At 41.8% G+C, this 72,089-nt stretch overlaps 1 protein-coding gene across 1 annotated transcript; it reads right to left on the bottom strand.

Annotated features, from left to right (window-relative positions):
- Positions 1–21,458: 21,458 nt before the first annotated feature.
- Positions 21,459–61,415, bottom strand: LOC122468647 (aromatase). The gene is made up of 9 exons (XM_043555430.1): positions 59,365–61,415; positions 53,220–53,370; positions 41,355–41,509; positions 34,400–34,576; positions 31,108–31,222; positions 26,969–27,083; positions 26,367–26,529; positions 23,034–23,275; positions 21,459–21,830 (listed from the first exon to the last, which is right to left on the bottom strand). The coding sequence occupies exons 1-9, from the start codon at positions 59,507–59,509 to the stop codon at positions 21,582–21,584; spliced, it is 1,512 nt and encodes a 503-aa protein (XP_043411365.1). The 5' UTR covers positions 59,510–61,415; the 3' UTR covers positions 21,459–21,581.
- Between the last annotated feature and the right edge of the window lie 10,674 nt (positions 61,416–72,089).

Raw genomic sequence — 72,089 nt, 5'->3', positions numbered from 1 at the left:
TTATATACACAATGGAGTACTATGTGGCAATGAGAAAGAACGAAATATGGCCCTTTGTAGCAACGTGGATGGAACTGGAGAGTGTGATGCTAAGTGAAATAAGCCATACAGAGAAGGAAAGATACCATATGTTTTCACTCTTATGTGGATCATGGGATCCTCCCATGGGGGAGGGGAAGGAAAAAAAAAGAGGATAGAGTGGCAGAGAGCCAAAGCATAAGAGCCTCTTAAAAACTGAGAACAAACTGAGGGCTGATGGGGGGTGGGAGGGAGGGGAGGGTAGGTGATGGGCATTGAAGAGGGCATCTTTTGGGATGAGCACTGGGTGTTGTATGGAAACCAATTTGACAATAAATGTCATATGTTAAAAAAAATGAGCAACTTAGCTAAAAGATAGCTCTTGTATATGTTACATATTACAGGAATAATTTAACTTATGTATTAAATGTAACAAACAGAGTTTTCCTCACAAAGAATAGACAATATTTTCCTTAGAAAGTAAAATCCAAGTTCAAAGTATATGTGGAGAAATTCATGTTCAAAAAATAAATTCCATGTTGTTTACTCTAGTTTTTAGGATCACTGATGAAAGTGTTTCATTAGCTGTAGGTTTTTTTGATAATCCTATTTTATAAAAATAAGTTAAAATTTTCTACTTTTGACTTTAGTATTTGTTTTATTCTCAAATCATACATCTTTTGGTCTTGATACCATGGTCTTATTTACATGGAAATGATTGATGCTATTTGTTGGGGCAAATGTGGATGTTTAAAAAAATGTTGGATGTTTCAGAGTATTTTATATATCTCATCTTTCTATTGGATCAGAATAAAACATACTTCTAAGTGAAAAAAAAATTTGTTTTCCAGTCTGATACTCTTTGGAGGTCACTGCCATTCATTGTGTTATGAAAAGTTACCTAAGTAAAATTCTGACACCTGGCAATTCTCTGACACCAGCTGGGTGTCCTACAATTTAATTCAATTCTGACACTGTCCACCTGGAGATAAATCAGATTCCACAGGTTAAGGGCTCATTCCTACAAGGATGCTCCCGGCCCCAGCAAGGCCAGATTGTCACCTGTGCTTCTGACCACCTGGCTATCAAGAAACACTATAGTTGCTGGATTACTGGTTTTCTATAAAGGGATATAATTCAGGGACAGTCAGATGAAAGACACGCATAGGGTATGGTATAGGAAAAAGGCATGGAGCTTCCACACCCTCTTCAAGAGTGCCATTTCCCCCAAATTTCCATGTGTTCACCAACCAAGCAGCTCTCTGAACCTTGCCCTTTTGGTTTTTATAGAGGCTTCATTACATAGGCACGACTGACTAAATCATTGGCCATCGGCACTCAATCTCCAGCCCTTTGCCTCTCCCCTGAGGTCGGGGTTGGGGGGACTGAAAGCTCCAATCTACTATCCCTGTGGTTGGTTTTCCTGACAACCAGTCCCAAACTAAATGCTTTCCAAAAGTCAGCTCATTAACATAAATTCAGGTGTGGTTGAAAGGGGTTTGTTATAAATATCAAGACACTTTTATCTCTCTTACCACTTAGGAAATTCCAAGGGTTTTAAGAGCTCTGTGCCAGAAATGGGATAATTAAAATATGTGTCTCACTATAAATCACAATATCATACCAGGGTATTCTGCTATTCATCTCTTCACACATCACGTATAGTCCCACCAAAATCTCTATTTTACAGACAGTCTATCCATCCCATTTCTAGAATTTTCTTACTAAGGCACTGTTGGTATTTCCAAGCCATGCATGGCCAATCTATATGTCTGGAAAGGATGGAAAGGAAAGTGCTTGGTATTACTGAGTAAGATTTCAGATTCATGCTTTAGAAACAAGAGCTGTGATGGAGGAGGGCTGTCCAGTCTTCAGGAGGTACGCTACATGGCTGAGCTCAGGGAGACCTGGCCTGGCAGGGCACAAATATGAGAAACAGATGACTTTGCCTGTGGTCTTCAACTTCTTTTCTCCTCACATTGCCTGGGCCTCTATAAAATCTCTGTCTCGTGACTCTGTGGTTAATGAAACCTGCATGTGCTGGTTCTGCTCCAGGGCTCACAGAGTTCTATCTGTCCAAGACTGCCTTTTCCTCTGGCTCCTCTGTCCTTGTCAGGCCGAATGAGCTCTACCCCTCGGAGGCCCTCTTGATGGCAGCTGGACCTTCTGGTAGCTTTCCACACACTCTCCAGCTGTTCTAACCATCCACCCAGAGCCCACCATGCCATTCTTTACATAATGGGATTGCTTTCTTAATGTGAAATCCCAGTTGGGTTCTCCAGTAAGCATCACTGCTTCTGCTTGAAGACCCACAGTTGCAATCACATTAACTGCCCCTAAAAATGACAATTGTGGAAACAGCTCTTATTAGCCCATACTTGCTCACAGTGTTAGAAACCACAGCCAGATTCCCACAGTAGTAGTAGGAGCTGCCATTTATAGAGAGCTCATGATGCGTTAGGCATCAGTGTTTTATATTATTTTAATCTTCAAGTTAACTATCAGGTAGGACCCACTATTTACAGCTAGAGAAATCGAAGGTCAGAGTGGTTAAATTTACTGAGTGTCACACAGTTGATAAATGGTGGGGCAGGACTGTCTAACTACCAAGCCAATATATTTCCCTCCCACTGCCAGAGCCACCATGCTATATAATGTCCCACTGCTGCTATGTGTGATTGGATTCCTCTTCTGGGCAGATGGAGGGATGCCCCCGACACATGGGATTCAGCATGGCTATGCATGGGAGGATGAGAGTCCAGTTAAGATCAGTCCAGGGAAAATTAATGTTAGGAATCCTCACAGGATCTAGAACACCAGGCCTGACTGGTGGACCTATTCACACCGCCATCTTTCCTCTCCCTGTGTTGGCCATTGGGACAACGAAATGCAAGGAAGAAGCAATGGCCAGGGTCTACTTGTGAATACAAGTTGGCCTTTCTGCAACCCTTGGCATACTGGTACAGTTTTTCAACCCCTAGTATAGGCAAAATTGTGTTGTGTTTGGCAGTGGGGTGTGAGGGGGATTTCTCAAAGAGGCAGAAAGTAATGTGAGCCTTATCTTCAGAAGCAGCCACCATCTCTTGCTTTCCTATCAGCCTGGCTTTGCAGCCAGCCTGTGGCTAAAGGTGTTGCTCAGGCTCTTGAAAATAAGGCTTGTCCAAATAAGATATGGGCTGGCTGGAAAGCATATTTCAAGAAAAAATTGCCTATACTTTATAATTCAATATATACGGTAATCCTAGTAACTGTTCTTCTCTCTTTACTAGAGGGAGGAAGAAGGAAGGTTTGTTAAACTTTCTCAAGAAGTGAACTGCAGCATGGAAATCTATTGACCTGTGTCCCATTCTCTCTTGAAAATTCTGTGCTGTCAAAGGCAGATAGCTTTTCCAACACAGCTGCATTATCCACAACAGCAGCACAATAACTCCCGCTGCCCTGCCTATATTGCTTGGGGGATTTTTTGTATGTGCATGTTTTTTATTCTATTTTTCCATCTGGTGACTTTTGTTTTCTTCTAAATGGTGCTGTTTAAATGCTTTCCACAAACGCAATCTTGAAAATAAACACATTGAATGGATAAGAACAAAAGAGGATCCATTCTCGATGCTGCTCACTGCTGAGAGGTTCCCTCAGCTGCAGGGAGATGAGGGCCAAATGGATGAGTGGATTGTCAGTGTAAAATGCTACCCAAGGGTGCTGCCAGGATTAGAATCTAATCAGAACCACATTAACAGTGTCATGACACACACACACAGATAGACAGAGAGAGATATAGAGATAGAGATAGAGATAGAGATAGAGATAGAGATAGAGATAGAGCCTTACCAACTGAGCACTCATAATCAACCAGTGGGCCTTGAAAACTTAGGAGGCTCATCTCCCAGTTGGAAATTCTCAAAAGCCTTGGTTTTATGCCTCCAGTGCTTCCCAATAGAGAGGAGACTGTGGTTAGGTTGCTACTTCATCCCTCAGGGACTTCCCCTCCACTTCCTTCCCCACATTCCCTGACCACTCCCCTGTGATCATTGCCTTAGTTTGGGCTCCCCCAGAACAGATGCTGAGACAAAGATTTGGGCACAGGTAATTGGGAAGGACTAAGAACTCTGGTAGGAAAGTGATTCAGGGAAGGAAGGCAGTCATCAAAGGTTGTGTTGCCACACTAGCCATCACAGAGCTCAGTCCTGTGAAAAACAGTGTCAAACACGCACCTCAGAATGCTTGTGCCCAGGGCAAGAGAGCCAGGGCATTTGTACATAAACTTCCAGACCATATGCTGAGGGCTGCTCCTTGGGGTGTTAATTCTGGGCACTAATGAAACTTGCTTGCATGTGAGCTGAAGGGCTTTCTACAGTTCTGAAAAAGAGCTCCAGGCACAGGTGTATAGACTGGCAGTTTGAAGTTGGCTGGAGTGCACTGGACGGTGCAAAGGGATGTGTCTCGGGCACTTATAGCATCTCTTGTCATCACACATACAGCTTAAGACAAGCAAGTCCCTTGGAGTCAGTGGCAGAGCCACATCTGAAGGGTTTTTAGGGTGTTTTTTGTTTGACCCCATAAAGTTACCCACATCAGAACTACCCTGCTTTCCCCCACCTGCCCCTGAGTGTAAGTTCTTGATAATTGCAAGAATTGATTCCTTGCCTTTATGGATGAAAGTGCCAAGCACCTGAACATGGCTCAGAGACTCATGGCATAAATGGACACAGGGCCCCAGGCTCCAGCTGGGCTGGGAGGCAGCAGCTATTTGCTGGAAGCAGAACTTCGGTTGTCCTTGGTGGTGACTCCAGCTCCCGCTGTCTTTCTGGGAGTGTGCAGCCCACCAGAGGAGTGGCAGATATGGAGACCTGATTCAGTGATGCTGCCTTTAGCAGCAACAGCAGAAAATCTCAGTTCAAACTGGTTTAAGCAATATGGAAAATCCATTTTATTTCGCTGAATGGGATGTTTGAGGTAGAGTGCTCTAGATCAATTCAGTGGCTCAGGTTCTTTCCAGCTCTGTTTTGCCATCTTCAGTGTGCAGAACTTGTTTTGGGGTATCTCCCTTCCTTACAAAGTGGCTGCTGCAGGTCTAGGTCTCATGCATGTATACACACACCACTGTAACCCACCGCCATGATATGGAAGCCCAAACCATGCCACACAGATATACCGCAGGGAGAGGCCATGTGGAGATGTTCTAGCCAACAGCTAGCTGAGGTCTCAACCAACATCCAGACAGAATGTGAGGCAGATACTGTGGTATTATCCACATTTTAAGTAGGAAGAAATGAAACTTGGGGAGTTTAAATAATTTGTCAAGGTTACAGATCTAGGAAATGGGCAGAGAAAGACTTAAACCCCTAAGGGTTCAGAATTCAGTGGTTTTGCCTCCCAGTCAGACCCATTTGTTTCTTTTTTGCAGGCCCCTGAGCTACTAGGCAGCTTGGGAGGGTGCTCTGGCTTTGCCAGAATCCACCCCTCTCAGCCTTCATTGCCAGAGTTTATTCCAAGGTACAGCGAGGCTTCCATTCTCCTTGCCAACCTTGGCCAGGGAGCAGAGCACAGGGCCAAACCTGGGGCCCTGGCTTCAAACCTACCCCCTGAGGGTGATCTAGTCTCCTGCTGGCAGATTGCAGTAGAGCAAAGAGTGGATCTTCCTCAGGAAATCCTGGGGCCACAAATCTGGACCTGTTTTCCATGTGTTAGAGAATTAAAAACAAAAAAAAGGAAAGTCATGATTCTCATGCAAACATAAAGTGAACACATGTCAAAGATTTTATTTAAGTCACTAATGGAGGGAATTGGTTAGATGTAACTGGTTCAAAGGCAAAGTCAAAAGAACCACAGATTTGCAAGGGATAAAGGAATGTTGAAGTAACTTTATATATGGACTTGAAACTTGATTTATTATGTTTTGTGGGGAAGTGGCAGAGTTTATTTCCATGTCTTCAGACAAGAATTCTTTGCATTGCTATCCCTTGTATGCAATTTTCAGAGTTGTAAAGTAACTTGAGAGCAACGAAAGGCACAGAACTCCCATAGAATCAGATATGCAAAGGCTCCAACATCCCATTGGAAGGTTTTCCAGTAATCTCCTTTGCTTATTCCGAAGTCTTACATTTTTCCTTGCATTTGAATGATTTTCCTTGGGCCATCTTCCCTATTTGTGGTTTCTGGGTGAGAGCTGTCCCTCTTTTTCTTGGGAAGCCTTACACTGTGGGCTTTGGAACCAGGCAGACCTTGGGTTCAGGTCTCCATTTGCATTTACTAGGCGTGGAGCTCCACTGAAATCACTTAATCCTAGAGTCTACTTCATATGGCAGGTGTGAGGATTAAAGTGCTTGGCACTGTTGCAAATTTAATGTATTCATCCTATCATCCCCTCTGTTTTATAGATATGGAAACTGAGACGCTGGGTTTTTAAGGCACTGACCTACGGTCATACTACTGGGTCATATGGTGGAGCTGGAATTCAAACCTGGGCAGTTTGGCTCTGCTGCCACACTCAAGCACTCATGAAATGGCAGGTGCCAGGTGCTTCTTAGCCTCTCTAGTGTGACCAAGTTGTGATGTCTGCTTGAGTTGGCCGACTACCCTAAGAAGCCAGCTACTGGGTTGGTGGTCACTCCTCACTGCCTGTTCACCTTGTACTCCTGTTTGGCACCATGGTGGGGTGCCATAGGGTCCACTGCTCTCCTTGGGACCTGCTGTGCTCATGACCCCAGGTTCTGCTTGTGTGGTTGTTTGTTCTGATATTTCATTGAAATCTAATATAGAAAAATACACAGCTCAATGAATTTTCAGAGTGAACACATATGCATATAAACATGTAAGAACATGGCCAGCACCCCAGAAACCAACTTGTGCCCCTTTCCAGTCAGTGCCCTCAAGGACAGCTACTGCCCTGACTTCTGTCACCACAATTTTGCCTGTCTTTGTTCTTTATGTGAAGGCAGCCACAAAGTCAGCCACAAAGTCTGCATTCTTTTGTGTCTGGCTTCTTCCATTCAACATTTTGCTTATGAGGTTCACCCATTTTGTTGTAAGTACTTGTAAGTTTATTCATTCTTGTTGCTGTATGAAAATGCAGTTCATTTCTCCATTCTATACTTGATAGGCATTTTGATAGTTTCTGATTTATGGTTTCAGCCCATACCTTTTGGCCCACGGAGACACATGTTTTTTGTGGGCTGTGCTTAGTTTATAAAAGTAACGTTGTGAGTTGGATGGTCCTGACATTTTCTTAACAGATGGGTCAGTCTGCTTCTTCTTTGCCACAGTCAGCAATTTGGCTTTTGTTCCTTTTCTTCCTTCAGGTCAAGTGTGCCGGCCCATCTGCGGGCCTGTTCAACACGTGCTGAGCAAGGCCAATGGCAGCCCTGCTGTATTTCTAACATATGTGGTAACTAGCTCCTTCTGTGCATCCTGGTTCATGGAAGGAGGGGAGGGTGGGAGAGCCTGGAGGATCAGTGATCTGAGGCCATCTCGCAATCACTGGGGAGTCTGGAGACTCAGCTGTGGGAGGAGCTGAGCCCTTCAGGTCTTTGTTCTGCAGGGACAGTGAGTTCTGCTCCCCACTCTTCTTTATCTCTTGATGAGAAACTTATTGCTTCTTGTCTACCCCTTTCGCCTCCCCGCTGAAATGCATACAAAGGAACTTTTCCCCAAACTTGTGCTTGTTAGTGTGCACCTCGGGTGGCCTTCCCTTCCCCCTGTTCTCTGCCACACTAGGAGGTGGCCCTGGGTGGTGTGCATTTTGTATTGTTACCCACTTTTTTTTCCCTCCTATAAGGAGACCAGACCCTGTCTTTCTCAGAGGTGTTTTAACTGTTGCTGTTTCTGCTTCATCCCCCTTTCTCTCAGGCCTCATTAGCCACTTCCTTACCTGTAAATAAGGATTTTTTTTTTCCAGGCTGGCACCCTCCTTTCCCCAGAGTGCTCCATTCTCTGACCAGGGCTTCCTGTCAGCAAAGCAGCAAGCCCACACCCTTAAACAGAACAGGCCAGGTCAAAGATTTATATGGTGACTTAGTAAAATAAGAATATAAATAGAATGTGAGAACCAACCAAAAAGAAAAATGCACATATGATGGCCAGTGGGGACAAAACGGCAGGTTGGTCTTCAGATCTGGTACTGAGCTTCCTTACAACAAGGATAATAAAAGAAATCAAAGAGATTATAGAGTTACTGTGAAGATAATAGAAAAAAGATAAAATAGATAAGAGATAATAATTGTGATATTTTTGAAGAAGTGTCTTATTCATTATTCTATCTCCTAAACACCTGGCTTAGGGCCTCATGCATAGTAAGTGCTTAATAAGTATTTAAGGGCTAAGTTGATAAAGTTACATCACTATTAGCTGCTGGCTAATACACCTGAGTGCTTACTATGTGGCAGGTAAATTCTAATCTGTGCCCATCAACAACTCCAAAGGTGGGCACTGTGGTTCCCTTATTTTTCTTTTTTAAATTATTTTTAAAAATCTTTTTTGTCGTCCCTTCATTTTCAAATGTGGAAGTCAAGTGTAGAGAGTAACTCCCCCAGGTCACAGCTCTTCTGTGGTCTGGTGATGATTTAAAATCAAGTGCCTTGTCTGGAGCCAGCCAGCTTAGGCACTAAGGAATCTGAAATTATAGAGCAAATGAACATTTATGAATATTTTCATTTTACTAGACAGTAAAACCAATCATACTGGCCTTTTTACTACTGGATCCTGTCTGGGAGCCCCATTTGGTGAGAGGCCCTGCTGGAAACCAAGGGAGGCCGCCCTCCCCTCTAGGGGAAGCTGCCAAACTCCAAAGCTGACAAACCTTTTCCGTGTCTGCCCCCTGCTGGCAGACATGAAGATAACAGGGCAATCCCTGCAGCTGGCTATAGGAGGTCTTTGATCAGAGTGAGGCCCCGCGAGCGCTCTTCTGCTGGTGTGGGGGAGAGGGGGTATGTTACCCAAACCTCACACTGGGACCTGTGCTCTGACAAATTGAAATGTCTTAGGATAGGCTGTTTAAAATTGGTTGCTGTGTTGGCAAGTCTAGTCCACCTTGTCTCTTGATCTAGGGTGGAGGCAGCATGGAGGAGGTAAATGTCAGTTTTAGAAAGCGTTGGAACAAGAGTCAGGAGACCTGGGTTCTAGTCTCAGGAGGGCCACTTACCCAGAGTGGCAGGTGTCCTCTCCGGGGCTGTTCCCGCATTTGCAAAACAAGGCATTGTATTACTTGGGTCTAGTGGGCCTTTAGTCGTAGATCTCCACCTGAAAGTTCTTTGAAGATCTCCCTCAGTCGGGTCTCCTTAGACCTCACCTCCTCACCCTAAACTTCCTCCACAAACCCTATTGCCCCTCTCTGGCCTGCATCCCTCTGTGGCCAGATAACTTGCATTCTTCCCTACCCTGAGCCAAACCTTGGCACCTTTGTATGAGGTCTCCAGGCTCACACTAACTGAAAATGGGAATCTTATGATTTGGAAAGTAAACTGGGCTGTACTTCTTGGCATTCAGTCCAGCTTGTCTTCCTCCTACTGGCAAGACCAAATTCAGGATGGAGAAAGAGAGAAGTAGCCGAAACCAACAACTTATATGGGATTTCTTTGGGCACTAAAGATGGCGTCTGATGCAATAACCAATCTTTGCACAATGTGATAATTTGCAAAGCATTCTGAGTCATAGAACAACTCTGTGAGGAAAGTATTTCTATCACCCACATGCGTGTGAGGGAATTGAGCCCAGAGATCTACAAGGTCCACGGTCACTTAGCCAGCCTGTGGCTGGGCTGGAACCCAGGGTCAGTCAGGTCCACCCCAGGCTCAGGATTTACCCCATCAGAAATGTGCAAGGCCTGAGAGTTCAGACAGTGGTCATTAATTCCAGAAGAAGTCAGTGTTAGGCAAGACAAGCCCTCTCACACCTTCTTTCTGATGGAAACATCTCTTCTCCTTCTGGAATAGTTCTGTACTGGATTTCTTACATATGGCTACATGTCCCTTACTCAAGCCTCTTGGTGCAGATCCTAGTCTAAGCTGGCACTGGCTTGTTCTGCACTAACTGGTCTGTACCTGTGTGTATGTGTGTGGCATATTTGGACAAATCTTATCGTCCCTGAACCTTATCTTCCCTGAACCCACTGAGGTGGGGATGGTAATAGTGAAGAATAAAAGCAGGATGTGTGGGAAAAGCTTTTTATAATGTGCAGAACCACAAGGCGTTAGAACTTGCTGGGGAGAGAGGTAGAGGAATTTACCTGCCAGCTCCCTTCTGTCTCCTGTTTTACCCTTGTACTTCCAGGTTGGGTCACTAATCTTCTCCAGCAGCTTCTGGGGAAGCCAGACCCCCATACCTAAGCAAAGTGCTTCAAAGGATCCAGAAACAGTGAAAGGGGCCAGAGCCCCATGGGTCAGGTTGGATGACCCAGCATCTGGGTACAGGGCTGCTGAGGCTCTGAATGTGGGCAGGAATGATGGGGAGTGAGCTAGGACCAAGCCCTCAATCCAGGGGAAGCTGAGACAGCCAGCAGTATCAGGAAATGAGGAGATGGAAGCTTCTGGCACTTTCCATTTGAGCAAATGGCTGAGGTTCTGGGGAAAGCTGGGGTCAAGGAAATCTGGAGAGACACATAAAAGTTGATGTGGCCCAGTGGTGGCTACCTAAGGAGCCCTGAAAGAAATGTGGGGGCTGGAGTTCCTGTGGGGCAGGGGTGAGAGTTAGAACCAGCGGATGTGGATATTGCTATGAACATGACCTCATGTTCAATCCTGTAGTATCTGGGTTAATAAGAGCTTCCAAAGGATTTTTGTTATTTCCTTTGGAGCACACCAAGTATACACATTGATTCAGCCCCACATAGGGTCTAAAGCAGAGCTTTTGTGGTGAAGGGCAAATTATTTTTCTTAATTTTCAACCCATCATGAACTGACACCTAAAAAAATGTGATAAGATAAAATACTAGAAAATGAAATTAGAAATGCCTAAGCCAGTTCCTACAATATTCATTGAGATGAATCCTCTGATCTTGTAGTTGGATAACGTGGTGCTACAAATTTTTAAATGCTGACTCTCCCTATCCATGTTTATCTCATCATGAGCGCCAGTTTGTAAATTCTGATTTCTGGATTCCTTGAAGATGAAATCAGTCTATATAATTACAATAGAGATAGTACTTTTTAACAAATGGACAGTTTATACAGGGAACAAAAAGGAAAATTCATAGCACTTAGTTTGTCAACACCACATTTACCAAAAGAACAGTCACAGTCACATTAAAGATACATTTGTGTGTGCTGATGGCCATGTACATTGAGGAATGGTATTGAGTACCTCAGTATCACCAGAAATATTGCTTTCCTACTTTAAACTGGAACATATTTATGATACCAGATAATAAAAAGTAGAGGAAAAATAGCACACTACTACATCTTAATGAAACTCTACCATACTTAGTGTAAAACTCAGAATCCACGTGTGGTATTCAGAAAAACATGTCCAGAAATGGGAACAAGCAGGAGCTGGCTCTCCTGGGACAGGGCAGGACTGGACATTGGCCAACTCTGGGCCTATCTTTTCTGGTTTTCTGGTTATTTTCAGCTTTGGATCTTAGTAACTGAATTTAATCTGTTTCTATCTTGATTTCAACTACAAAGCTAATGACACTTGACTCAGTTGAAAAATAAAAATTGGCACACTAGTCATCTGGTGTCAAAATTATCCTCTTGTTAGGAAATATCCTGAAAATATTAAAAAAAGTAGACAGTACTTAGCCCCTGAAGAAGATGTAATTTACAGGAATGAGACTGTTTTTCAGTAGACATCTGAAACATCTATATTCAGCTTGGGGATCATACTAATGATGATCTAATGATGCTGTCACTGCTCAGAACATTTTTGGAAAGCTTTCTTTAGAATTGTGTTCAGAGGACAATACTCTTGGTATTGGCATACATTAATAAACTTTTTAATTACAGTGTCTAAGAACTTGAAATTTAGGGAAATAATTCAAATGGAATCTTCTAGAAACATCAACTAACAATATAATTTTAGGGTCTCCCTCAGATTATGTCAATTCAGGCATAGATAAGAGAACCCCTGGAAAATTGTGTGGAACAAATAATTGGAAAAAAATATAATTTTTCAAAATCTATCCAAGACCTCTTAGGATAACTGGGATTTCAAATAATGTCATTTTTACTGTTTTATGCTTGGGAAGCACTATACTGAGGGTGTAGCTTCCATATACTTGTCTGTGTCACGTAGACAGCCTGGACATCTAGAAGTCCGAGCTCACGTGTCAAATCTGAGGCACATGCTGCTTCCGAGGGTCCCAGGGGCCTAATCTGTGTTAGCCAGCACTTTTTTTTTTTAATCCCTCCTTGTGTCATCACACAACCTACTGCCATCCTCTCATCTGCTTTCCTGTATGCAGAGTGCCTTCTAAGTTCTTCATTCCTTGCCCTCCAGCTTCACTGAGCTAATTTCCCCACCATGGTCATTCCACATCTGCTGCCCTGAGGTAAATGTTCAAATCAGATAGGTAAACCTTTTTCTATTGAAGAAAAAGCTGATGTTTGTGTTTGTTTAACTTGAACTCCATAGACTAGATACCAACATCCATCAATAGATGAATAGATAAACAAAATGTGATATATCCATGCAGTGGAATATTATTCAACCTTAAAAAGGAAGGAAAGTCTGACATATCCTACAACGTGGATGAACATTGAAGACATTATACTAAGCGAAAGCATCCAGTCACAAAAAGACAGACACTGTAGGATTCTATGTATGCGAGGTACCTAGAATAGTCAAATTCATAGAGATGCAAAGTAGAATGATGGTCGTCAGGGGCTGTGGGGCAGAGAGAATGGGAAGTTATCATTAAGTGGATATAGAGTTTCAGTTTTACAAAATGAAAGAGTTCTGGAGATGGATGTTGGTGATAGTTGCACAACAGTGTGAATATACCTAATACTACTGAACTGTACAATTAAAGATGATTAAGATGGTAAATTTTATGTTATGTGTATTTTATGATGATAGTAATTTTTTTTATAAAGAAGAAAAGAAAAAGTTTTCAACTCGTGTCTCCCCCATCTGTGCATCTCATGACTGTGTTTTTACTGCAAGCTTGATGCCAGACCCTTAGAAATGCAGGATGACTTGAAAACCTCATGTGCCAATGCATTTTCCCCAATTTCCCCCATAATGAACAGAACCATAATTCATGGTGAAAAGAAAAGCAATTTGAATATGGGCCAAGTAGACTAAGGCTGGCCCACATCCAGACCTTGGTGGAATGAAGCATTGAAGCAGTCAGCTGCATTCATTAAGGGGAAAGAGGTCTTTTTCCATTTCTGCCATTGCTGTGCACAGCTAGTCTGAGGCATAGTCTTGCTTTATGTATTAGGAAGGCAGGGCCGGGGCCAGGCTGGGAGCAGAGGTCAGGCAGTTCCCTGCACTGGGAGTGGCCTCTAAGGCTGAATGAAATTTAGACCTCATCCTTGGGTACCACCACAGAGGCAATGAACAGCCCTCCATGCTAGGCAGAGAGTACCCTGAGCCTTCTGGAAAGGAAAACGAGAGTTTAGTAAGCATGTACTGGACTGAAAATCGGGAGTCTGAGCATCTTCCTCATCTTGCTGCCTAGGAGCTGTGAGGCCTTACTTAGGTAAAGTTTGTAAACCTCTAAGCCTTCAAGGTTTATAGGTGGTGGATTGTGTCTGCTCCACATTCCATGAAATCTATGAAAATAGTGAAAATCATATAATGAATTTCTCCTGAAACCTTGAGATATGATTAATTCCTAACAAGAAGAGATGCAAATGTTTCATCCAAATGAACTTAAATCACTTTTATTTCCATAATCTATCATTGCAAGAGCTTTTGAAAGAGGTGGTAGATTAACTTATTTTCTTTCTTTTTGTGTGTGTATAATTAAAAGAGGGAAGCTTCTTTGATTGCCTTTATGGCCACTTTTAAATTATCTGAATTTGTGTCATAAATAACTAGGAGCTTTGGGAAGGTATCAGCATTGAGTGTACATCTTCCTAAAGCTGAGTAAAAAGCAGGTTATTCCAAGAGCTTTTTCTTGATCTGCTCTTGTTAAATGCTTCTAAACCGAGTGGTCTTACAGGGAACATGCTCATAAAGGCTGCAGAGGGTGCCTAGCAGGAAGTGTGTCATCTGAAAACATAGTTCATGCTGTGTGCCAGGCACTAAGATGAAGAAAATATGGATGGCTAGAAAAAATATATCTATCAATTTACTTTGATTCCTTAATAGAGCCAAATTAATATAACTGGTTTGACCCACTATTGACTGGTGGTTGGAGAGACAGGACAAGTCCCCCCCTCGTTGTTTTTGGAATTATCCCCATGGTAACATGGCTGGCCAGGGCTCAGATAGGGGCAAAAATTCATCAGTATTCTCAAGACCTCATTTTCTGCCACCCCATCCCCCAATGTTAATACTTATACCAATGAAAACTTACTATATTTGATTTTACAAAGTATAAAATCCCACTTTTAGTAAATGTAGCACACAGGAAACAATCATAGATTTTGGGATAAGTCAGAGGGTTCAAATTTCTAGGTAAGAGAGTGTGGGCAAGTTACTCTTCGAGAATCAGCTTTATCATTTGCAAAATGGGGAATAATCTCTTGTATGATTGTTGTGAGGTTTAAATGATATAAGCTGGACATGGTCAGCACTTGGAAGAAGCACTTGTTAGTTGTGGCATCTTAATGATTTATAACATCTCTTTGCTCTTCACACTTGCCTGAAGGACCACACACAAAGATGTGTCAGGCACTCCTGCATTATCGCGGGCAGAGATTTTTCCAAAGTGAGAGTTCATTTCTCTTGCATGTTTTTGTTTTTTCCTAGAGCTATACAAGCAGTAAAAGCAGTAAGCTGCCTTTGGGGAGGGTGGTAGGGATGCCAGATAGAGCATTAATTTTAGGAGGGAAGGGAGGGACTGTTGATCTTAGTGATCCATTAGTTTGAGTATGAAACCAAGGCCACTCAGGAAAAAACTATTTGTTTCAGTAAATGTATTGGTTTGCCTGTGAGTTCCAGTAGGGCATAAAGTGACTGTGAGTGAAATGTGTTCCATGAATATCCCATGGCCTGGCGGCAGTAGTTAGGGCAGCATTTAGACTTACTAGTGTTTTGGGGCAGTTGATGTGCAGTGGATGCCCAGATCATCCCTTCAGTGACCAATATGCTCAGTTTATTAGAGCTTAGACATAAAGGTGAAATGGTGTTGTTTATGAAGCAAAGAAGCAACTTGGAAGGAAAGCATTGGAAATGACTATAGACTTCCTCTGGTGTAATCTGTGTTTACAGATGGTCCACCAAGGTTGAGATCAGCGAGAGGACACTGAGATAATCTTTAGGAGATGCCCAGCTATGAAGGGGCATTGGGCTGGGTGACTTCAAACAGCTCCTAGACTTGAAGCTGGGATTCCTGGCAGGGATCCTAGATGTGGCCCTTACTGTGTGACATTGGACAAACCACTTGACCTCCCTGTGCTTCAGTTTCCTGATCAATGAAGTGGAGACTTCTTGTCTTCCTCATTGATGTCTGGGTGGGTAGGGAGTGCTAATAAAATGATGGATGTGAAAAGGATTGATGTTACAGGCCTTAAACAATGGGCCTGATCCAGCTCAAGGATGACTGGTCCGACTGGCACTGTGTTTTAAGAACATTGAACTTGAATACCTTTAGGGGACCCATTCCCCTTTTCTTACACAAGCTCTACTTAAAGCTAGCCCAATCATGTGATTTATGTTACCTGCCTGGCTCCTCTAGACATTCTGATTCAGGACCCCTTACAACCTAGATACCACTGTTTAGGTGAGACCAGCTTCATGTGTGGGTGAAGTAGGTGCTGTCATTTTTAAGGGGTTCTCAAAGTTTCTACCTTCTTTTCCCTCCTCTCCTTCCATAAGCCCATCTTGCTGATGTCTGTAATTCTTTTGGGAAATCCTGTGGACAAAAACCTATGTTGGAATGGAGGATAATATTTCAAGCCTTAGCTTTGTTTTACCATTTATAACTTAGGTAGATTTAAAAAGCAGATTAGAGGGGTGCCTGGTTGGCTCAGGTGGTAGAGTATGTGACTCTTGATCTTGGGGTTGTGAGTTCAAGTCTCACATTGGGTGTGGTGATTACTTAAAAATAAAATCTTTTTAAAAAGCAGATTAGATAAAAGCAGACATAAAAAAATTTTTTGAGAGCAGGTTTTGACAAGAGAATCTAAGACACTGACCATGTGTGTTGAGGTATGTGTGGGTGTGAGTGAGAAATTCTGGCAAGCCGGTAGCAAGGGAATATAAGTGGATAGGTGGGGGAATTTATCTGAAAATGGGAGTAATACCTGCCTCATAATATTGTTGGGAGAATTAAGTGGAATGATAAAGGGCTTAATAGAATAAGAAAGTAAATGCAGTCATTATTGTTTTCTTGGTCTGAAAAATCAACACACTTTCACAATTAACTGGAATGGGAAGGAGGCAAAAGGGCGATGTGCTCAGCTACTTATCCATCCAAGCTTAAGGCTTGGAAGAGGCTGGAAGAGGCTGCCTCTGTGCCCTGTGTCTGATTGTGTCTCCTCCATGCCAACCCCTGGCTACCTGGAAATAATGAGAGAGTGGCTGAATATTTCATTCATATCAGGAATATTTGCCAAATGAAGAAATTGCTTAAGAGCTGTTCATCATAATGAGTTTCTTAGCATTTTTGAATTTGGCCAAAATAGAGGTGATTTTATGGCCATCATTAGGTCTGGTTTGCCCATGGTGTATTTATAGTAAGTTACTATTTTGTCCTCCACTCTCTTATTTTTTCCTATAGTACCACATCTGAAATGAATTGAAATTGTGCAACACTAGAAGTGTTCCTAGTGGTTAGGGACTAGTCTAGGGACTGATAATTTTCTGTTAAGGCAGATGTTGGCATCCACATGTTAGATCCTGCACCTTATACTAAGTGAATTTTTATAGCATTACTTTTTTGAGAAAGATCCTCCAAACATACCTTTGTGGGGGGTGGGTAAGCCAGAATCATCCGATTTTATGGATGAAGAAGCTGAGATATTTCCTGCTTCAAATTCTGTGGGTAAGGAGGCAAGAATTGAACAAGTCTTGAAAGGGGTTTACCTGTAATCACAAGGTGGAAGAGCTGAGAAACCAGGACTGGCCTCTTCAGCCTTCCAGCAATGAGTCCCGTTGCAAAGAAGCAGCTTGATGAAGGGGCCAAGGGCTTTGGAAGGAGTGGTGGACTTGAGAGCAAGTCTCCCATACTCCCTGACTCTCTGTTTTCATGGATACAATGTGGGGCTTACTGGGGCAATCATACTAATGTGAGAGTTGTCATGAAGCTACAATGAGATAATGGATGTGGAAGCATCTGGCACATCTTCTGCCATCTCTACTGGATGAGAAAAGGTTTGAGAATGTCATGAGTCAGCCTAACTACTGAGCATCATCATTATTATGCCTATGCATAGTGAGAGGTTGCCCTGTACCAGACACTATGCCAAGAGCTTCACATGAATCTTCCCTTGTAATCCTCATGGCAACTTTATGAAGTAATTATTATCCCCATTGGATTGATGAGAAAACTGAGGTATGGTGAGATTGAACAGCTTGCTCCAACTATACATTTACAAAAAGGGTGAGTCAAGATTCCTTGTAAATACTCCTTATAAATAAGTCACAGAGCTGAAAGGAACCTAAGAAAAATCACCTGGGTCATAGGCTCAATTTGCATGTCTTGTAACTTAAGATCTTCATTGCAGAAAATATTTTACTAATACAGTAGTCCACCTCTTTCATGAGGAATATGTTCTAAGACCCACAGGGGATACCTGAAACCATGGATTGTACCAAAACCCTATACATACTGTTTTCTTCCTGTACAGACATTCCTGTGATAAAGTTTAATTTAAAAATTAAACACAGTAAGAGATTAAAACAATAGCTAATAATAAAATATAACAATTATAACAATAGACTGTAATAGAAGGTTTGTGAATGTGGTCTCTTCCTGCCTCCCTCAAAATATCTTCTTGTACTGCATTCACCCTGAACTCACCCTGTACTGCACTCACAACTGCACTATGTTGATGTGAAATGATAAAATGCCTACATGGTGAGATGGATTGAGGTGAATTGACGCAGGCATTGTGACCTAGTATTAGGCTACTATTGACTTTCTGACAGTAAGTCAGGAGGATCATCTTCTTCCTGACTGCCATTGACCATGGGTCACTGAAACTGCAGAAGTGAAGCTATGGATAAAGGGGGGCTACTGTAAATAAAAATACTGAAGTTTGTGAAACATTTGCTTTTGGTTATGATTAGAGTAGATTCAAGCTTATTCTTTTTTTTAAAGTATTTTTTTAATTTTATTTTAGAGAGAGAGAGAGTGTGAGCAGGGGAAGGGCAGAGAGAGGGAGAGAGAGAATCCCAAGTAGGCTCCATGCTCTCAGTGCAGAGCCCAACATGGGGCTTGATCCCACAAACTGGGAGATCATTGACCTAAGCTGAAATCAATAATTGGATATTTCACCAACTGAGCTACCCAGGCATCCCTCAAGGTTATTCTTATGATATTTTTTATAATTATAGTCTTGTGATAATTCCCATTTGTTTTATGCTTTAAAATAATTTCTTGGGAGAAGAGAAAGGGGCCGAGTATCCCTAATGGGCTGGACTCGTTGACCAGGTTGACTTGTGTAAATGCATTCTGTTTGTTTGATTGGCCTGATGGAAATAGGGTATGGCTGTTGGCTCTCCAGACATGGGCCAACATCTGTTAAAAGCTGCAGAAAGGAAATGAAGGAGTTCACTCAGCTACGCCCTATCTGTTGAGCCCTGGAGAGTTCAGCCCTGACTTTGCTTTTTTTGAGCTAAGTCCAACTGAAAGTACCACAAATTCCATTCCACTTATTACTTTGACAAAATTTAACTTAGCAAATCCTTCTGCAAATATGGGTGAGAGATTCAGTCACAAAGCCCAGCTGATACAGGAGATTGAGGAGGTTCCAGCTAGTATTCTTTTTAGTGGGCAAAGGCCACACACTTACTAGAATATTAGCACCATGACAGGCAAAAGGTGATGTTTAGAAATAAAAGTGACAACTTCCAACTGACATTTCTTGATATGTGGGGCTTTCTGTATGTGATTGTTTTCCACTTGGAGTAGGAAAAAGTGGGATGTCAATAAAGGCCGAGGGGGGTGTCCAGTACACCTGAGGATGGGAGGGCAAAATTGTCCTCACAATTTTACAATAATAGAGCCCTTATAATGCATGCATTTCACTGACAATTTATATACTCCAGTTCTTTGAAAACTAGTAAAAACAGAATCCACGGCACATTCAAGAGTAACAAGTACAGGACAATGAGGCAAAATTCTGAAGAGAAAACAGGATTTTCAAATATATGTTGATAAGCCTAATGAAAAATCAACGGTATTCCAAATACTTTAGGCCAAGCCTGTACAAACATATGGGATTTGTCGGTACAGGCTAAGCAGAGGGAAAATTTGAATGATTACCCAGATAATTTGATTCTGAAAGAGTTTGCTTGGATCATTCAAACCAGCATTTTCCCTCTTCCGATTCTTCCCCTGCCCCCACCCCCACCCCTAGTTTTTCCCCAGAATATTTTTGTATCCACAATATTGCTATACAACTATATAAACCCTCCGTTTGACTTTGATCATGTAAACATAGGCCTTGGATACATATATACATACAAAATACAATAGATGTTCCAAGGGAACTGGATGGGTGAAGTACACTAATCTGAAGTGTTTTCCTCTACTGTGAAGCTCCAGCCAGAGGCAAAGTATGTGTTAACAGTCATCAAGAGAATTAACTTAGATACATTAAAATCTAAAATCCTGGCTGTTATTTCAGGGGACTGAACTATTTGGATAATTGTCCAGACCCAACTGTGGATATATTCAAGTACATAGGCATATTTATGTGTATGTTGAGGCCATATGGATCCAAATAATTCCAAGTTCAAATATTTTCCTCTTTACTATTACCTATCCTTGAAATCTTAGAATACCTGCCTTCTCTTTAGTTGGATTCCGGTGTCAGTTAGGGGTTCTATGAGCAAGAGTGTCTATTCAGTGCTATCCTTCCTTCTGGGGAGTCAGAATGGGGGATTGGGATGGATTATAAGAGAAAGAAAAGAGCTGCTCTCAAGGAGCTTACACTCTCATTTTATACTCAGTTGTTATTTTATTGCCAAACAGGAGGATGAAGAGAATATTCAAATGTGGAGATGGTGGTTGACTCAATGGTAATGAGCTTAATTTTTGCAAATGATTTTTAATTTTTAAATGGCATTCAGCAGATAGAATCATATTGGCTATATAACACAAGTAAAGTGGTATTTGGAAAATTAACTGATCTACTTGATTCTCTTTAAAGAGCTAATTATAAGGTGTGCATTTTATCCATGGCTATGTGTAATGATTCAATAAACTCAATAGCTGTTAAATCTCTAAGATAACTATTAAATCCGAGGTAGGATAAAAGATGATTGCAGGGGTTCTACCCTGACCATATTCTCCACTGATCTGTTGCTATTGACTTTGGGATCATGGAAAGAAAGAGAAGGGGAGACTGTTGAGGGAGAAAGAGGATGGAATGGGTTTGAGCCCACTGGGTTGGAGAATTAGATGTAGATATAGAGGACTTTTCCTGCCTCAAATCACTGGGGTCTGTTATAAGAGTTAATAGATGCCATTATTTAAAGGTATCTCTTGATTAGCACTAGTGGAGCTAAGCAAGGATGCAAACATGAAGAAAATAATTTTTATTTGAATTTGAAATGCATTGTGTGATTTTTTTCCCCCTATAACAGATGGGTGGTCCTAATTATATTTTACTTAGGCTATTACTAAATTACTTTGTATCACCCAAATTGATATCTATTGTAGTGGAGGTAATTGGCTGAGGCATGAACTGAGAGACTGGGAAAGGAGAGTCTCCTATTTAACTTTTGCCACAGACAAGTCACCTGTGGATAATCAAGAGTTATTTGAATAATTCATAGGAAAAGTCAAATGCTGAATTTGTAAGCATTTCTCCAAAGAATATGAATGTTGTAGACCCTACCACTAAAAACTAAATCAAAACACTTTTATTCACATTAGCAGGTATGTTTGGCCCTAAATACCCAGACACCAGCCTGGTCTTTCTAATGGACTTGAGTGCTTCCGCCCCAGACATTAAAATGTTCTTGGGGCAGGGCAGGGGAGATTTTGTGGGAAGGAGGACATAAGTTTTGCTCATGGCCTATCTTTTTCAAAGCCTGTTTTGTGGAATTGACCATTTCCCCTGCAAACTGTTGGCCTCTATTTTCTTTGGAAGTCTGGTTCTATAGTTTGGACAAGAACAGACAACCAATGTTTCCTGGCTTGCTGACAGCCCATACGAGGTATGCCTATAAAATGGCACAGGCCACCAAATGTCCACTGTGAGGATGATACTACCTGGTAAAGACGGGCGATTTCCACGTGAACTACTGATGAGAAATGCTCCAGAGTAGGTACTGATCAACCTTCTTTAGTGTTTGAGGCACTTTTCTGAATGTCTTGGGGTAAAAACCATTTCCAGCAAGTTGCCAGTCTCATCTGGGTGTAAGGACAAGCCATGTTTTTTCTGCATATTTTCAATACACTCTCCTTGCAAAGTCTGCACGTGGAATCGTCTCAGAAGTGTAACCAGGATGACTTTCAGCATCACCATGGCGATGTACTTTCCTGCACAGCTACGGGGCCCAAAACCAAATGGCTGAAAATACCTGTAAGGAACCTATGAAAATGATCAGACAGTTAGCCAGAGTATTAAAGGCTAGAGTTATGCAGTCTCTGTTTGATTCACCCTGAAAACACTAATCAGTCAGAATGCTATTTCAGGGTCTAAACGATGAGTGACTGTAACTCAAGTAAGCTCTTTTCTCCATCCAATGTGATTCACCCTCTGTGACATACACCCAGCCTTGGACAGTCCCCACTTTTGCTCTTTATGTTAATGTCCTGGGGTAAAGCAATTACGCACAATCTTATTACAGCCAGTGTTAGCATACTCAACTATCTCTGAGGGATGGTCACAGCTTTACTACTCTTCTGCATGTCACCAAGACAAAGACTGTTTTTGTGCAAAGATGTTGACTCCTGGCCTATTAGTGCCAAGCACCTAAATATTTTTAGTTATGCAAAAAATTAATGGAGATCACATCTGTCTGTCTTGTTCACATCTGTACTTACATAGTACCTGGCATTTAGTATATGCTTAATGAGTTTTTGTTGACCAATTGTCAACATAGCATGGATTGTTCACATAGAAACAGAATGACCTAGAAAACTGGATTAATTAAGATCACATTTCTACATCATATGCAAATGGAAAAAGAGGGCAGTGAGGGAAATATCTGGATAATTTAGATTAATAAACATCATTGCCTAAAACTGGACATAATAGAAGCAGAATCTACAGTTTCCTTCAGTGAAAGGTGAAGCTCTTCTAATTACTGAGTTCTATTTAGAATGGGAACTACTGTTCATGGGGCCATTTGGTGAAACAAAGGCAGACTGCAAAAGCTAAATCTTTTAGTCTCATTCAATTTCCAACTGAGGCACAAGTGGCTTTCCTTTGCTTAGTTGGTGCGAGAGCTGAATCTACGTGATTAGAAAGGGACAGGTTGAAATGGACAAGGTTGTTTGGGTTAAACAAAATTTGCTTCATTGTAGCCAAATTAAGGGCCTGGATTTTTCAAGTTTTGACCCATTGTGTGGCTACATGTGGATACTTCTCAGAACTGGTGACCCAGCATCTTTGGCTTAAGGATGAATAGGGTAGGCATGTTCTAAGGTAGGGGAAACGTGTGCTTCTGGTGAGGCAATACAGGGGAACAGTAAATAGGGTGAAATGTACAGGGTACAAACAGAACCAGAAAGGATTTAACGATTGACATTTTTAGGAGTGGTACACTCAGTTTTAAGGAAGAGTTCTTACATTCTTTGCAAAGTTTTCAAGAGTAAATTCATTGGGCTTGGGGAAAAACTCAAGTCTATGCATTCTTCCGATATTCAGGATAATGTTAGTCCCCTTTTTCACCGGATAGCCATCTATGACATCATCCTGTAAGGCTTTGCGCATGACCAAGTTCACAACAGGCTGGTACCGCATGCTTTCATAGATAAAGTTTTCCACCACTTTTAATTTTTGCATATCATCAATCCTTATTTCTCTTTCACCTGTGGGAGCAGATAAACAGGACAAGGAGTTAATGATAGTTTCAATATGTGTTGGGCATTTAAACTCCCATAGTTTCCACAGAATAGTTTGCTCCTGGTTGAAAAAAATTTCTTTCCATAATTCTTTTTCAAATAATTTTTTAAATGTTTATTTATTTTTGAGAGAGATAAAGAGACAGAGCATGAGCAGGGGAAGGTCAGGGAGTGAGGGAGACACAGAATCTGAAGCGGGCTCCAGGCTCCGAGCTGTCAGCCCAGAGCCCAACGTGGGGCTCGAACTCATGAACCGTGAGATCATGACCTAAGCAGAAGCTGGATGCTTAACTGACTGAACCACCCACGTGCCCCATTTCTTTCCATAATTCTAATGCAAATCAGCAAAAATGGCTTGGGCCAAATATGTCATGTTTGGTTCACAGAGTACTTTATAAAAATTCATATTTGAGGCCAATTACTATAAAACCTAGGAGATTTCATAGAAAAGCCTGGATTTCTAGAAAAATCAGGAAACCTGGTTATACTGGTCTCATATCCCCACGTGGCAATGACAGACTGAACTTGAGTGGCCAATAAACCTTTAGAGGGGTATATACCTGCAGTATTTTAAAATTTTTATTTATTTTCAGAGCGCACAGTTGGGGGAGGGACAGAGAGAGAGGAGAGGCTCTGAGCTGTCAGCCCCAATGCAGGGCTCCATTCCACAACCATGAGATCATGACCTGAGCTGATACCGAGTTGGATGCCTAACCCACTGAGCCACCCAGGTGCCCTTACCTTCAGTTTTATGTAGACCTACACAGTCTGCTTCAAACATTTGTCTGCCTGGCCTCTGAGGTCCTCAAATTTTGTCTCCTACTCTAAATTCTAGGGGACATTCACTCCTTCTCTAGTCAAAGTGAGGTGGTGAATTTAATCAGTTTCAATGACATTTTCTCCTCTGGTTACCTGTGCAGTCATCTGCCTGGAACACAAAACTGATAGTTCCTCTTCCCATCTGATCAAGAACAATCTATTGTGGTACAGAACCCTTCTCCCTGCCACAGCAAAATAGGTGCCTCAGCTGAGCTCTGGCTGTGCTGGAGATTGACAGATACTCCCACTGTTTCAGATTGGCCTGACACTGGTCAGAGAGGCTTAGATTACTCCCAAAACTGGCAAAGCCTCAGAGTGTCCTCAAATGGGTTACCACTTTTACAGAATCAAAATCAGCCCAGGGTCCTGAGGCAGCTCTGTCTCCTGTACAGCTACACCATTCAGCAGAAGTCTCTTTTGGTCAGAGAACTCTAACTGCCCTGCCCCTTGCCTCTGGCTCTTTGTACCCTCCAGGGTCTAATGGGGTACATTTATCTGGGGTGGAGAAGTAGAAAGGAAGATGACAGAGAAGGTAACCAAAGGCATTCCCTAGGAAGTAATTACTATGTGAATGTGTCTAGAGGGAACACGAACACATGTACAAATGGTTCAGCTGTTTCCCATCTTTGCTGAGGTTTGTTGAAGCGTCAGGGGGACATCATGAGGCACAAGCACTTTTCACATCTCAAGGAAGTTGAATTAAAGGCTCATGGTTTCAAGAGCAATTTGCCCCTTGTTGCCTGAACTCCATCATTCTATGGCTCTCTCTTTAGTCCACTGGGCTTGCTTGTTAAGTTCTCTTTCTCCTGCCAGCCTGTGAACCCCACAAGTGTAGGAAAGCTGTAGCTTATTCACTGTTGTGCCACTTCACCTGACCCAGAACCCATAACCTGACAGGGGGCATGTGAGAAACCATTTCGGAATTTGGAGCTTGGATGTTATTCTGGCTTCCTGTTACGTATCTTCCCAGGCAATTTCCCACCTACTACAATGCATCTGTAGACCCCTTATTTCACAAATTTAACCCTTTATGAAATTTCCCCTTACTGTCAACTATTCCAAGCAGCACTCAAATGGCTTTAAAAAGATGGTGCCTCTCTACAACCAAATAAGTTGCTTAACAGGAATCGCTTAAGGTCAAGAGAGAAAAGTGTCATTACTGATACTTCTTTACATATGTCAGAAATGTGTTCTTTAAAAGATCATCCATGCAAAGGACATTCCAAACAAGGAATTCTGTTGTTTGTTTGTTTGTCTGTTTGTTTGTCTGTTTGAGGGGGGAGGGCCGAGAGAGGGAGAGAGAGAATCCCAAGCACGCTCTGCATTGTGGGGCTCAATTCCACAAACTGCAAGATCATGACCTGAACCAGAATCAAGAGTTGGAGGCTTAACCAACTGAGCCATATAGGTGCCCCAGGAATTCTGTTTTTTCCTCAGAAAGCAATTCTGACTTCTTTCAAATGTGACACTGTTTCTGTGGAAGGGTGGTGGTGTCAGGATCAATGAGCAGAATGATGCTTAAGCAAAAGCAGACCAGAGAAGACTAGTGTAGGGAAGAGCTGAGCAGGGACCTGGTGGAGGAGGAGAGAGCAGGGAGAGGAAGGGTCCAACATCACTGGATTTCGGGGGAGAGGGAAGCTGATCAGTCTCCTGCCTTTGCTGTCATCCTTTCCTTGTCCTTCTGCCACTGATTGTAAGTTCATTTGTGGACAGACTGCTTGAAACCCAGAAACACTGCTATAGATGACAGCCGTTTCCCTGGGTGAACTCACAAAAGCCTTTTGCCACTGATAAGGTAGGCAGAACATTGTATTTGGTCTTTAAGCAGATACCATGTATCATTAAGCAGACAAATACAACCATACAAATGTGTTTATGTGCAGGTTAAGAAAGACCTTGAAGAACACACAGTAAAGTATTAACAGTGGTTTCCCTGGGGAATGCAAATGAGGCTGGGGAGGAGAGTGGGAGGGATCAGGGAATGCCACTTTCTGCTTTTCTATATCTGTTATTTAAATTTTTTCAATGAGAATGCATTATTTTTATAATGAAAAAAACACACAGAAAGAACTACCTTTTCAACCTATCTGGCATAATCAAAGTGTGGCAAAATGGCTACTTTTATTGTTCTTTGGGTGGATTATAATATTTTGTTTGAAATCTGACACTTAGGACATAAAAAGCTGACATTTAGAAGGAATTATTTTCTAAGCTCTTTTATTATTTGACCAGTTCTTACCAACGACAGTCTGTATTTCCTTCATTATTGCCTCTTCAACCTTAGGGTGCTTTGCAATAAGAAAAAGCATAAAAAACACAGAGACAGACATGGTGTCTGGTGCTGCGATCAGCATTTCCAGTATGCATTGGTTCACATTCTCTTTTGTCAGGTCACCACGTTTCTGAACAATTGGAAGAAGGGGAAAAAATTGGAAAAGTGAATCAAAGCTTCAAAAAAGGAGGGGAAGATACAGTTAGGATCAAAAAACATCAACAAAATGAAGTCATAAATATTATGTCTCTGTAATTGACTATGGGCATTTTTCATAAAAATCTTCAGCCAAAGGTTAAAAATTTAACCAATTATCTGTGTGTTTGCTGTCTTTGGGCTCCCCCATTTTCATATTTTGTATTGTGCACACATGTAGTTTCAGTCTTAAAGGTCAGTCTTACCGGAATGTTGAATGAGTGGATTGTTTGGGTTATCATTATAGAAGTATTAGAGCAAATACTTAAAAGCATAAGTATGCAACAATTACAAGAGGGAATCTTTACACAGCCTATATACAAACAGTCATACACATATGTTACGTGGGAATTATGGTTAGTCTGGGTCAGTACCTCAGCAAAAATCAACTCAGTGGCAAAATCCATACAGTCTTCCAGTTTCTCTGCTGTGGAAATTCTGTGTCTTTTCTCTTCTATCAGAATTTCCATGGCATCTTTCAAATCCTTGCTAAAGAAAAAAAAAAAAAGAAAATATAATCTATTTGTACTTGGTTAAGACATCTAGGAAAACAGATTTATTTGCCATTTGTTTAAATAAAATTATGTGCTCAAGTTGAAGCCATTAGCACTAATAACTGAATTTAAACTTAATTCTTCATAAATATCCTTAAATTGCATATTCATTATACTTCATATTAAGGAACCAAATTTAGCTAAGATGTCTAGGTACTGGTAGCAAAATTAAGGCTGTAACCTCTAGTTAAATGTTAAAAGCTGGTCCCAAAATGGTCAATCCAATCATGTTTTCTGATCCTTGACTTGGCCAATGCAGTGTTTAAATTGAAAACCAAAACTGAAAAACAGTGAATGTCTTTAGTAAGGGCATGCGCTCTCCAGTTTGGCTACAGGTACCTTCACTTCCTGTTGACTTGTATCCACCCGGCCCACTTCTATTTGCCCAGCCCTGGGAATTACCGAGTTTGAGACTTTCTGTTCTAGCAAGAAAACACAGGTGATCAAGTATTATTCTTGATATTTCTTCTCAAACTTTCCAGTTTCTGTCACATAGTAAACATGAAGTAAATGCTTACTGACTGACTAGCTGCATAAGCATGTATAGTACATGCATTTTGACAGTGTGGTAGAGGGAAGAGCACTTTGGAAAGAGAGGGCCAGCTTCTAGTCTGGATTCTTCTCTTTTTATGGAACCTACTTTTAAGTCTCTTAAATCTCTTTTATTTTTTTTTTTTTACTAAAATTTTTTTTAATGTTTATTTTTGAGAGAGAGAGAGAGACAGAGTATGAGCAGGGGAGGGGCAGAGAGAGAGGGAGACACAGGATGCCAAGCAGGCTGCAGGCTCTGAGCTGTCAGCACAGACCCCAACATGGGGCTCAAACCCACGAACTGTGAGATCATGATCTGAGCCGAAGTCAGACAGCCAACCAACTGAGCCACCCAGGCACCCCTCTTATATCTCTTTTAAAGTGAAGAGCTCAGACTCAATGAACAGTAAGTCCATCTTAAGATCTAAATGCTGTTATTCTGGCCTTTGTCTTGAAGTGTATGTGTCCATGTGTAAGTGTATTGTTCCCCAACCTCAGGGAATGGTATTCTGCCTTACATTAAATATACAATAAATCTTTCTTTCAAATTCTTGTTGACATGGTCACCTGTACACCCTGTTGATGATGCTGACATAAATAGCTGTGTGTTTACTCCAGCTCAGCAGCAAAAGTAAAGGAAGATTCTTTAAGATCCCTCCCATTTTTAAAGTTTTTTTTTGGCATCTCAAAGAAGGTGTTTAAACATTTGAAGAGGTATTCTTCAGGCTAGTAGAGTAATTGTGTCATTCTAAATGAGGATGCCATCTATTGTGTATCTCTGTAAGTGTGCCTATAGATACACACATACCTCCAGATATACACCAAGGATATATTCACATTCATTTATTCATTCATCTACTAATCCATTTATTCAGCAATATTTTTTGAGCAACTCTTACAGACTAGAGACAGATATTCACTTAGTTGGTGAGCTATAAATGCTCATAGCATTCCTACCTGAGCAGTGGCCCCCAAATATTCTGGGAGTTGTTGAAATGCCCTTAGACTATGAATTCATAGAGAATTCCTTGATGGAACTGCATCCACTTCTGAACATATGCCTCCACCCGGGGCCAGAATCATGGGCCTGTGAATACCCTTTGGGATCCTTCTTATTCAGGTTAAAAGCTGACCAGCTTTTACATAAATGTAGGCATATGAATTTATATACCCTTAAAAATTAGGAGAATTGTGTTCAGTGACAGTTTTCAGGGAATAGGTAATCTCTGGCTTACAAGCATATATTAAAAGAATATATCTGTGAGTCTGTGGTTTGGCACTCTGAGAATATTTTGTGCCAAAACAAGGGTGGCTAGTTTATCAGTCCAGGCCACAGCACCTACCTAAGATATTCTGTGGTTAAAAAGCCTTAAACTTGCCAGAATAAGAAGTAGAAAACAATACTTCTGTAATTAAGATAAGCAGAAATATAAACTTGAATAAATAGGGATGGGAGTAGATGTCCTAGAATCCTTTCCATCAGTATATTTCTCAAAAGTATTGGCATGACAGAGAAAGACAAATATTACATAATCTAATTCATTTCTGTGGAAAAAGAGGCAAAGAAGGGGAGTGACATAAAGCATGCTAAAGGAAATAATAAGAGAATAATAAATTCATCTATATGTGGAATCTTAAAACAAAAAAACCCCATAGTTCTTAGATACAGAGAAGAAATTGGTGGCTACCAGAGGTGAGGGATAAAGGTGGGCAAAATGGATGAAGGGGGTGAAAAGGTACAAAGTTCTAGTTATAAAATAAATAAGTCATGGAGATGTAATGTACAACATGGTGACTATAGTTAAAAATACTGTATTGCATATTTGAAAGTTGCTAAGAGAATAGATCTTAAAAGTTTTTATCACAAGAAAAAAATTTTGTAACTAGATATAATGGTGATTATTTCACAACATATACAAATATTGAGTCTTTGTGTTGTATACCTGAAAGTAATATAATGTTATATGTCAATTATACCTCAATTTAAAAAAAAAGCACTGGCATTATTGTAATGGACATGGATGGGGGAGAAGATTAAAAGATTTCTCTAGGTCTTTACTGCTCCAGGACATAGGATATATAGATGAATACACTAACCATTGGCAAATATTACATAGAGAGGGAATGTTGCTGAGCTAATTTCTGTAGAAAACTATGAGAAACCATTATACAATTTCATGCAATATATTTCTATGGCTTGCTGGCCAAAACCAAAGCTAAACTAATAACCAGGAACTATGAAAAGAGACTCTTCAGACCGCTGGCAACTTTGACCATAGTGAAGAGGTGAATCCATTATCTCATTGATTCTAGTCACAAGAAGCTCTGGTGGAAGCTAAATGAAATGTATAAAGACCCAAGCATCTAAATCACCCACCTAATACTCATCAACCACATGAAACTATATAAAGCAACATCAAGTTGGCTTCCTCCCTAACATTGTTATTAAATTTAAATACACAAACAGGATAAAGTTGGGGCTTCAAACAAGTTTGGGAACTTTTAGAGATGGAGAATTTAGGATGGTTAGAGACATGTGGGGGAAGATCTGAACAAAAGGAAGGGGAACATATTTAGTGCCTTCTATGTGCCATCCTCTGTGTTAATTGCCCTACATATAGGATCTCATTAACCTATATCCCTACCCTGGAAGGTAGGTAATATTTTACTTTAAATAACTTCTCAAGGCCGTTTAGTTACTAAGTAGTAGAGACAGGATACAAACCAGGTATGTCTGCCTCTAGATCCCATGGGCTTTTCACTGGTGGTGAGAGAGGGCAGTGTTTAGTGGCTGGCTACTTACACTCTAAAAACCTACTGATTGGCCTATAGGCCATTGGGCACTCGTCCAGTTTTGAGCTAGCCTAGTCTATAACCAAAGCAAAGCCATTTAATGACCATTTCAGGATCCCCCAAAGATATAATATATATAACTAAAAAAAGAAAATCACACATTTCATTGAAGTTCATTATAGTCATTGTGAAAAAATTCTCTTGAGACTACGATCAATTCCTACAAGTTGAATTCTGTTAAATTTGTTCAGAAGTAACACGACTATAAAATGATCTTGTGTTTCCTTTTTCCAGATATGCAAAGGGAATTTTGACAGAGAATAATGGTAGGTTCAGCCAACCCTTTTCATCAACTCAAAATACACTGTGGTGTCCTACTTCCAGAGATGGGGCTCCCAGACCACCCACTTGGCCCCCTTGCTGAAAAGCTGCCTGGGCCAAAGTCTTCTCTTACTCTTTGGTCTGGCCATATGCAGCCAAATTGCTGTAAGAAGTGTTTCATCAGCAACTTAATCCACAGCTCCCTTGTGGGCTCTGAAGAGCAGACAGCTAGCTGAAGAGGCCAACAATAGCAAGGACACAACCCCAAATCAATCCAAACTCACTGATAAGTTTTCCAAACTTGTGTTACTTACACAGACTTTTCATATTTTCTGTATAGCCAAGAAATCTTAAAGAAGATGTCTGGTTTGAGAAGGAGAGCTTGCCACGCATCAAAATAACCCTGGATTTTAACCACAATGGCACTTTCTGGAAAAACAAAACAAAAGAGCAGAGTAGTTGAGCAAAAATGTGAGCCCAAGGAGGGTATTTTGAGAAGAGAAGATCCCTTGTATAGAGTCTTTTATCAGCCTGGGGTTCTAAAAAATTTTTTTTTCAACGTTTATTTATTTTTGGGACAGAGAGAGACAGAGCATGAACGGGGGAGGGGCAGAGAGACAGGGAGACACAGAATCGGAAACAGGCTCCAGGCTCTGAGCCATCAGCCCAGAGCCCAACGCGGGGCTCGAACTCCCGGACCGCGAGATCGTGACCTGGCTGAAGTCGGACGCTTAACCGACTGCGCCACCCAGGCGCCCCGTAGCCTGGGGTTCTAAGCTAGGCAAGGTCCCCACTTTCATTGGTGTTTCAGCCATGTGAATGCCACTAGTCAAATAAACATTAATTTATTCTGTTTGGCATCTAAATTAACAAAATTAAGTAGAGATGTGCCACCTTTCAAGTTCGTGTTAGAGACCTAACCTAGAATGTCACATGCCCTTCTTTGACTGAGTGTCCAACTCCTTCCTGTGTTTTTGGACAATGGGAAATAAGAGGGGCACGAGTAGATATGGCTGTCATTGGCCTCATTTCTGGCACCTGGGAGTGCAAAAAGCCATGCCACTTTCCTGTTTACATTTTGGTCCAGAGTATAGAATTCATCTTGGTATCTCTAATGTCTTGCCCTGAGCCTCATGCATAGTCAGCTTTTTTAAAATGTTTATTTATTTTTGAGAGAGAGAGAGAAAGAGAGAGAGAGAGAGAGAGAGAGAGAGAGAGAGAGAGAGAGACAGCGCATGAGTGGGGGAGAGGCAGAGAGAGAGAGGGAAACACAGAATCCAAAGTAGGCTCCAGGCTCTGAGCTGTCAGCACAGAGCCTGACATGGGGCTCGAACCCACCAACCATGAGATTATGACCTGAGCCAAACTGGGATGTTCAACCGAGCCACCCAGGTGCCCCCATAGTCAGCATTTAATGAATGTCCTTTAATTATATTGAATGCTAGGGGAAAGAAAACCTCTGCTTTTTCAAATTGTACAAAAAAGAAGGGGATAGAGATTTATTTTCAACCGCTAAATACCAGTCACCATGCAATGTGTTTTAAAAAAGAGACCTCATTTAATCCTTACAATCTTGTTTGGGGGCGGGGGGTGTCATCACTTTTTCAGATGAAGAAACTGCAGTGCATAGAAACTAGGAAGCTTGCCTAAAACCATACATCCAGTGTGATAGGCAGGTCCTTACGCTGGAGCCCGGTTCTATCTGACCTCAGAGCAATGTTCCTTCCTCTTTGTTGTACTGGCTCCCTCAGGCAAATTGAGAGTTTAACAAGGGTGGTGTGTGGAGAAGAGGAACAAACATAACTCTGCATGGATTTTGCAGGTTCCTAGCATCACAGCCCATATCCCTAGGCTAACCTATCCCTAGGTTTACAATTCCTTTTACTTCATCCTTCCTAAGAACCAAGGCTAACAGGGAACTATGAAGCAGGGACTTATAAAATATGCACTTGCCTAACCTTAGGAGAGACGCATGTAGGACAGGCCAGCTGGGATTAGAGGGGATGGATCAGGCAAGGGGTGTGACTGAAAATAGAGTGAATGGGGCTCCCATCCAAATGACAGTCAGATGAGGTGTCTATGACTCTTGAAGGGAGTATAAAGAGCAGGGGACGTGGGCAAGCAGAGCTGGAGAAGAGAAAAGGAAGGCTTATAACTTATCTGCTGGTCCAAATGTGGCAAAGTAGGCAGCAGGTGTTATAGCTCAGCTGGTTTTGGCAAGTGTTAAAAGTAGGCCCCGGGGTCGCCTGGGTGGCTCAGTCGGTTAAGCGGCTGACTTTGGCTCAGGTCATGGTCTCACAGTTCATGAGTTCAAGCCCTGTGTTGGGCTCTGTGCTGACAGCTCAGAGCCTATAGCCTGCTTCACATTCTGTCTCTCCGTCTCTCCCTGCCCCTCCCTCGCTCACACTCTGTCTCTCTCTCTCAAAAATAAATTTAAAAAAACACAAAAATTTTTTTTTAAGTTGGCCCTGTTCTCATGCCTGTGATGCTCTTCTCTCAAATCTGGATGAGGCTCATGGTCTCATTTAACATTTAGGCTTATGTTCTGGTGTCCTCTCTGCACAGGCCTCTCTGGACAACCCTCTCTGTAATAGCCACATATGCTTCCGCCATGGTACCTACTTCTTCACTTTCTAGCCCCTTGCTCTGTTTCTTCTTCAAGACTCCTATTATTTCCTGATTCATTATTAGATATTTACTTGTTTACTGTTTATACTGGCACTGAGATGTGAGCTCCTTGAAGGCGAGGACTTTATCTGTCTTGTTTACCTCTCTATCCCCAGAACCTAGAACAGTGCCTGGCAGAAAATAGGCAATTTACAAATATTTTTTGAATGAATGCATGAATCAATGAATATACTAGAAATTCAGGAAAAATTACATTAAGCTGGACAACAGCATAATGGAATTAGCCCAACTGATTAATGTTTATTTTTGATGGTGATAGAGTTGCATGTATGTGTTTTAATATTTGTTTCTGAAGTACAGTGAAGAGAGTAGCTTTTTGAGTGAAACAACTTTCCAGAGTTGTTATCAATGCTAAATGACAAACTATGTGTAGAGCAACTTTTTATAGTAGATATTAAATTAATGGTAGCTATTTTCATCATTTCCAGCAGCAGCAGCAGCAGCAGCTCTAGCACCATTATCATCCTATAGACAGAGTCAAAGTTTTCATGCTTAGTAGCTTCGAGGGAGGAGTGTGTATGTATATTTATGTATATATGTATGTGTATGTGTGTATTTGTGTGTGTGTGTGCACACACGTGCATGCCCAAAAGAGTGGTTGGCAATGGTTAAATATACCAGTTTGATTGGTGGTAGGGTACATTAATGACCAAATGAACTGGTCACACTTGTTAAGTTTTGACTATGGATAGAATCATATTTCCCAGAGCAATGAAGAGCGATCAAAAGAGGAGATGGCCCCTACTTACAGAAACTTATCTTATAAATGAACATGGCACACACTAGGAAAAAAAAATCTTAAGAAAACTTAGAGATGTTTAAATAAGAGCAATGTAAAAAACAGCATATCTTTCCTTGAGTCTGTTTTCCCCTTCATCTCCATGTTCAATAAAAGGCAGAATGTCAGTTCTCAAATACCGTCCAGTGGGATCCCCAGGAAGAGCATGTTAGAGGTGTCTAGCATGATGCGCCTCATGAGGGTCAACACGTCGATGTAACCCAGTTCGTTGGTGACCTCCTCCAACCTGTCCAGATGTGTTATGACGGATTCAACACAAATTGTCACCATGCGCACGAGTCCAGGGCCAGACAGAGCTGAGGGGAACACATCAGAGAGTGAGCCACCATGAACTCAGGGGGCATACATAATCAGGATATTTTGGCCTTTTATGTTCAGGGTTTAACTGTACATAATTTTTTTTCAGTAACTAGGTTGAAATTTTCATGTTCTTTTTTAAAATACTTTTCTGCATTCTCCTGATTTTCTACAAGCATGCATCACCTTCATGGTTAAAAATAAATGAAAGAATGTATGGGAGAACCTGGGTGGCTCAGTCGGTTACATGTCTGACTCTTGATTTTGGCTCAGGTCATAATCTCATGATTTGTGAGATCCAGCCCCACGTTGAGCTCTGTGCTGACGGCATGTGGCCTGCTTGGGACTCTCTCTCTCTCTGTCTCTCTGCCCCTCTACCACTTGCTCTCTCTCTCTCTCTCAAAATAAATAAATAAACATTAAAAATTTTTTTAAATGAATGGATGCACGAAAACCTTATTTTAAACAAAATATTCAAAATTAAACTTTTCTTCATGTTATTGCAAATCATTTGTGATATTGCAATTGAAAAATTTGGTATTGTGGTCATTAATCACAAATCAGTGGTTTTCCGTATTTATTATATATATCTCCCTCTAAGGAAGGTTTGGATTTGGCCAGGGTGATATTTATTTTATGTTTCAACAGGTGGCAGGGTACTGTTCTAGAACTATGCCAATTGGACCTTAACTATTTGATCTAAAGTGCTTCCTGTTAATTGTGGTTTATATGTTGACAATGCTAGTCTTATAAATTACCAAAAGTGTTCTTCTCTTAATTTTGATTTCTCTTCAAATGACTTCTAGATTTGTTTTACTCAATGAACATCATGACAGCTAAGCACCAGTCTTCCTCACTGGCTGGGATTTCTTTAAGGGCAGTGACAGCCTTCTATTAGCACTGTCCTTCAAGTCCACACAGTACATGGTAGCCTTCAAATCATATTGGTCAAATAGAGGAATGAATGAATGAATGAATGAATGAGTGAATGAAAGAGTGGGTGAATAGTTGAGTGAAGACAGGTGGTGTGAATTGGCTCTGCCTACCAGCTAGTGGATCCTGGTGGTAGGTCATCTATTCAGAGAATTTAACACTTGAAGCCCCCCTTTGTCTCTTTTGCTCTAAGTTTCTTCAAGCTTTCTTTATGCGTAGTATCTCCTATTTATATCTTTTATTATTCAGACTTGCTGTTAAAGTCAGAGCCCTTGAAATGCAATGAAAAATCCTGGGGAAATTTGTATCCATAATTCTCTCTTAAAAAAAAAAAAAAAAAGGCTCCTGGGTGGCTCAGTAAGCTGAGTGTCCTACTCTTGATTTCAGCTCCAGTCATGAACCCAGGGTCATGGGATTGAGAACCGTGCTGGGCATGGAGCCTGTTTGAAATTCTTCCCCCTCCTCTCTTTCTCTCTTTCTGTCTCTCTCTGCCCCTCCCCCCACTCATGTACTCTCTGTCTCTAAAATAAAATTTAAAAATATTAAAAAAAAAATCAGTTGCACAACAGAAGCTTCTGCAGCAGACTTTGCAAATAAGCAAGGAAGCCTGGTAAGCAATTGTAGATTCATAAAATTTATACTTATGGATGAAAAAGAAGGTTGGGGGTGCCTGGGTGGCCCAGTTAAGCATCCGACTTCGGCTCAGGTCACAATCTTATGGTTTATGAGTTCAGGCCCTGCATTTGGCTCTGTGCTGACAGCTCAGAGCCTGAAGTCTGCTTTGCTTTATGTGTCTTCCCTCCCCCAGTCACACTGTGTCTGTATGTCTCTCTCTCTCAAAAATAGACATTAAAAAAATTAAAAATAAATAAATACAAAAGAAGGTTGGGTTGGTAGCATACTTTCTGACTGTAGGAAATACTTGGCAGATATGAAAGGTCAGCATGTTGTTCTTTGGGTGATTATCACATTCACAAGTGAGACAAATGATTTCTGAATGACTCAGCCCTTTGTGTGGAGCAGTTGACTTCAAATATCACTGGTGGTTTTCTCCCAGATAGATGTTGATTTGCCTCTACATCCAAGAGCTTAAAGCCACATTTCAAATATATAAGCAAAATGTAATATCATTGCTTATAGTCAGTGGTATGATGTAGACATTATTTTTATTTTTAAGTATTTTAAAATGTTTATTTATTTATTTTGGGAGAGAGAGTGCAAATGGGAGAGGGGCGGAGAGAAAGGAAGGGAGAGAATCCCAAGCAGGCACCGTGCTGTCAGCACAGAGCCCGATGCAGGGCTTGATCTCACAAACTGTGAGATCATGACCCGAGCCGAAATCAAGAGTCGGATGCTCAACCGACTGAGCCACCCAGGTGCCCAAACTTTAATTTTTTAAATGTGCTAAAAAGTACTGAATCTTATCCAGGTTAAACAAAAGTGAGCAAGAAATCAGCATAATTCTGTCACTATGGACAACTCTCTTGGCAGTTTCAGGAAACACAGGCTATTTTTTGCCCCTCAACCTTCATCTCTCCAGGATGGGCCATTGCCTGGGCTGCACTTCACTACTTCTCCATAGATATGTCCAGGGGGTCAATGCCTTCCTTAATGTTACTACTTAGATACCAAAATTACTCCCAAATTTCTGCTATATCAGGAAAACTAACGAGAAGTGTGACTCTAAAAGGAGATTCATCCTTTTAGAGTTTGGGACTCTAACAGATTATTAAAAATGTCAGACACAACAGTGAACTTTTCATAAGCAATTCAGCCTCTATTTTTGGCATTTCATCTGGGGAATTTTGTAATGTTTTTTATTAGACAATCTGATCTTTTATATACAGGGCTTATCTAAAAATATGTCATAAGGATTGTTTTGATTGCTTTCCAAGTGCTATAGATTCTACTCTTTTAACATCTCTTACACTGATGACTTCCCTTCTGCACACCCTTTATCACTACAGTAGCTCCCAACATCTTTCACTGTTCACAGTCATGCCTCCTGTCAATTAAACGTTCATTCTGCTACCAGAGGAATTTTTGTAAAACACAAATATGTTCATGTCATTCTGCTTAAAATCTTAAATGATTTACTGTAGCTTTCAGAATAAGCTCAGTTCAGTGCCTTCCCCTGGGCCTCATGCCTACATGGATCTATGCCAGGTACAAGGGCCTGCTTACAGTTCCCTGGACATACAGTGCTGATCTACCCTTCCCTGTTTTGGAGTATCCTGTTCTTTCCTTCTGTGGAATGTGTCCTCATCAAACTTTCTTAATTTAGGTAGCTTTTACCTTCTTTCAAAACTTATCATAAGCATCCATTCCTCAAAAAGCCACCCATGACCCCTCAGTGTACTTTAATGGACCAATTTTTTCTGTGCTCTGTGGTGCTGTGCACACAACTCTAGCATAACACATCACCTAGGATGATATTTGGTGATATATTGATCTGCCACTCTGCTCCTCCCCCCTCATTATAAATTCCTTGGGGGCATGAACCATGTATTGACTAACATCATATTCTGGGCACCTAGTTCAATGATGAGACAACAGTAGTTTGTTAAACAAATGGATGAGTTTAGAAAATTCTGTTAATTAAAAACAATTTTTAGGGGTGCCTGGGTGGCTCAGTTGGTTAAGCATCCGACTTTGGCTCAGGTCATGATCTCACGGTTCATGAGTTCGAGCCCCGCATTGGGCTCTGTGCTGACAGCTCAGAGCCTGGAGCCTGCTTCAGATTCTGTCTCCCTCTCTCTGACCCTCCCCTGTTCATACTCTGTCTCTCTCTGTCTCAAAAATAAATAAACATTAAAAAAAATTAAAAAAAATTTTTTTAATTCTAATAATTTTGGGGGCACCTAGGTGGTTCAGTTGGTTAAGCGTCTGACTTCAGCTCAGGTCATGATCTCACAGTCCATGAGTTCGAGCACCACTTCAGGCTCTGTGCTGTCAGTTCAGAGCCTGGAACCTGCTTTGCTTTCTGTGTCTCCCTCTCTCTTTGCCCCTCCCCCACTCATGCTCTGTCTCCGTCAAAAAAATGAATAAATGTTAAAAAAATTTAAATTCTATTAATTTTTGCATGGCAAGGTAAACCATGTTGGTACGTGAGAGTTAATTGCTCCTAAATACTAGTTCACATATTTCTAATGCACCTGGGCCAAACAGCAAAGTAAAATAAAACTTACATTTCAAATCTTGTCATTTGCAGCAACATGGATGGACCTAGAGGGCATTACGCTAAATGAGGTAAGTCAGAGAGAAAAAGACAAATGCCACATGATTTCACTTTATATGGAATATAAAGAACAATACAAATGAACAGACAAACAAAAAGTAACAGACCCAAATACAGAGAACAAACTGGTGGTTGCTAGAAGTGAGAGGGGGTGGGGATGGGTGAAATAGGTGAAGGGGATGAAGAGGTACAAACTTCCAGTTATAAAATAAGTAAGTCATGGAGATATAATGTACAGCATAGGGAATATAGTCAATAATATTGTCACATCTTTGTATTGTGACTACACTTATCGTGGGGAGCATTTCATAACATATATAATTGTTGAATCACTAAGTCATATACCTAAAACTAGTATAATATTGTATGTCAACTATACTTCAACAAAACAAACAAAAACCCCCCACATTTCTATAGGGTCTTACAGCATTATTTCACTTATTCATCACAATAACTCTAGAATTAATATTCTGTGGTATCACCTTTTGTGGAGAAAGAAACGGAAGCTCAGAGAGGTTGAATGACTTGTCCAAGGTCACATAGCTAGTAAAGTGGCAGAGCTAGGACTTGGACCCACCATTTATAATCCTGAGTCCTATACTCTTTCCATTAATCCAGTCTGCAGTTTTGTAAGGTATCAGAGTATTGAACTGCCCAACACAAGTGACAGGCAGGGTAATAGCCCCCTAAAGCTTCTCAGGTGCTAATCCCTGGAACCTATTAATATGTCACCTTACATGGAAAAAGGGACTTGGCCCATATGATTCGAGTTGAGGAATCGGTGGGGAGATTACTGTGGATTATCTGGGTGGGCCCAACCTAATTACATGGGTCCTCAAAAGCAAAGAACCTTTTCTAGCAGCCTTTAGAATCAGAAAGTGATGTGATAAAAGAAGGATGGTCTAGGAGATGTGATATAAAAAGGACTCAACCTGCTGTTGCTAGCTTTGAAGACAGAGGAAGGAGCCACAGGCCAAGGGATGCAGGTGGCCTCTGAAGCTGGAAAAGACAAAGAAACAGGTTCTCCTCTGGAGCTTCCAGAAACACAGCCCAGCCAACGCCTCGATTTTAGTCCATTGAGACCTATGTCAAACTTTTTATCTATAGAACTATAAGATAACTGATATGTTGTTTTAAGTCATTAAGTTTGTGGCAATTTGTTACAGCAGCAATAGGAGACAAATACAGTGGAGTCCACGATAGAGTTGTACCGAGTCTTGGTGATGGACAACTCTGTAGAGGGAATCAGTGCTCAACCGGGATAGGCATAGATTCTCCCTATCTCAGCAGCACATGGGAGGCATCCAGGTTCACTACAGAGGCTGGCTAGAGGGAAGAATATTGATGGTGGAAGGTCAGACATAAAATCTATCTAGCCCCGTATTCTATCACTGAAAATGGTTCCAGGACATGATTATCTTCATTGATGTTGATGTCAAAGACTGGTCATGTATATTCCCCAACCTCTTCATTTCCAGCAAGATATAGTAAAGGGGAAAATCACTAGATAAGGAGACTTGGGGTGGGGTCTCTGCTTATCTATTACTTACTATGTTGCCTGGGCAAAAATCGCAACCTTTCTAGGACTGTATTTTCTCAACTGTAAAATTCAGAGGCTTAACAAGATGACATATACAGTCCTTCCTAGTTCTACAATTCTCTAAGTTTTATTCACAAACTGTTTTCTGTTAAAACATCTGGAATGTTAGTCAGTGATCTAGCAAGCACATTGTTTGGCTGTGTTTAAATCAAACATGTGACTGACACACTACATTCTTACTAAATTTTTTTTTTAACGTAAGCTCTATGCCCAGCATGGAGCCCAATGTGGGTCTTGAACTCACAACCCTGAGATCAAGTCTCCAGACACTTAACCAACTGAGCCACCTAGGTGCCTACACACTAAATTCTTTTTTTTAAGTTTATTTATTTATTTATTTATTTATTTATTTATTCATTCATTCATTCATTCATTCTTAAAGTTTATTTATTTTTGAGAATGAGCATGTGTGCATGCCTTTGCATGCATGATGTGCATGAGCACTCAGTGGGTGGTGTAGGGATGGTGGAGAGGGACAGAGAGAGAGACAGAATCCCAAGCAGACTTCCTGCTGTCAGGGTGGAGCCTGAGGGGAGACTCAGCCCCACGAACTGTGAGATCATGACCTGAGCCCAAATCAAGAGTTGGACACCTAACTGACTGAGCCACCCCTTCCACACTAAATTCTTAATTGAAATGATCCTAAGTGTAGAGCTCCATCTCTTCTTCATGTCTATGAAATTGCTTTGTGCATCAACAAGAAGAACAGAATTTGTGGTGGTTAAAAATGCAGGCTCTGGGGTTGTCTCCTGGGCCACTCTTTACTAATATTGGGACCTTTGGGTAAGTTACTTCACCTATGTAAACTTCAGTTTTCCCATTTGTAAAATGTAGGTGATAAGAGTGTGTACCACATGGGGTTGCTGTGGGATTAAAATATCAAGTGCTTAGAACAGTTCCTACCATATCTTATTATTTCAAAATAAGTGAAGTGGCAAAATTTAAATTCCAAAATAGTGGGCACATTTTTAGACAAAAGAGCAGAATGTAGCCAGCACCTGATTACCTTTTGTAAAGAAAGGTCGAACAGCTTTCCAGAGGGTTGGATTGTTGTTAAATATGATGCCATTTTCATGCATGCCGATGCACTGCAACCCAAGTTTGCTGCCGAATCGGGAGCTGTAGTGACTGTGTTTCATTACATGGAACATACTTGAGGACCTGCAGAGACAGCAAACCTTAGTGTGAATTTGTAAGGGTTAAGAGAACTCATCGTGATGATTTTGATACCAGGTGACTCTCTTAGCAAATGCATGTTGATCTAAATGCAGTGCATTCTAGAATTCGTATTGAATAAACACTTCTGTTAGTGCAAGAACATCCCTCTCCAGTCGAAATACTTCTACCTCCTGACACCCTGCTTGAGCACCACGAAAGATAGAACACACACACACATACACACACACACACACACCATTCTTTATTTCCCTCTTTTCTAATTCCAAGTCATTAAAATACTACCCACAACTGGGATCAGAGCTGCAAGGCTTTGAGAAGCCAAGCCCTCCACTCCACCAGAGGGTCCTGAGAGCCTCCAGCCCCACTCCAGACAGCACCACCCTCTACAGGAGTGAGTCTCGGAATCCAGAGTTCCTGGAATTGCTGATGTCATCTTCATTTGGAACCAGTAGTCTGGCCTTGTACCATCTATCCCCAGAGTCTCTCATCAGGCCTGGACCCTCCGGTGGGTATCATTCTGGGCTTGAAGGACACCTCCTGGTCACTCCAGGCTCTGCACTTAGCTGGCTGGGCTGGGCCTTGACAGCTGTCTGTGGTGGTGACAGCAGCTATCCTGGGGCTCTGCATTCCATCCTGACTCATCAAGGTCTCCAGGGTCACAGAGTTCTCTCAGGATATAGGACATGGTGAGCCATTAGATAGCCCTTGAGGTAGCAGCACTGGGACCTTGCCAACAGGCTTCCTTCCCTGAACTTCTCAGCTCCTCCTCACTGTTTTGCCTCCATTCTGCACCACCGCCCCGCCCCCCCCCCACCCTCAGTTTTTTTTTTTTTCAGAATCAAACTATCTTTCTTTTTCTTCTTTTTTTTAAATAGGAAATTTATTGTCAAATTGGTTTCCATACAACACGCAGTGCTCATCCCAACAGGTGCCCTCAATACCCATAACCCACTTTCTCCTCCCTCCCACCCCCCATCAACCCTCAGTTTATTCTCAGTTTTTAAGAGTCTCTTATGGTTTGGCTCCCTCCCTCTCTAACTGTTTTTTTTTTTTCTTCACCTCCCCCATGGTCTTCTGTTAAGTTTCTCAGGATCCACATAAGAGTGAAAACATATGGTATCTGTCTTTCTCTGTATGACTTATTTCACTTAGCATCACACTCTCCAGTTCCATCCACGTTGCTACTAAAGGCCATATTTCATTCTTTCTCATTGCCAAGTAGTATTCTATTGTGTATATAAACCACAATTTCTTTATCCATTCATCAGTTGATGGACATTTAGGCTCTTTCCACAATTTGGCTATTGTTGAAAGTGCTGCTATAAACATTGGGGTATGAGTGCCCCTATGCATCAGCACTCCTGTATCCCTTGGGTAAATTCCTAGCAGTGCTATTGCTGGGTCATAGGGTAGTTCTATTTTTAATTTCTTGAGGAACCTCCACACTGTTTTCCAGACCTGTGCTCAGTTTTAAGTCCTGGGAGGAACTAGGAAGGAGAAAGCAGTTCCTTCTTCCTCTCCCCTCTCCACCATTTCTTCTTCTAGGAGCTGCTCCCTTCCCCCCACATCCCAGGGGTCAATTTGGGCATGATGAGGCACTTAGAGTTATGAAATGTTATAAAATTCTAGCTTAAGAAGTTCTAGAAGCCTGCACACATGAGGAGAATATTATCTTCTTAGGATAGCAGTACAGAATTCTTCTGCAGGGAGAGACCAACTCACCTTGTTGAGATGTTTTGTTAAGACTGCTTAGAAGTTATCCTGTGGCATTGGAAGGATAAATGGATAATTTAAGTCATTTAATAATCAACAGGATAAAGGATAAGAGGATAATTGTGCTCTTCAGTATAAATGGTAGGTGGGTTTACTGCAGGGTATACTTGCAGCTAGCAGCATGGGGAGGGAGAGGGAAGAGAGCTGAGATGAATGCTACAGAGTGCAGATTTGGGGAGGAGAGGACTCCTGGCTCAGTGCTCAGAAAAAGAAGTCTGCTGGGAATTTATGAAGTTGAGAATTGTGGGGTGGATGGAATAAATTCATTTTTCATCTGCCAAGAGAGAAATTAAGAAACACTACAGGTGACTGCACTTCCTATGGCAAGAGGCTTTGGCTGGAAAAGAGGTTCATGCAGGGCCCAGAGGGAAACAGGCTAGCTGGACAAAGGCTGAGTGACAGCTGAGGCCACGGACCACATGGGTCAGAAACTGGAACTCCAACATGGCACGTGCTCATAAACTAGGTGGCTACCCTTCATATGCTGAGCAAAAGGACATTACATGAAGACAGGCAGGATAGTGTTTGTTGGAGAATAGAGAAGATAATAAGCAGGACATGTGGTGCTTGTATGTCTATTATTTTCATAAATGCCAATATCACATTGTAGGCATAGACCAGACACAAATACCACTCACTTGGAAAAATCAAATGAGATTATCTGAAGGATATGGAAGAAAGTCTGTACAGTGAGGATAAGAGGCAGACAAACAGTGCAGGAGGTGGGAGTGCAGGCAGCTAGACCCCAAAATTCTCACTGACGGGGTACATGGTCTTGGTTGAGTGAGTGAGTGAGGAAAGAGAGGTCATATGTCAGCCACCTCCGTCCAAGGCCCAGCCTTTCCATACATAAGGCTGGAGCATGCCGCCTCTGAGGCCTGGGGCCCTCAGACATCCCTGCACTGCTGAGTGGACAATAAGAACACAGAGTACACAGAGGACCACAGAGGCTGTGCTTAGCCCCAAAGTCTCATTTATTGTCCTCTTCCTCCCTACGCTAACAAAGCATGTTCCAAGTACATACATTACCCAGACTCCTCTGAGGGGGCATGATAACAGGCTCTTCAGATTACAAGGTCACGGTATTTATATGTGGATGACACGGCCAAATGCAAATTCCCCTTAGTAAATTGTCAACATAAGCAGATTTACTTCTCTCCATATATATTTTCAGCAACTTCAAAAATTTTCCACTTAAGTATACTCAAATTGATAGCCATTTTTCTTGGAGATAGGGAGAAAAGGGGAGCAGGGCTTGGGAATTAAAAAGAGGGGCCAACTGGTTAGCAGAGAAGGAGTAGAGGTTTTCTGTGGTGCAACTATGGGAGGCAATGAAGAAAGCTGAGGCAGGGTACACTGTCATTAGTCTGACTTTTGGCCATGTTTACTATACTGGAGCCAGGCCATGTATCCATGTAGCCTACCTGTGTATGCTCTGCTGGGGATCACGGGCAGAGCTCAAGTGACATAATCCTTGACTTTGGGTCTTGGGAACTAAACTGCCCAGGTCTGCTAGGTAAGTTGAAATAGACCCCCCAGAGTTTTTTTCACCTAAGGATTATAAGCTACCCCATGTCTCTGAGACCAGAGAGGAGTTCAGAGGCAGAGATCATAAAATTAGGACTAAACATTTGAGCAGAGGAATCGCAAGAGAATATTATTGCAAGAAAGCAAAATATATTTATAAACATCTGTCTGATATTGCCAAGGGGGGAGAACCTGGGCATTTTCTGGTGTGGGAGAGAGAGAAAGAGAGAAGAGAAAGTAGCAGCATAGTGCCCAATTGTGCAAATTCAAGATACGTAAAATATCATCAGTGTTTTAGACGCCATTATTATTTTTGGTGAACTTAATATTTATACAAGTTTTCATGTGTTCATTGCAACTTTGGTTCTTCCTCCCCACTTCTCCACTGAAATTTTGTTTCTCAGCTGCAAATTCTCCTCCTCTGCAGTGTTTCTGAGCACATAACCCTCAAAGATGGGGAGTGGTGATTATAGTATGTGCACTGGGCTGCAGTGACCATCTTACCACTTGCTTCTCCTTCTTAAAGTTGATACTTGGCTCCTAGAAGGATGAGTGTGCCTTAACTAGGTTGTTCAATTAATGCCTGTGAAAACACATTCCCAAGAAGACATTGGGCCAAAGGCACTGTGCTCTGGCTGAGTAGTGGGCTAAGTATTAGCCAAACCTTCACATTTGTGATGGTTCCATAGTCCTATTTAAATTTTAAAAGAAAGGCCCTGAAATGGTGGCATTGTCAGGAAATGAAAACATAATTATTATATGAATAAATTGTCTACTAGATTATTTCTTTCAAGGAAAAACATCTTATTTTCAAATCAAAACACTCTCTATTAAGTCAAATATTCTCTTGATTTAATTCCAGATATTATTCATCAAGTGATCCCAAGTTTTGTACAAGTATTTCTCTTCCTAGCAACAAAAATAAAAACAAAAATACAGATGCTTCTCTTTGTATTCCAGGGAATTAATTTGACTGACAAACAGCTAAAATTTTTTCCTGTATAGAGAAGTCATGCTTTGAGAGGGCTGAAAAGATTATTAATAGGTTTTAGGACTTTAGCTTCTCTCACCTTCCCCTACCTTATTCTGTAAGTACAGCAGAAAGTAAGTAATTTGTATATTCTTTATTCACAAATTTGTATCTAAGAACTTTAAGCCTAGAGGTAAAGCAGAGCGCTATTCTTTCTGTTCTGACCCCTAGAGCTTTTATATACTGCTTTAACCACATTAGCATGGCCACTTACTTTGAGAAATTAGTAATCGATTTTTAAAAAAGAAACAAGAAACCCCAAACTTAAACCCAACTAAATGTGCATTACTTAATAAAGAGCTAAGTTTAAAAATAAATGTGTTCTTTAGGGGGCGCCAACATCTCAGTTATTTCGAGTCAGAGGCTCCGACTTGGCAAGGGACAAAGCTGTCAAGACAGAAGTGATACACAGTGAGAGTGAAGAGTGACCGGCTGCCGGTGAGCAATTTAAAACAAACTTTTTTCAAAAGTAGGTTGGCTTTATATAACCAGAGTAAATTGGGAAAGTGAAGAAATAAAGTTTAGTGAAGAACTAGGGACCCCAGCCCAGAGCACACAGGGTGGTCATGAAAATAGCAGAGACCATGCTCCAGCCTTGTGGGCCAGCCTATAACATCAGTTGAAGGAGATGTTATATTGACTGGGGGAGTAAAGATTTCCTACCACTGAAGAGAGACCAGGTGAGTCCCCAAGCTCAGAAGGGTAGTGTAAATTGCATGGTAACTGGGGTCATTATTTCTTTTAAAAATTTTTTTAACGTTTATTTATTTTTGAGAGACAGAGAGACAGAGCATGAGCAGGGGAGGGGCAGAGAGAGAGGGAGACACAGAATCTGAAGCAGGCTCCAGGCTCCGAGCTGTCAGCATAGAGTCCGATCCAGGGCTTGAACTCACGTACTGCAAGATCATGACCTGAGCCAAAGTCGGTCGCTTAACTGACTGAGCCACCAAGGCGCCCCTGGAGTCATTATTTATTTCCTTCCTTCCTTCCTTCCTTCCTTCCTTCCTTCCTTCCTTCCTTCCTTATTTGAGTATAGTTGACACACAGTGTTACATTAGTTTTTAGGTGTACAACACAGTGATTCAACACATTTATACATTATGCTGTGCTTACCACAGTGTAGCTACCATCTGTCACCATACAATGCTATTACAATACCAGTACTGTACTCCCTATACTGTACCTTTCATCCTTGTGATTTATTCGTTCCATAATTGGAAGCCTGTTTGTCCTATTCCCCTTCATTGTTCTACTTTAAACATGACTGAAGTCAAAAGACAGCACCAAAGATGGCAAACCTATTGTCTATTCAAAATGAAAAGTAGCCAGGAAATAAGTTATTAGGTAGTGAAGAGGAAGCCACTTTTCAGTTCTGAATTTAAAGGACTCACATAGGGGATCCTGGATGGATCAGTCGGTGGAACATGCGACTCTTGATCTCAGGGTTGTGAGTTCAAGACCCATGTTGGGTGTAGAGATTACTTAAAAATACAACCTTCAAAAAAAAAAAAAAAGGACTCACACATCTGTGGCCAGGCTCAAGAGTGATGAGTACTAGAAATAAATATGGAGGAGAAAATTAATGGAATAATTGGTACCAAACATTTAAAAACACTTGCCCATATAGACCTGTTTTGTGCCTGAGACTTAGTCTCTGTTGATCCCATTACCTTCCCCTTGTCCTTTGCCCCTCTAATATCCTCACATACCCAGCTAAATACTGGAGTCACTGCAAGAGGAAAACAATCTTTATAATAGAGAGATCTGACTGTAACTACCCTATCCAAGTGATCACATTTAGCATCCCTAATAGTGGGACAACTTTTCCTTGTCTCCTGATGTGATGCAATATGAAGTGCCTAGCCCTACCAAGGAGGTATTATTACAAAAATGTTTAACCTGAATGAAACTGAGACATAATTTTCAGTTTAGGGTGTCTGGGTGGCTCACTTGGTTGAGGGTCCAACTTTTGATTTCGGCTCATATCATGATCCCAGGGTTGTGAGATTGAGCACTGTGTAAGGCTCCACGCTGGGTGTGGAGCTTTCTTGGGTCTCTCTCTCTCTCTCTCTCTCTCTCTCTCTTCTCTTTCCACCTCCCTCTCCTGCTCGCACTCTATCTCTCTAAAAAAATTCATAATTTTCAGTTTATGAGAAACACATGGAGTAGAGGACTATGTTAAGCGACATCATAATGTAAAGAGAGAAATTCAGAAATGTGAAACACATTCTATAAGACAGTTGGCCTGGTCTCTTCAAGAGGTCAATGTCATGGGGGCAAGGAATGGGAAGACTGTTCTTTCAACTTCCCTATTCATTTAAACATTTTCTTAATAGAAAGTTGGAAAAAACATTTTGTTGTCAATCATTAAAATCACTCTCTTCCATGCATCCTCAACTCCCTTGACCCTCTCCTTACTTTGTCATAGTTGCCTGGTAAAATCTTTTACCCCTGGTAAAACCTTACCCCTGGCTAAATCCAACTCTTAGCTTACTCTGTGCTTGTTCCTGGGAGCTGAATGTGGCTGGGAAAAAAAAACCACACATGCACACGTACACACACACACACACACACACACACACACACACACTGACAAATTCCAGTTAAATTCAAGTGGGCCCTTAGCGCAGCTGGCAATTCTACTACATTTCCCCAGTCGATTCACACTTACTGTTCTAGATGACTATTAAATCCTGCCTCCTCTCTCCTCAAACATTCTACTTCCCAGTCTTAGGTATGTATGTATGTATGTATGTATGTATGTATGTATGTATGTATATATTCACTGAGGAAAAAGAAGAATCTCTGCAAGCTCCAACTACTAGGATCTGTGCTCATATATTCAAACTTCTCAAACTTACTGTAGATGAACATTCATGTCCCTATTCAACGCCAACTCCACCTGTCACCTGTACCCCCTTTCACATTTCACCTAGCACACCCCTTTCTCTTCCATCAACAATTTTGCTTTATAATCCATCATTGCCATCATAACACACATGTTGTGATTTCTCCTCTCTTAACAAAAACTCCTTGGACTATATATCTCTTTATATTTCTTTGTTCCGTTTCTCTGCTGCCTTTATGACAAACTCCTTGGAAGAGTTGTATTCCTCCTGTAGCCTCTAATTCTCTCTCCTCATTCTATACTACAGTGAAACTTTTGCCCTCACCACTCCATTGAAATTGCCAAGGTCACCCATGTTGCTAAATGTTGCTCAAATCTTCTTCCATTAACCTAGTGCTATCTGGCATGTTTGACAATTCCATCCTCCCTGATATACCCTCATCACGTGGCTTTCAGACCACCATACTCTCCTGGTTTTCCCTTCTCTGGCTGTCCTTCTCAGCCTCCTTTTCTAGTTTCTAACTGTGGTGGAGGGTCAAAAGACTCAGACCTTCCTTCACAACACCCTACTCAGCTGTACACTACACATATCAAGTCAAAATATCCCAAATGGAATCCCAATTTCTCCCCGTCCCGAACTTACTCCACCTACCTGAGGTAATGATACCCTCATTCTTCTAGGTATTCAAGGCAAAACACTATGCTACCACCTTAATTCTCACACCCAACATCAATCTCTTAGCACCTTATTGACTTTGCCTTCAAAATATACCTAGAATTTTACTTCTTACCACCTCTACTGCTCTCATGCGGACCAGACACCATCATCTTGTCTAACTGCCCTCTGTATATTCATCCTTGTTCCTTTAACACCTAGTCTCAAAGAATGTGGGTAGAATGTGGGTAAAGAAGTCAGGAGTCTGCTGAAACATGAATGAGTTAGATGTGTCACTTTTCTGCTCAAACTCTTCAAAGGCTTCCCATCTCATTGCAGGGTAAAATTCAGAGTTGTTACAATAGCCAGCAAGGCCCAATATTATTGACTGTCCTGATACCTTTCTAGTGTCATCTCCACTATTCTTCCACTAGCCACACTGGTGTCCTTGTTGTTACTTGAACATTTCAGACAGGCTTCCACCGCAGTGGTTTGCATTTGCTGTTCCTTCTGTCTGGAATGGTTTTCCTCTACATCTCTGCATGACTCCTTCCCTCACTTCCTTTAAGTCTTTATTCAAATGCTGTCTTCTGAATTAGGCGTAATTCAGGCCTAATTAGGCCTATCTGAATTAGGTCTTCTGAATTAGACCGCCTATTTATAATTGCACTTCCATCCCTGCAACTGGCTGTCCCCTAATTTATTTTCCTATATAGCACATATCTACCTGAAGATAGTGTGAGCAACTATCTTGGTTTGCTTGGGACTGTCCCAGTTTTAACATTCAAAGTCCCCCATCCCAGAAAACCCCCTAGTTCCAGGCATACCAAGACAGTTGGTCACCCTACTGATACACTCATTTATTGTTGGTATATTAACAATACAACAATATATTTCTCTATGATGGTAGGAATTTTTGGCTGATTTGCTCATGATACCCAGTGTACATAGTTAAGTTCTCAATAAATATTTAATGATTGAATGGGGGGCAATAATAAGTTAGGATCATCCAGTGCTTAGTATATAGTAAATTCTCAATAAATGCATGTTAAAAGAATAAATTAATGAATTTCCTATAAATTTACATATGATTAAAACAGATACACAAATACAACCCTAATTAGTATGTTAATTACTATATGACCATAATTAGCATGTTAATTGCTAACCCCCTTTATTAATGCCACCCACATTCTTTTTTTTTTTTTGTATTCATTACAAAAACTGATACATACACACAACATAGAGTATCATGGGCAACATCTGTAGACCCTCATTAATTTAGAGCTTACCTGCCTGGGGAATTGTGAGTGCTTTTTCTACGGATGCCCAGATGAACCTTCCCTCAGAGTTCAGAGTTGCTCAGGCAACATCCTGGAAGCACTCAGGCCTGACTCCCCCACCCCCCACCCCCGCCGTGAAATTCTGCAGCCCCCACCACTTCAAGACTATGCTGGTAGGAAAAGTTGGGCCATAATCTCTAGTCAGCTGTAATGACTAGAGATCTCAAACTTTTCAAAAGAAAAAAACCTGGCAAACTATTCAAATAAAAATAAAAATCTTTCTGAGGTCCAATTGGGGTATTTTCAAGAGGCACGGGTAGTTCTGGAAGGGACCTGAAGAGCAGGCGAGGGAAGGAGATGGGGACAAACATGTCCTATTCCTGCAGGGAGCTCAGCTCTTAACAACAAAATTGAGCGCTCGAGGCAATTAAGGAGAACACAAAGACTCCAACCAGTGAAAAGCAGGTTAGGACAGGACAAGAAGAGAAGTGGGAGAGCTGGGGGAGGGGCGGGATGGGTTGTGTGTGCATCTTGAGCATGAATCAGCACCTGAGTTGGTCAGGGTTGCTAAAGTCACTTTCCTCATGAAGACAGCAGAGTGGTCAGATGCCACCCTGCACTGTAACAAGGATCCTACTTCAGGAATGGCTTTGGGCTTCCAGGACTGTATCTGGTGAGCCAAGTATGTAGTATCTAAGAGCTATTTCTGTTTTGGTCCTCTGGGCCCTTGCCACATTCTTCACTCAGGTTCTTATCTGACACTAGCTCAGCACCTGAGCTAGACTAAAGAGTAAGATGTTAAGACGAAAGCACTCCAGCCCTGCTTATTGGCTCCCTTACCCCCAAGGAGAGACCCCTTTGTGCTGGAGGCAGCTTACCTGCTCTCCCGTCTCAGGCTCCACAGCACACTGGAATGACTTGGGGAGCTCTGAACACTACTGGTGCCTGGGTCCCACCCCCAGAGATTCTGAAAGCTGGGGTGTGGCCTGGGCCTTGGGGTTTTTATAAGCTCCCTGTGCAGCCAGGGTGAGAACTACTGCTCTAGATTCTGAGCTGTAGACGGATATCCTTTTGGATAAGTATCCTGCAGGTCCCTTTACCTGTCTGCCAAGTAGCACTGGAAGGCAACTGGCTATGCTGAGGGATGCAAGAGCAGGGCCAAATGGGCCAACGTCCCAAGCCCCCATCAGTCTCAGGACATGTTGAGACTGTATTCAGTTGCCAAAGTGATTAAAGTATTGGATTTTTAAAATGAGAACGTATCGGGGTGCCTGGGTGACTCAGTCGGTTAAGTGTCCAACTTTGGCTCAGGTTATATCTCACGGTTCATGGGTTCGAGCCTCATGTTGGACTCTATGCTGACAGCTCAGAGCCTGGAGCCTGCCTTAGATTCTGTGCCTCCCTCTCTCTATCTGCCCCTCCCCTGCTCATGTTCTGTCTCTCTCTCCCTCTCTCAAAAATAAATAAACATTAAAAAAAATTTTTTTAAGTGAGAATGTATCAAACTCACCTAAATTTGGCTGACCAGAGCTCAGTATCCCAAGAGAAGTAAAATCTAAGGATAATTATCGGTCCCCCACTCCCTTCTTTCAGTTATTTGTTTCAAAGAAATGGGCTCAAAGATTACCGTGGTATTTATGAAATGGTGTATATCAGCTTGGCTTGAAAAAAATCCATGTGGTTTCCAGAAATGCTTCACTTACCTCTGGGCAATAGTCTGTATATCTGGACAAATAATTCTAATTCATCGGTAAAACCCTAGTTGGTCTTAGTTCTGGGTAAAGCCCTGTCAGAGAATCTAAAAACTCATTAATGAGATAGGTTGGCATATAACATTGTTAAATATCTAGTAATAATAGATGAAAGTCTAGTGATATATGCTTTCTTTGAAATTCTCCATGCTCTATGATCAGTAAAAACGAAAACTAGTATTTCACAAAGCTAGTTCTCTGTAGTCGATGCCTATTTGGTTAACCCTGGATGAATTCAATGCTAAACTTATCCAGAGAATATAACAAGCTATTTTTTTTAAATAGGCAATATTCCTGATTTTTTTTAAGATCACTCAGCTGAGATACTGGCACACAGTCGTAAATACAATCAGAGCATTTGAATAGCATTTTTTTCTACTCTTTATCCTGCTAGAGGTGCTCAGTAGCCTACTATTAGAAGCACATTAGCAAATTGGTACTGATTTCTTTCTCTCAGGTGTTTTGTTTTGTTTTAAATGCTTACTTATAGAGAGAAGAGCAAAATCTTAGGAAAGCAGAGAAGATAATGCCTCTCCCTAAAGTATGTTTTATCAAACCCAAATCATCTGGAGAGAAATTTTGAATAGTTTCCCACCTTTCCAGAGTGCTTTATCTGTGTACCTCTGGTGTTAGGCAAAACCCAATTATTTCATTTGTATATAGTGATAGATTTTCACCTGGGAATTGCCCACCTCCATTTCAGTAGCAAAAACATACCCTTAGAAACAAAAGGATCAAGATATCAAAATAAGTTTGCTTGTTACTTAATAGGAAAAAATGCAGCTTTAGTTTTAAAAATATGTCTCCAATTCTTAACAGACTTACTTGCTAATAATGAGTGTTTCCTCTCCACATATCCAGACTCTCATGAATTCTCCATACATCTTGTTGTAATAGTTACAGGCACTGCCAATCCCCATCCACAGGAACCTGCAGTGGGAAATGAGGGGCCCAATTCCCATGCAATAGCCAGGACCTAGGAAAGGGAAAAGATCACATTCAGAATTTTAGCAACACCAGAAAGAGCAACTGCTTTATGTTACTGCTATTCTTGTTCTTTAATATCTAAATGCTCTTTTACATCTTCTGATGTGTATCTGTGAATCACTAAAAACCCAAATAAGCTTAACATGTGAAAACAGTAGTTCAGTGTCTGTACCATGCTAGTTCCATTTGATCTTAATTCAGTCTGAATGAACCAGGGTATGTGTCTACTATTTTCTCGCCATGTTAAGCAGTATCAGTGAGTTTCAAATACAAGTCAGTCAGTCCATCTATTTACAAGCATGGAAGTCAGGACATGTGACAAGCTGACAGGTCTATTTGGCTGCCGAGTTTTGTCTGAAAACTTTTGGTTTGGATCCCCAGCTGACGGAATGGGAGGCTTAACATGAGTGTGTAGTTTTGGTGTAATTTTTTTTAATGCTTATTTATTTTTGAGAGAGAGATCGAGCATGGGCGGGGCAGAGAAAGAGCGAGACAGGGAATCTGAGGCAGGTTCTGCTCTGACAGTGTGGGGCTTGGACTCATGAACTGTGAGATCATGACCTGAGCCAAAGTCGGACACTTAACCAGCTGAGCCAGCTGAGCCACCCAGGCACCCCTGGTGTAATCTTTTTAACTGACAGACATGGTCTGCAAAGATAATATTCAAACAGAGAATATCCATTTCTTTTTTGTTTACCTTCAAAAAGGACTCAGTTTAAGAAAAGAATCCTAAGCTAAATCTCATAGATAATGAATCTGATCAATGTCTAGATTAGAATTTGAGTCCAGTGATGTGGGTTTACTCAAGAGCAGTGACTTCTCATGTCCTTGCTTATGTAGACAATGGCAGAACTGTAAAGAACATAAATCCAGTAAAAACTGGGGAATTCGCTGCTGCCTAGACCAGAGAACAAACTTGCTAGCTTGATTTTACTGGTGGTGGTAAAATGTTAGAAACTTTTCGCAATGGTTTTTGTGAAGTAGTAGCTTTTCTAAATCTTTCTCCTTTACTTTCATTCTGTCAGTAAAGTATGAAGCTGCCATGCACAACTGTATGAGGCATGTTCTGACTCCAGGGGCAAGAGTTGTGTAAATAATCTAGATAATCTAAGCTTTTGCTTGAGTCATCTAAATTGCATGTTTAGTCCCAAATTCGGCAAATAAGATTTAGTCCATAACTTTGCAATACCTGGGTTAATGGGAATAAGACTGTCAGCTTTTTATTTTTTTCTTTAAAGTGAAGGTCTTGGGCATTATATGTAGAACCAAAACATTTTCAAAGGGTTCTTCTTAATCTTATGATTGTTCCAATAACACTGAATTATAAGTAGATGATTGGCTTTATATTAAAATAATTTCATTAAATTCTTCAAAAGATTAAAATGAGCAAATGTGAATATGTATTTCCTTAGAATGTCATCAGATATACAGATCTCTAATCAATTAAGCTGTGCATAATAACAAACTATTTTGCTGGCTATTTACAGCTTGAAACATTGTAGATGTTTAATAAACGTTTCCTGGGTGAATTGTTTAAAATTCTTTTAAATGTTTATTTTTGAGAGAAAGAGAGAGAGAGAGCACAAGCAGGGGAGGGGCAGAGAGAGAGGGAGACACAGAATCTGAAGCAGGCTCCAGCCTCTGAGCTGTCAGCACAGAGCCTGATGTGGGGCTCAAACCCACCAACCATGAGATCATGACCTGAGCCAAAGTCGGACGCTTAACCGACTGAGCCATCCAGGAGCCCCTCCTGGATGAATTTTTAAAGTTATTTACAGATGTGTGTATAATATGAAGGATGAAGTTTTAAATGTGATCCTCATTTAGAGTATTTTAGGTTGTATTTACATTTTGATAAAAATGGAAACATATCACTTAATCATGTACATTTAGTCCATAGGAGGTCAAACATCTGGCTATTTGGGAATAGCCTTATTTGACAAACATTTACTTACATAATATGCTAGGCCCATGAAAACCAAAGGCATGCAAATGAAAGGCTGAACTCTTTACTTTTTATCTAAAAGTTTGGTGCCATATAGAAGGTCTTGCTATTGGGGAACCACCATTCAAGTTTAAAATATGACAGTGCAGATCTCTATCCACTAAAAAAGGGAGATTCGATGAACTTTGCTTAGGTTGAAAACCTGGGTGTTCTAACCAGAAAAGAATCCGAGTTTGGGGTCACTGCTGACTAATCACATGTCAGCTTAATTCATCCAACAAACACTTACAGAGACCCTGCTAGGTATAGACACTAGCTACAGGTCATGGACAGGAGATGCTGTGATAGGGAGAGGAGAGTATGTGGAGGGGGGAGGGGGAAGTACTATACCAAATAATTACAACACAATGTGAGCCTTTCATTTATACGTATATCTTATACCCTCCAGCTGAGAAAAGGATGCTTTAGGAGGGGAGAAACTTTGGTAGGATATTAGGTAAATATTCTGGTTTCATCCACATTAAGCGGCTCTCTGCTTCTTAGATTTGAGAATGCGTATCTAGGCATGCAGCAATTGTGGGAGCCTCTTTCATGCCCAAAGAGGAGCAATAAATACTGCACTGCATTTTTGTGCAGAAACAGCCTCTGGGAAGCCAATAGCTGGGACCTCTCACCCACTGTCCTGATCAAGAAGCTGTTGCATTCCATGCTGGGTATACGCCCTAGAGAAACTTGTGCACGTGAATGTTCATAGCAGCATTGTTCACGATATCCCCAAAATGGAGACACCCAAAGATCCACCAACAGTAGCATCAGTAATTAAACCATGAAATGTTTGTGTGACTGGATACCATATGCACTGTAGCTGCATGTTGCAATGTGGATGAATCTTAACAAACATAATATTGAGCAAAAGAAGCAATATAGAAGTAATGTCGGACTCGACTGCTAAAACATTTAACACCAGGCAAAAATTAATCTGTATTGTTTGGGGATATGAAATTAGGTGGCAAAACATGAAAAGGCAAGAAAGTGATTGTCACAAAATAGAAGAATGTTTACCGCTGGGGATGAGAGAGGGGGTATGAGTGAAAAGGCACAAGAGAAGTTTCTGGGATGCTGCTAACATCCTGTTTCTTGTCCTGGACTGTGATGACATATCTATTTTACCTTTCTGTGAAGTTGTTTTTTAGTGGGAGTTAGGGGAATGTGTTGCCACGTCCTTTTTGCAGTGCCGCCTCCGGGGATGTGGTTCCTAAGTCAGAGAGAGGCTCTATGCGAGAGAAACCATGTGCAAATTTGGGGATGGCTATGTGCCCGCGGGGAAAGGAGAGCTGCCAGGGGCCAGGTAACTGTGGGTCCTGGGCAGAGATTGGTGAACTTGGGGCAGTTTCCCAGAACTGACACTTAACAAAACCCCCAGGTAGGAATGACTCTGTCCTCCCCAGACTCCCATAGATCTCGCAGTACTAAGTCACCTGCCTGTGGGTGCATAGTCCCGCCTCTGAACACAGCGGGGCCTCTCAGGGAACGTGGATCAAGGAACTTAGCTCTGAGTCTCATTTTCATCGCTTACTAGCTGTGTGCCATCTACCCTCTTTAATCTCAGTTTTTTCATCTGCAAAATGGGCATAAACACACCTACCTCACCACAATGCCGTGAGGAGCACAGGAGAAAATGAATATGACACTCCTTTGTAAATTGTAACTGACTTAAGGGCTTGTGTGTGGAGCGGGGGCAAGAGGGGAAGAGGAACAGAGGGGCAGAGGGAAAGGGGCAGAGGGAGAGAGAAAGAATCAAGCAGGCTCCACACTCAGTGGGGAGCCTGATGTGGGGCTCAATCCCACAACGCTGGCATCATGTCAGACACAATGGACTGAGCCACGTAGGCATTCCTGACTTGAGGGCTTTTAAATCATTATACCTTCTTCACTCCCTTTGGCTTTCCCTGACCCTGAGCTTCTCCCAAACCTGTAAAACTAAGAGCGCAGAGAACCAGTGATTCAAGGAAACTGGCAAAAGGAGTTCAGAAGTACTGGTTGGGAAGAACCACCCTGACAAAGCCAATTGTCTCCCTTTTCCTCCCCCAGCCAGGAACCAGGGACCTTAGTCTGTGCCACCAGAGCTCACATTTTCAAAGGGAGAGCATGGGACCACAAGATCCCTGGCTAGCAAAATGATCATCAACCTGGGATTCAGGAATTCTTGGTTGCCTCCCTGCCACCCATCCCAGCTCCCACTTTCTTTCAAGCTGAGATGCTGACAAATCATTTCCTTTCTCTGGGTTTTAACCCCACACCTGTAAAATGAGGAGTTTGAACTCTGTGGTTTCTTATACTTGTCATGATGGTTTGCTTGGACAAGGCAGTTCATTTCTCGGGGGCTCAGTTTCCCCTTCTGTCAAATGAAAGGGTTCGGAGTCATAACCATGGCTTTCAATCCTGATTGCTCGTGAAAAATCACCTGGGAAGATTTTTTTTTTTTAAATATCCACATGGGGATCCTGCCTCAGATGTGGCTGAGAACCATAGTACTATGCGATCTAACTATCAGTGTATGATGTCTGTCCCCAGGCCAGGAGCCTAGGTGGCAGCTCACTCCTGTCCACCACCAGGCCAGGAGTGGTGGACAGAGTGAGCTGCCACCTAGGCTCCTGGCCCAGAGCTTCAGGGATGCCAGTTCTTATGCTTGTCCCCCAAAGGCTGACCTCCTTCTTCAAAGGTCCAAGGGACTTCTTCCAACACTTGCAACATAAACATCTGGGGGAACTTGTTAAAAATACTCCCCACCTCACCCTCCATTCATGGATCCTGACCCAGGACCCCACTGTGGAAGAAGTCCAGTGAAGAAGGGGCAGTGTGGGGAAAGGAGTTCAGGTTAAAGACCATGGAAGAGTCTTCCCTCAGACCTCTCAGGCCGTAGAGAACAACATTAACTGAGTGCTCTATTTAATTAGACATTAAAGTAACCTAAAATATCAGTCTGAGTCAGATAGACAGTTCTCTGGAAAAATTTGAAGCATCCAGACATGAGGCACTTTGCACCAGCTTCATACTCCTACCCTAAATCATGCTATAATGAAGGCCACCACACTTGGAAGTGTGTAATGACTATGCTTTTCATATCCTTATCAGATATCTCATGGGACTGGGAATGGATGTCTGCCATGAAGAATTTTCACTGAAAACTGAATAATAGTCGGGTATTTCTGATATTTCTGAATTAATCTGATAGTGTGGAGTGGTGGGAGTTCCTACTGGAATTATCTGGATAATTATATTGTACTCTACTTTTGATTAATCCATAGACCTTGCTGAAGATTCTGTCAGGGAATGATATTCCAAGGGAATCGTAGTGGCCCCCATTTTTCTTCCACTGTCCAGGTCCCAGCAAGCCCTTATTGTGGCACCACCATCACACTCATCCCCAAGAATAAGAGAAAATGAAGAGTGAGATAAAGAGAGGGAATACGTTCAAGAAAGGAAGAGGGCAGAGCACATGGATGAGGCAAAATAGGAGGCAGAAGAAGAGGAGTATAGAAAGCATTCCAGGGGCACCTGGCCGGCTCAGTCAGTGAAGCGTGCAATTCTTGATCTCAGGGTTGTGAGTTTGAGCCCCCCACTGGGTGTAGAGATTGCTTAAGAATAAAATTTTTTTAAAAAAGAGGAGGCATTCCAGAGACATTTTTTACCTTCAGAGCAAAATTAGAATGAATTTGAATAATAAAAAAAATACCTGGCTTACTTTTGCTTCACTTCATCTCAAACTTAGAGGATACTTGTGCCAGGTCTACTTTACCAAAGCAAAGTGCAGAATGGAAGGGATCATCTGAGATATTTTTGAAATTCTTTCATTTGAAATGTGCAGCTAATTGGAATAAAATTTTTCACCTGGGTTTTTATTTGCTAACATTGCCATGGGCTTCAGCCATCTCCCTGGGTTTGCTCTTTGTCCTTTTGCAAAATTTTCTTTACCCTCATGGACCAAAAGACCAAGTACATAATCTCCTTAGTTACAGAACTAAATGACTGACTTACCTGGTATTGAAGATGTGTCCTCATAATTCCAAACCAAAAGAAGAAAGCCAGTGAGCAGCAGGATTGGCATGGTGGCCACAGGCATGACTTCGGGCATCATGCTGGTGATGTTGTAATGCATTGGGTTCAGCATTTCCAAAACCATCTTTTGTTTCTTGAGCTCAGGAAAAACAATTTAAAGCCCTATGTAAATCAGAGCAGAAAAAAAAAAAAGAAAGAAAGAAAGAATATCTAGGACTCCTGTTGGTTCAAAGGGTGCTGTACGATAGAAATCAAGCATTTTGTTTTATAATGTGATTGGACACCTAGACAAGACAAAATTGTGGTTACAAGTCAAAACAAGCAAGCCAAAGGGAGATCTTTTGGCTTGAAGTGCAGCATTTCTGACCTTGGTAGAGTCTCAGGTTCGTTTAGACGCTTGGTCTGATAGAACCTTATCATCTTGCCCTTGAGTGGGTAGAGTGGCTGAATTCCCAATTGAGAGTCAAATTTCTAACCAAAATACAAGAAAATGAAGCTCATTCCAGAGGTGGAGTCATTCTGTGACTTCATCAGCAAATATTGTTTAGGCAATCTGTTTCTTTTGAAGCCAAATCAATTTTTTAAAAAAGTAATCCCCAACTCCCTTCCTTGATCAAAATTACTTCCCCCAAAGAGTAAGCTTCTCCAGCAAGAATGAATTTCTTGGAGATTGTTGAGGCGTCCTCAGAGCTTCTTATTAGGTTGTTCAGTGAATTCAGCGTGACTCACTCAGGATAATCTTTTTCTATTGACTTTAATAAGGCTAAAATCTCTTGCACTATGGCCTGGATAAAGCAGTGCCCATGGGGAGCAGTGTCAGCATTAGTAGGAAAGAAGAATGGGAGAAGAAGAATAAAGAGAAGGAATGGGGAAGGAGGAAGGAAAGAAAGGACAGAAAGAATAAAATCCCATCCACAGTAGGCTGTGGCCTCTTATGTTTTGCCCACAGCAGCTAACCTCCTATGCAAGAGAGTTTTTAGTTTGATTTGCTGGTTCTGTCATGTTTCTCAACAATGTAATGTTGAGTCTGTCTTTTCAGTAAGGTTTTCTAATACCAGTACTCTCAGAGGAAAGTTTCAGGGATGGAGGTTTGTTGAAGAGACCTAGATTGAATAAACTTGTATAGCCAGCAAGAGCGACCATTCAATGCACTCCTGGTACCAGATGACTGCTCCAAGGATTACCCTTCCTTGGAAAGTGACCTTAGTTTGCAGGATTTATAATGGCTCTGAAACAGATTTTGGCAGGATCTCATCCAGTAATAATAGTTCTAGATTTGTAACCAGGGCTTCTAATTGGATTTCAGGTGCTCTCTGAACTTCCTGACATGCTGCATAACATGTTGTATCTGCTCACCTGAACTTTTAGGGGGAAAGAACTTTCATCAGATTCTTAAAGAGTATGTAATTACATTTCTCCTCTGATCTATATGATATCTTAAATATCCAGTTAAAAACTCATTTCTGGCAATTACATACATTTCATAATATAGTTGAATTCATTCAGTTGCTTGATTCATACTGTTGATTCATTCTATTATTCCACCATTTAAATAATTATCAACAGTTAAGTGCTTATCAACAGTTAAGCACTGAAAATGCTTGCACATATGTTGGGCAGTTTGTTTGTTTGTTTTAAAATATATATAAGCTGAGTCTGAAAAGTCAGCAATGTGTCATCATCTGGTTCCTTTGTTAATAAGTTGCTGCTCTGAAGAGGTTGAATTTTTAGGTATTTAATTTCCTAAGTGGAATTTTATATCATTTTGAGTAAGCTCCCTGTGACTTTATGACAGCCAGGACCTTCAAAGTTTCCATTTATAATGATGAAACCTGAAGCCAATGTTAAAAGCATAAGTGAAGAAAGTGATTGAGACAAAAAGAAGGAAGATATCCCAGAGGAAATGATCCTGGCAGAATATTTTACATTAAAGGAACTCTCAGGAAAAAAAAATTAGTAAAAAAACTCTCAAGAGCTACTTCATAACATTGAAATCACAAAAGGGTACAATGTTGGAAGCTGATGCAAATGTATAAAGGAGTATGACGATTCTTGAAGGCATAGAAAAGATGCTCCTACCACATCATAAGTTATACAAAGAGAAGGCAGCAAGAAATGTTCAAATACTCTCAAATTTTTTGTTTTGTTTTGTTTTTACAAAGAAAACACTTTTTAAAAATTTCAGTGTTTCTAATGTTTAAATTATGGTATATTATAATTTTTGTCTTACTATTTTTTGCATTTCCATATATGCTTAAAACCTATAGAAAGAGAGTTTTTAATGTTTCAACAAAAATTTTAAAAGCCATGGAATACTTGTATTTTTCCTCTTGATTTTTAGTGTTACTTGACAGTTTCACTTTGCATGGTCATTTTTATGGTCTTGCAAAGCAAGACCGTGTAAAGCAAAGACTGACTGTATGTCTAAATGGTTAATACGGCTAAGAAGCCTCATTGCTCATCTTTCCCAAAAGTATGTCCTAAAGATGCCTCAAAGAATATGAGATTTTTTTTAGTGCTTACTATTTTTTGTAGTGTCTGCTATGTGTCAGACATTGTTCCAAGTCTTTACCAATAGTAAGCCTTTTATGTTCACAACAACCCTAAGCTAATTAAGACAATCCCCATTTTGCAGATGAGGAAACTGAGGTGTAATAAATAGGGCACCCAGGTTGTTTGTTACAGAGCTGGGATTAGAACCCATGTGGTCTCTCTCCAGAGCCCATGCTTTATTTTTTTTTCAAGGTTTATTTGAATTCCAGTTAGTTAACATGCAATGTAACACTGGTTTCAGGTGTAGAATCTAGTGATTCATCACTTACATACAACACCCAATGCAGAGCCCATATTCTTAATCATGCCGTTTTGATGCCTTATTGTGGGATTTATTTGGTCTCTACAATCAGGAACTTTTCAATCCTAAACTATCTATGTTCATTTCTAAGCTATTCAGACTGACTTACTTTAAAGGAGTAAGCTTTTCAGACCTCCGAATACCACAGCTGGAAAGGTCCTTTCAAATTCTTTCCTCCTTGCATGTTGGTTTTCCTGCTCAGTAGAACATTCTAATGGGCCACACAGACAGGTTAGTTGAACAGAAGACTTTGAGTGGTGGTAGAGGAAGGTAGGAAGATCCTAGAACTTCATAGGGATTCCTGGTATGTCCTCTGTGCCAGGAATACCTTCACACCCCCAAACACACACACACACACACACACACACACACACACACACACACACACGGCCCTCAAGTGCCATGTTCCTTCAAATGCCATCTCAAATGCCTGGATCTCCAGGCATTTGTTTGCTGAGTGGTCTTTACACTTCATTCATTGGGGCATCCCACACTGGGCCCGGCACCAAGCAGGGGCTTTGGCATCCTGATGAACCAGGCCTGTGTTCCTTTTCTGTGTGGAGCCACAGGTATCCTAATACCTTCACTTACTGCCCCACAACCTCAGGATAAGGAAATACCAGTCCTACACCCAGAGTCCCCAGTCTGAGCCAGGGCAAAGTCTGCTGGGAACACAGCAGAGCCTGAGTGTCCTGGTGCCTTGGGTTCAGGACACACTCTGGGCCCTGCAGTGCCAGAAAGGGCTCCCAATGTCCTGGTACAGCCTTGACCCTCTGCATGGTGGGGAAACAGGCCCTAGCCTTGCAGGAGTGCCCCTCTGGCCTGGCCAGACCCTACCAAACCCTACCTTGCAGCATGGGGATGACCTGTTCAGAGTACCCAGCCTCCCTGGGCCTGAGGCCAGGTGCCAAGCCTGCCCTTCCTCTCTCCATCTTCAGTACACCTGGTCCATCCTTCCTTCATGTCCCACTTGCAGAGAAACGTGACCCAGCTACCTTGGGTCTCCCTGCTGCACCTTCTGATTTTGGGTCCCCACAGGGGGCTGCTTCCTGGGACTGCCTTTGCCTAGTCATGCTTTGGTGCCAGGCCATAAGCTGACATTGAATGAATTTATAAGATCAGTTGTACACAACTCACTGTTTTATCTAAAGAGAGGTCAAGGATAATAGATACAATCATTTACATTTATCCTTAGGAGTTGGATGTGTTTTTGTAAGTTTCCTCAAACCCCTTACCTAATAAAATGGGCTACTTGATCTTAAAAGTCCTCCTCCTCCTTCTGTGACCTCTCCTTCTAGGTGAGTTCTCCAAGGCCAGGGTACTTTGTCTTCTCCTTCATGGCTGTATCCCACTCCTAGAAGTGTGTCCTGGAGTTTGTAGATGCTTCACTACAAACCTGTGGCCTGAATTTGCAGTTTCTACCTTTGTTCAGATTTTACTCCCCACAACCCTTCTCATACCTTGCCTTTCAGTTTGTCTTACACGCTGCAGCCATGCTGTTTTTCAAGTCAGTTTTCATTACCTCAGTTCCTTGCTAAACCTTCTTTGCTTCTAGTTGATTGCAAGGCTTCCAAATTCATCCTTTCAGACTTGTGTCTTGATTTTCTGTACCAACATTCTGATTCCTCATTGACCCACAGACATCCTTACCTGGGAGTTCTCCCTCATGCCTCCCCCACATCTCTCCAGCTTGGCTGGTTCTGCCCCACAGGCCTCCCAGGAAAAGGTTTGCTTCCTCCCCATGCATCTCTGAGCCTTTACTTACAAGGTTTCTATAAATACCCCTCCTCCTTTCTTTGACAGGAGCCTGGGACCCTCTTGCTTTTGACTGCCAAATCACTCTAAAACTCAGAGTCATGGAGAGTTTCATTAAATAAACATTTATTAAGGCTCCTGTCTGGGTGAGGTGATACATTCAAACATGAGAGGCATAAGACAAGTTCTGAGGAAGGTGCTGTTAAGCTAGGGCCTGGTGTGAGGACCACAGCTCTCTGGGATGACAGGCAGAGCTGCTCCTGAACTTCTACATCAAGGAAACACAGGGGGTCAGAGCTGGAAAGAAACTTTGAGATCTTCCAATTGCGCAGTTATCTCCCTTGAAAAATTAACCACCTACATGAGAACCAGGGAACTACTGTCACTTGTGAATTGTCCCTTAAAAGTGGGAAACGTTTACCCACATTCTGTGATCTGATTTCCATGCCCTCTTACCAGGGTCATGACAAGGCGGGTTCTAGTCATTCTTTCCAGCAAGCTTTCAAGTGAGTCCCTGGCAACATTTTGTTCTGGAGCTGGAGAGATAATAGAAACCAACAAGGGAAATCCGAAGGGATAAACATTGTGTGGTTCGCCTGGACCCCCCTTTAGGGATCACTGACAAGACCTCAGCCACTAGCATTCCAACCAAGTAGGGAAGACTATTGACAGTGCATGACAGGCAAGTTTCCATCTCTAATAAATGCACAGGCTTCCAAAATCCACATTTCACATGAGCATGTGGATCCAAAGCTCTTGGGCATCAGGCAGGACTGGGGATTTCTTTGTCATATTTGAGATCCCACAACTGCATGTTTGTGGAAATGCTCCTTTACCATAGCTTACTGTCCAACTACCAGTTGGTCTGGCTGCTCTTTTACCTCAGCTTTCAACTTTGCCCCTCTGAGTGTTCCCTCTTGTCCCTCACACACCTACCCCATTGTCTCCCCCATGGGTTGTATATGAGATCCTCTGCCAAGAGAATTTGTTTTTAAAGTATAGTCAGCAGTGACCCCCTGCAAATCCTCTTAGATCTTGATCATTAAAAGCCTTTCTGGCCATGAGACAAGGGAGGGGTATTGTGAGACCTGAGGCCCTCCATGGGGCCCTCAGACCCTCTCGTACAGGTGCCGCCTGACATCAAACCATATCTTCTCACTAAGACCTGTCCTGTGGAGGAGGCAGAAGGGGCAGACTGCCCACCATTCCCACAGCACAAGTCCTTTCAATAAGAGGTTTCCTCCCACTTCACTTTGTGATTCCATTTTACAAGACCTAACATGTTGTCTGGCCTCTGAGGAAATAGGTAGTGGAATTTTTCAGCCTATTCTTAGGCTTTTAACCTAAAGAAGGAAAGATCAGAAGTGAGAATATCACAGGAGCAGGATTTGGAGTTGGGGCCTGAGTTCAAGTCACAGTGGCTAACTAGCCCCCTTGAGCTCATTTGCTTCCCAAGCCTCCCTGAGCCCTGGCTGAGGAAGCAAATTCTCTCTAGCTCAGGACATGGAGACAAGGGCTAAAGTGAAATTTCCAGAACCACCACCACTGGCTAAAATCCTCAGGCTTAAGATCTCTGTGCTACAATGGGCTTGTGGGACTCCATGACTCTGGGAGCAACTATGCAAGGTCCCGAAGTAGGACTGCCTAGAGTAGCTGAGAAACCACTGAATCCCATTCTTGTGGCAAGATCCAGAGCCCTCCCTGAGCCTTGGTGTACAAGATTTACTGCAGTGAGGCCCCAGTGGCCTTGCTTTGGCTCACCTACCTGGATGTGGTAACAACCGGTCTCCTATGCAGAACACTCAGCGCCCCATGCAGTGGGATGTCTTTCGTCATTACCACAGCATAGTTCTTCCAGGGCTAAGAGTCACATCTTTCTCCTCTCTGTGGCCTCCGTGGAGACCACCATGAGTGCCTTTTACCTAGCAAGTGCTCAGTAAATGTCAGTGAAGTGAATGGTTAGCAGGTTAAACTTTTTGGGCCTAGGGTCAGCAAAGCATCCCCAGGGGAATGTCTTCCATATCTTATCTGTGATTCCACATGCCAAGTTTCAGCAATGCAGTGGCCCACAGTCACCACCCAAACAGTCAGATAACAGGAGCATTACTGGCCTTTCCTTGTGAGCTTATCTGTTGTTGAATGAACAAACTGTGAGGCCATAGAGATGGCCTAGAGCAGGGTCAGTCTTTGGCAAAAGAGCTGCTTGCTGACCCCAAGTGTTCGGGTTACTTCACCTCTCTGGACCGCCTTTCTTTATCTCTAAAACATGCAGATTGGGCCATATGACCTCTTTTAGTTCTGTGTCTGATGCCCAACATTTTTACCCTTTATCTTAGGTTCCCCTCCTGGCCCTTTCCAGTGCTTTTGCCCCTTTTCATCTTCCTTTGTTCTTTTTCCTTGTGCACCATTGCCTTAGGCCAACCAGTGGTGCCTGTAGGGCACCATTGCCTAGGCCAGCCCAGGTGCCCAGAGTAAAACTGGGATGTCAGAGAAACCGGGGTGCAAATGGCTGGTTTTGGCTATCTCCTCCAGCTCTTCTCATTCTCCTTAAGGCCCCAGACCCATTCTGAGAACCTAATGAAAGAACTTGTGGAACTTCATTTTGGAGAAACACACTTAGGAATCAACATGCGATGCTTCTGAATATAATTCTGGGTTCTGGACCCCCCTGAGGCCCATCCACAGACTTCAAATTAACTCCTGGGGCCAGTTCCTTCCTTCACCTTCCACCTCAGGTTCCCAGTATCTCAGAGGCTCTTTCCAGATCAAAACCACCTTCACTGACCAGCAGAGTGTGATTTTCAGATTGTAAGTGAACAAAATATCCTCTGGGAAATTTTACATTTTACCTGGATCCCAAATCAGGTGAAACCTTGATGATAATAAGGTGGTAGATTGTGCCGTCAATGGAATCAGTGAGAAAAATTTAAGGGGAGAATTTCTGATACCCTGAAATCCCATCTGTGGCCTAAACCTCACACTGACACTGTCCATGGCTATACTTTAACCCTCTCTAGGCATCCAGGCTCATGGTATCTCTGTATCTCTGCCATGGAAGGTCCCACCTCATGGAAGAGAATACACGCACATGCCGACTGCTGTGTTCACTCCAAAAATTTAGTATCTGCAACATCCTAGACACTGTTCTAGGCTCTAGGAATATAGCAATGAACAAAATGAGGTCCTTGCCCTCAAGGAGTTAATTTGGACAAGACATAGCCCCCCTGTTATTACTAATAATATAAGTCAAATTATAAGAGTTTAACCAGGGGCATAAACAACTGTGAGAAGACAAGAGAAACTGGTTATCCTGGCAAGGTTGGGTACGGTTTAATGAGTAAGCCTTGAAGGAGAAGCATTATTTTCAAGGTATCAGGTTGAAGGAAAGGCTTTGCAGGTGAAAAGAATAAGTATTGACAGGGAAACTCAAAGCTGCTCCTGCATCCCTCCCCATCCCATTATTTTTCCTGGGTTCAGATGGATCCCCATCACTGTGTGTGTTCATTTCTATAGCTCTGCCTCAGTTTCTTCATCAGAAAAAGGGGGAGGGGGAGGGAAATAGTATGTCTTAATATGGTAACTATGAGGAAGGAAAGAGATAAAGTATGTGGGGGCCTTATCAGAGCATCTACCACATTGTAAGAGTTCAACAGATGTTATTGTTATTAATCTTCAGTCTCCGACAAGAGCATTAAGTCATAAGGGCCAGTCCTGGGAGAAACTAGAAGGAGCAGTCTCTGGACTGGAGTAGTGTCCCAGGGGAGGTCACTGAAGAAATCTGTACATTGGGGCCAGATCCCTTGGGTACTCCCTGCACCTCCCTTGGGTACTCCTAGGGAGTGTGGTAGTCTTTAAGCTTCATTGGTCTGGAGGTCAGTTATTCTATGACCCTTTTGTCATGGAGTAATTGGGGATCATGTGAGAGATGCTGAGGTGGCCTGAACAGAATTGAAGAATAGTTGATGTTTGCCTCTAGGTGCCTTTCCTCAGCCAGACTTCCTTTTCTGTGTCATTTGCCCACATTTTCTATCTACTCACTTTCTTCCCCCTAGTCATAGGAAATCATCTATCACCAAAATGATTAGTCTCCAGGGAATAATCATTCAACTTGTTCTCCCTCCTAGGGATATTTTTCATTTTAACAGGTGCCTGGAGCAGTTTTTTGGAGGGCACAAGAGAAATGCTTGGCACTCTCTCAGCTCTATGGGAACCTGTAGTCTAGTGGGAGAAAAAGCAAAAAAAAAAAAAAAAAAAAAAAAAAAAAAAAAAACCTAGTAAGCATGATATTGTTGACAAGTACAAAGAGATCTTAGCACAGAGATGTGGCCAAAGAAGGTTTTTTATGAATGGTGAAACTTGTTCTGGGCCTTGAAATGTGGTTAGAGTTTTAACAGTAAGAAGAGGACAGGGTTTTGTAAATACTTAGAGGCAGGAATGAGTGAGTGGTTGGGGATAATGAGACTGAAAAAGCTGGATCCATGTTGGAAAGCATTAACATCTACTGATGAAGCTCTAAGCAGGGTGAGGATGATGAGGGAGGATACAGGAGAGGCATTATTCTCTTAGTTGACCCCCTGGCTTATAGTTTGTTCATGTACTCCTATGCTATAAAACTAGAGGAAGATTTGAGGAAATAGAAAATTCCACTAGCTAAACTGCCTGTGTGGGTGCCAATACTAGAGGTGGGCATCTTCAAAACTAATTTGTGAGCCTTGAAAAAATATTTTAAGTTTACATCTAACTTAACTTACATCTCTGGGTTTGATTATCCATCTGTTCTAGCACACTTGGCTTCAAATGACCTTTTACTGCTTCCCAAAGCAAGTCTATCATCAGCGAGTGAAGAATTGGCTCATTGAGATAATTGTATGTGACTTTTTTTTTTTACACTGCTGAGAATTCAGGCAGTCTTCTTCAGTTCTGGGGACATCTTGTCCAATATTTCTTTGGATGTTGTCTCTCCTCCATTCTCACTACTTTTCCTCCTAGGACACCAATTAGACAAACATTGAGTCTTATGGATCCATTCTTCATGTTTACCTGTTATTTTTGTATTTCCCATCTCTGTTATCTCTTTGTGCTACATTCTGAGATAATTTCTTGGCTTGATTGAATCTCCCAGCTCTTCAACTGTTATTTGGCTTTTCAGTCCTTCCATTCAGATTTTTACTTCAAAAATCAAAATATTAATGTCCATTATATGTAAATTTTTTATGGATGTAATATCTGCTGATGTCTCTGAGGCTATTATTAATTCAATGTATTCTAAGGCTCAGTTTTGATTGATCAATAAGTCTATTTCCTCAGGTGGAGACTCTCTACAGTTTGTGACTTCTTTCCATGGTGTTGGCATTCATCACATTTTGGTGAGTCTTAATTATGTGCCCATTTTTGTGGCTGAAATTCCCTGTTAGTCAGCTGGCTGCTTCTGTTTGTCCACTTTTGGGAGAGGAAGAGAAGAGACAGGATGTTCAGTGCAGTTTGTATTCCAAATATGTTTACAGGAAGAGTGAGGAAGGGGTGGAACATGTCACTAGTCAGAGTTTCTTAGAGTTAGCCTTTTGGGCCTGGATATACTCTGCATCTCCAGCTCCAAACTTATGTGCCAACAGCTTCTTTGGAAAGAGCCCCCACCTGAGCTGCTGCTTGATAAGGGGACAGGAGATATACAGAAGTTCCTGAAGCTAGTTCCTCAATCTTCTTATTGCCCCTAGTTTCCTCCTGCTCTATTAATCTACTCTCTCCACATATGGAACTCCATTGGGTTTTGTCTTGCCTTGGTAAGGATACTTTTCTGTTTGTATTTTGGTTTGTTTCCTTTATCAGCTTGATCCCATCCCAGAATTTCTGGCCCAAGGAGGGCTCCATTCTTGTTTTATAGTTCAGTTGTAGATTTTAAAAATATCTTTTCTATCAATTCCAGAGATTTTGTGTGACAAAGAAAGGCTATAGCATGTGCTTCATCCACCATTGTGAACCCAGAAGTTTACCCAGGATTTAATTAATTAATTAATTAATTAATTAAAATATGAAATTTATTGTCAGATTGGTTTCTATACAACACCCAGTGCTCATCCCAACATGTGCCCTCCTCAATACCCATCCACCCTCCCCAGGATATTAAAAGTAAAGTGCCACGGATTTCTGAAAGCAATTCCAAAGAAGGGGCTCTGGCGATGTTTTAGCTTCTGTTATTGAAATGAGTGGTTAGGCTGCACAGTTGTGTCATCTGTTTCATCCTGTAATGTCTGATGTAATAGTTACTCATCAATTCCATGATTCTGAGCCCATACCTTGTGACAATAAGGCAGCATTGTTGATGTCAGAGGTGCTCTAGACCTCATCTAGGGAAGGTCCACAGTAAGATAAGGTAAACGTAGGAGGCAGCAGGGGATAAATAATGAAGAGAGATATACTTGGAGGCCCAGAAGAGCAAAATATAGGTTATACAGGAAAGTCAGTGACCCATCTGGAGGGAAAAGAAGCAAGCAGAAATGCAAATATATAAAAAAGGCTTCTCAGGGAGTGAGTGGAATAGAGAATACGGGAGATTTTGGCCAGCCATGAGAATTCTAATAATCAAAATTTCTACAAGGCAGGGTAAACTTGGAAAAAGGTAAAGGGTGAATCCTTAATAAGTGATAGTTTGAAAAGTGCCCTGAGTGATCTGTGACCAGCTGAAACTTGGAAGTAAGACATAATCAGCATTGTCGTAGTTTTTTTTTTTTTTAACGTTTATTTATTTTTGAGACAGAGAGAGACAGAGCATGAACTGGGGAGGGTCAGAGAGAGAGGCAGACACAGAATGTGAAACAAGCTCCAGGCTCTGAGCAGTCAGCACAGAGCCCGATGCGGGGCTCGAACTCACGGACTGTGAGATCGTGACCTGAGCCGAAGTTGGACACTCAACCGACTGAGCCACCCAGGCGCCCCAGCATTGTCATAGTTTTTATGACATTATATTGTTAATGTAGTTTGTCATGGTGGGGAATAATTTACTTTACAGCTCTGTCCCATACTGTGTGACTTGGGGAAATTTACTACACCAATATGAGCCTTCAGTTTCCTTCCCAGTAAAATGGGAGATAATGAAGCCTTCCTTGCCTTGAGATAGCTTAGATGAAGTATCTACATAGACTGTGATATAGTACAAATACTCAGATAAGTATTCCAAGGATCCCTGAAAGACTCTGAACTACCACAGCTGGTGAACCAGACACATTCTTCCAAGGAGTCCACTCCTTCACCAAGGACCTTCTGTTCTAGGTGCCATGCCAGGTGATGGGCACAGGAGGAACATGGTTGACAGGCCCTGTCCCTAGAGCTCATGGCCTGGTAGTGAATACAGGCCTTGAACTAGTAATCATAAAATTGAGATAAGATTTATCAGAGGGAGAATGTGGGGTCCTATAAGGGTATGTAATAGAAAACCTCTTCCAGATTCCCCAGATGAGGTCAAGTGCCCACATAAGCTGAATCTTAAATCCTGGATAGTATTTTCCAGGAGAAGGAATGGCAAAGGGGTGACTTATTCCAGGGACAGTGTGTACAAAGGCTCTGATAGTTAAGAACACAATGCTCTTACCAAAGTAGGAAAACAACTTTCCAAATTATGCGGGCACTATTCCAGTAATTGGGAGCAGACATTATTTGTGCTGAGGGTCTCTGCCACAGCTGGGCTGTAAATTCTCACATGGTTTCCTGACCTGTCAACAGAGTGAAGTGAGGGACTGGCCCCATGTGCAGGTGGGCTCAGCTAAATTGACTTCCACTATTTCTCATTAAAGTCACTCATGACCTGGGACACAGTGAGGGATCCCTGTCTCCCATAAAAACCAAGTTAAAGTAACTTTAAAGGAATCTTTACTCAAAAGAATATTTGAGAAGAGATTTCGTTTTCATTTTGTTATGCATACAAGTGGTTGGGGAGGGAGGGTTTCTGGTGTTTCCACTCCTCAGGACTGGCTTCAACACCACTGCTGAAAGTTTGGAAGCCTTTAGCCCCATGGATGGAAACAGTCCCTGAGGCCAAAGTTTAGTTGAGACAAAAGTTGTGACTTGCCTGCTATTGATCCCAAGTTCTACATGGAAGCTG

The sequence above is a fragment of the Prionailurus bengalensis genome, chromosome B3 (assembly GCF_016509475.1).
Source record: "Prionailurus bengalensis isolate Pbe53 chromosome B3, Fcat_Pben_1.1_paternal_pri, whole genome shotgun sequence".
Classification (NCBI taxonomy): domain Eukaryota; kingdom Metazoa; phylum Chordata; class Mammalia; order Carnivora; family Felidae; genus Prionailurus; species Prionailurus bengalensis.
The sequence above is the reverse complement of the archived record's forward strand: the minus strand, read 5'-3'. Positions and strand labels throughout refer to the sequence as shown.

Coding starts and splice junctions, on each gene's coding strand:
- LOC122468647 (XM_043555430.1), bottom strand. CDS start 59,509: ATGGTTTTGGAAATGCTGAACCCAATGCATTACAACATCACCAGCATG. Junction 53,371..59,364: donor GGACACATCTTCAATACCAG/GTAAGTCAGTCA, acceptor TCCCTTTCCTAG/GTCCTGGCTATTGCATGGGA. Junction 21,831..23,033: donor TTGAAAACTTTGCAAAGAAT/GTAAGAACTCTT, acceptor TCATTTTCATAG/GTTCCTTACAGGTATTTTCA.